The 72,089-nt window shown below is 46.4% G+C and overlaps 2 protein-coding genes across 5 annotated transcripts; both read left to right on the top strand.

The window, feature by feature from the left end:
- Positions 1-20,500: 20,500 nt before the first annotated feature.
- On the top strand, positions 20,501-43,318 carry LOC141173033 (chemerin-like receptor 1). 4 transcript variants are annotated; one of them, XM_073657663.1, is made up of 3 exons: positions 20,501-20,572; positions 40,656-40,755; positions 42,069-43,318. In XM_073657663.1, the coding sequence occupies exon 3, from the start codon at positions 42,120-42,122 to the stop codon at positions 43,161-43,163; it is 1,044 nt and encodes a 347-aa protein (XP_073513764.1). In that variant the 5' UTR covers positions 20,501-20,572; positions 40,656-40,755; positions 42,069-42,119; the 3' UTR covers positions 43,164-43,318. The 4 variants fall into 4 exon arrangements, with proteins under 4 accessions (XP_073513764.1, XP_073513763.1, XP_073513765.1 ...); XM_073657662.1 differs by lacking the exon at positions 20,501-20,572 and adding an exon at positions 23,487-23,578; XM_073657664.1 differs by lacking the exon at positions 20,501-20,572 and adding an exon at positions 23,502-23,574.
- A 6,660-nt stretch (positions 43,319-49,978) lies between these two features.
- LOC141173031 (chemerin-like receptor 1) lies at positions 49,979-52,581 on the top strand. Its single transcript, XM_073657661.1, has 2 exons — positions 49,979-50,171; positions 51,486-52,581. Exon 2 carries the CDS (start codon positions 51,537-51,539, stop codon positions 52,578-52,580), a length of 1,044 nt encoding a protein of 347 aa, XP_073513762.1. The 5' UTR covers positions 49,979-50,171; positions 51,486-51,536; the 3' UTR covers position 52,581.
- Positions 52,582-72,089: the final 19,508 nt, after the last annotated feature.

Below are 72,089 nucleotides of genomic sequence, written 5' to 3'. Positions count from 1 at the left end.
ATCATCATGACTATTCCAGTGATTTACATTCTGGAGCACATGTTAAACAGAATTCGGAGTCAGGTGGTGGCACAAGAGGAGGTGGAGGAAGTAAAGGAGGAGGAGTTGTATGCGGAAGGGCTAACATCTGCAATGTCCAGACGGTCGGCAGCACCAAGGCAGCAGGCATGTGAGGGTGGGGGAGATGGTTTTACCAGGGCGCATGGTAGCAGCCAAACTAGTGAGGAACGTGCAGGAGCCCAGGAAGAAGTGTAGGACGAACTGATGGAAGACTCATCAGATGAGGGAGACCTTGATCACATTTCTGTTGTGCGAGTTTGGTGGGAGAGGACAGAGGAAGGAAGCATGATTGTTACCTCGCCACCAACACAACAGGGACTTGGTACTCCTGGATGCTCAAGACACATGAGTGCCTTCTTGCTGCACTACCTGCAACATGACTCTCGAAATGTGAGAATTAGAAATAATCCTGACTACTGGGTTGCCACACTGTTAGATCCCCGGTACAAAAGTAAATTTGCAGAAATTATTCCTGCCATAGAAAGGGATGCACGCATGCAGGAGTATCAGCAGAGACTGTTGCAGAATCTTACATGTGCTTTTCCACAAAACACCAGTGGTGCACATAGTGAATCTCACAGTTCCAACTTGCCAACTGTGGGACCGTCGAGTGTTAAGCACTCAAACCGTAACCGAAGCACAGTATCCGCTGGTAACATCAATTTTGCTGAATCATTTCACCACTTTTTTAGCCCATCCTTTGCAAGGCCACAGTAGACAAGAAGTCTGACACATAGTCAACGCCTAGAGACGATGGTACAGGAGTATCTCCAAGTAAACATTGAAGCCATGACTGTGTCACTGGACCCTTGCTCTTTTTGGGCTTCCAATCTGGATAAATGGCCGGAGCTCGCCACTTACGCCTTGGAGATCTTGTCATGCCCCGGAGCCAGCATTCTGTCTGAATATGTCTTCAGCGCTGCTGGGGGTGTGCTGACAGATAATGTAGACAGACTCACGTTCATAAAGATGAACAAATCATGGATCCGAAATGACTTTTCTACCCCTGTGTCATCATGGGGAGAGTAAAAGCTTGATGATTGGTTAAAATCACCTCACCAACCGTTTTAAGCTTTCAAATTACTAATCATGTTTATCTGTATTTTGGCTGGAAAATAATTTGGGCTTTGTAGCAGTGTGCAGTACTGAGTCTATTAGGTCATCTATACTAAGCTCCACCAGATTTAAAATTAATAATAATTTTTAGCTGCATCTAGCCCGGAAAATAATTTTGGGGCTCCGAGATGCGCAAGACACATAAGTGCCTTCTTGCTGCACTACCTGCAACATGACCCTCAGATTGTCAGAATTCGAAGTAATCCTGACTACTGGGTTGCCACACTCTTAGATCCCCCACACTCTTCGATCAACCTTTTCATTTTAATAAAGACCAAAAAAATGGTCATTTTTGAAATTATAAGCATTAGCAGGTTATTAGAAACTGAAATCAAACAGTTTTCAACTCAAAACTTTATTGTAGGTGATGTTACATTTGCACATAGGACCCCTTGTTCGAAAGGAGCTTCTGAACTTTCTCTTCCATTGAATTTGTCAGGTTTTGGATGGTTTCTGCTTCAATTGTTTTGCATGAGGACAGAATACCCTCCCAGAGCTGTTGCTTAGATGTAAACTGCCTCCCGCCATCATAGACACTCATTTTGATGATGCTCCAGAGGTTCTGAATGGGGTAGAGGTCAGGGGAGCATGGGGGTCACACCATAAGTTTGTCCCCTTTTATGCCCATATCAGCCAGAGATGCAGAGGTGTTATGTGCAGCATGAGACGGTACATTATCATGCATGAAAATGATGTTGCTGTGGAATACACGGTTCGTCTTCTTGATCACTTCATCCTGATTATCGCACAATGTTGATTGTAGTCATGCCTTGACCTAAACACTCCACAATTTGTTGCTTCTCAGCAGCCGACACATCCTTTTTCTTTCCCATTTTGGCAGAAAATGTAGGCTGCTTAATAAAGTGGGACAGCCTTCCTAAGTAGTCTTGCCTTTCATTGGACACACCTGCCAAACTAATTAGCACAGGTGTCTGCAATTGCTTACAGTGATATAAAGAGCCCTGACACACATCACCATCAATGAGTTTAACTGACAAACAAACAAATTCTTCCCTTATCACTCCTAAACACTTTTTGCATAATAATTTGGAACACAGTGTACATGTGCTTTTCCACAAAACACCTGTGGTTCACGTAGTGAATCTTACAGTTCTAACTTGCCAACCGTGGTCTATATGGAGTTGTTCAATAAAGGGCCCAAAATTAAGATAACACAGACGGGAGAGGTCTCTATGTATAGTAATTCCTAAGTATTTGATACCCTGTGATGGCCAGGAAAAGGGAAAGTTGGACTGGATGGAATCCTGTATGGATTTGGGGAGGGAGACATCGAGGGCCTCAGACTTCGCTGCATTGATTTTAAAATTTGACCATGTAACAAAGTAATCTATTTCAGCCACATCAGTAGGGATGGATATATGTGATTGAGTGATATATACTAGGACATCATCAGCAAATGCAGAGCACTTGTACTCGGTGCCTCCCACCTCAATCTACCTGATATTGGGGTTATGGCGAATTGATGAGAGCAGGTGCTCCGTCACTAGGATGTATAAGAGAGGGGACAGAGGACATCCCTGCCTTGTCCCATTGGTGATTATGAAAGGTGATGAAAATGTTCTGACGCGCCCCCTGGGCCTTGAGACACCCGGAGCCGGACCCTTTTTGGTGGATGCTGGTGGTTGTAGTCTCTGTGGTGGCGACCCGGTTCCGTGGCTCAGGGCGGTCAAACCAGTGGAGGAACTATTTTGTGGTTTTGATGTTTAAATGTCCGACTATGCCACCCGTGGATTGCGGTTAGAGTGAACCACTGCTGCAGGGCAGACCGCTGAGGCTGGTGTTGTGGGTGCAGCAGAGCATAGCATAACTCCCCATGGGAGGAGTATAGCCTCAGGGCAGTGTATGCGGAGGATAGGGGTGATGGTGCAGGGCAGCAGCAGTAATGACACAGAGTCAGTGATGCAGTCCAGGGCCTTTACTCACAGTTCTTATTATCCAGACCACTTCTGCAGGTAAGGCTGCCCACGTCGTACTGTGCTCACCAGGTGAGGGGCTCAGACAACTCCCAGATAACTTTGGAGCGCTTCACAGGACCCCTTTTGTGTGTCCTTTGTCTGGCCTTTCTTACCAACCTTTCTGTCCGGCTGCCTGTGGCCTCCTCTTGGTAAACTTATCACCAGTTTCCCTGACCCTATGTGGTGCCTTCCTAGCGGGTGTAGCGAGGGGCTGCGCCACATAAAATATCACAGCCTCCGGTTTCTAGCTGAGGGTCGTTTCCCGCCTCCACTAGTTTCGGGGACCGGTCTCCCCCTTTGGCCTGACCCCTCCACGCAGGTGGATTCGGGCGTGCGGTGGCGACTCGCCCATCCGCACCCCTGGGATCCCTTCATTCCTCATTCCTGGAGCCTTCTCCGCTCCTCTTCCTTCCTTCTCCCTCTTCCAGGCCTGGGCCTCTGTTACTAGGCCCACCTCTGGAGCAGAGCTCATGCAGAGCCCCTGATCCCTATCACTTCTGCTCAGACTTCTCTGCACTGAACTAAGATGGTGCCCACCTTTTATACTCCCTTCTCAATGCACCCAGGAACTGCTTCCTCCCTGCTCCTGCACTACAGGGTTCCCCTTCCTCAGTGTTCCCTCCCCCCACTCCAGCCAGGGACAGGGACTGTCGTGCCCATCTCAGAGGCATATTGGTCGCCCTGCCCCACGGCAATGTGGTGTAATGCATGCAGGTGTCGGGTCCAGATCCACACTCCATCCTTACCTGAGAGTGAGATATCACACCTCTAGGTGAGGTGCAATACGTCTGTAGCAACCGAGCCCTCAGGGTGCAACAGTTCCATTTATCTTCAACCTAGGTGACGTATTGTGATACAGGGCGGTCATTTTGGCTATAAAAGGGTCCCCTAGAGCCCTACCCCAAGCTTTTTTAGAGAATAATATATGGCGTGCCAGGAGACTCTATGTAATGCTTTCTCAGCATCCAACGAGAGTATCTAATTACAAATTTTTAACTGCATCTATCCCAGGAAATACTTTGTGCCTAGTAGCAGTGTCTGCTAGTCAGCGGATTATCCCAGCTGTTAAGCAAGCTACACCACCTGTAGTTTGGACACTTAATTTTTTCAAAGGAAATGCTTCGGGGCCACCGGATACTCAGTGAAGAGCATCAGGAGGCACCCCAAGGCATAGGGGCTGGGACTGGCGGTAGGACACCTTGCGGTGGACAGCTGAGCTCGATCCTTGTAAATGCTTTTTAACTGCAGCAGCTTTAGTGGACGCTACTGGAGCTGGAATTACGCGGATGCTGGCATGAGACTTGCCCTCCAATAGATCCTTGTAAAAGGATTTAAAGTGTATTCATTTAAATTAGAGAGACAATTTAAATTAAAAAACTTAGAGCTGCCTCCACCACAGGGGGGCTCGCTCGACCCACCAGCGGACAGGCACCAGTATTGGGAGAGGGGGGCTGGCCGTCAGGGTCCACCGCGGCTCTGGCACAAACCCGGCGACACGGAGGTGGCACGGGCAGGAACGAACTGGCCGTGTCGGCTTCTCACTTTTTGGATTTTAGAAGGGCATGACATGACTATATCTGTGTCTCCCCCTCCTTTTACTCCTCCACCTCTTTCTTTTAGCATGACTATATGTACTTGTCACTATTCTATGTGTTAGTTATGTCTTTTGAGCAGTTTGTCAGCTTTTGGACACCTTTGAAGATGTTTTCTATGTTTTTCTATGTGTTTTTGTTTGCCTGCCATTGATTTTAACGGTGTTCGACGATGTTCGACGAACAGCTCGACGAACAGTTCGGCGAACACACGGGTGTTCGACGAACCAAACCGAACTCCAACACTACGGGGGTGGCTCAACACTATCCATGACCAGTGTCAGCCGGTGTCACCACTGCTTCTTCTGCTGTTGTGTGTGTAAGAGAACCCCCTCTTGTGCTTGCAAGTTCATCCCCTATCCATACTGCATGCAATCCTCAGTGTGGGGAGGATGTGATCCCTCCCAAGGTCTGACTGGGTCCCGCCTTCCTCTATGTTTACCCAGTGTGCCGTCAGGGAGATGTACTGCCCCTGGCCACAAGCACTTGTCCACGTATCCGATGTCAGGTGGACTCTCCCAGTAAATGCGTTGTTGAGGGCACGGCAGATGTTTTGGGACACGTGCTTGTGTAGTGCAGGGATGGCACACCGGGCAAAATAGTGTCGGCTGGGGACCGAGTACCGAGGGACGACCACCACCATAAGGTGGCGGAAGGATTCCATCTCCACCAGCCTAAAAGGCAGCATTTCCAATGCAAGCAGTCGTGAAATGTGTGAATTTAGGACTGTGGGAAATTGACTGCGAATTTGCGCTTTCGTTCAAAAGTCGGGGATATGGACAATTGAACGCTGCGGTGGGACGTGGACGTGGACGTTGATATTGTTTCTTGAGAAACTGCCATAACGAGTGAAGACTGAGAGGAGGGAGCTTCTGTGCATGCAGTATGGACAGGGGATTGCCTTGCACAAACAACAGGGGGTTCTCTTACATGCACAACAGTGGAAAAAGCAGTGGTGACACCCGCTGACTCTAGTCGTGGACCCTGGGGTTCGCCCCACAAAGTCGGGTGCTTTGCTGACATGTGCCTGATCATGCTCGTGGTGGTCAGGCTGGTAGTTTTATCACCCTTGCTGAAGCTGGCATGGCAGGTGGTACAAATGGCCTTTTTGGGGTTATCAGCAGAGTCTTTAAAAATCTTCCAGACTCTGGAAGACCTAACGGTTGCACTAGCCACGTCCCTCGTGTTGGTGTTTTGGGAAATGGTTGCCCGCCTTCTGTCTGTGGCCACCATTCTGCTTCCTGCCTGTTGGGTTCTCTGCCTCCCTCCCTATGTGTGCTGCTGGCCTCACTCTGCGTGTCCTCCTGCCACGTTAGGTCAGCTACTAGATCATCCACCTCCTGCTCCTCTTCCACTTCCGCACCACGATCCTCCTCCTCACTTCGTGGCAATTGTGTCTCGTCATCGTCCACCTCTTGTGACAAATTGCCAGCATCGTCTTCCTGTGACAATGGCTGTTCAATTATTTGGGCATCGATACATGGGATCTTCTCTTCCACCACTTCAAGCGGGGCAGGCGAGGGGCACAAATATGGAAATGGACCAGTGAACAGCTATTCAGAGTGTCCAACTGTGGGATCAGTTGCTGTCTGACGACACTCGGCATGGTGGGAGGAAGGAGCATCAGGGTGAGGAGGAGTATGCAGTCTAGACTCACGGCTGTGAAAATTTGACTGTGTGGAAGACAGACGGGAGGTGGTGGTGCCCAGGTAGCTGGAAGAAATATCTGCTATCCAATTAATAACCTGTTCACACTGATCAGTTCACAATACTGGTGTTGTTGTGTGCTTCCCTAGTAATTCAGTCAAGAAGTGGGAGTGAGAAGCTATGGCTGTTGGTTGAGGCACATTTTCACCTTGGCCACGGCCCCGTCCTCTGCACGCACCATCACCAGAACGTCCAGTTCCACGTCCCTTGCCACGCGCCTTGCCCATTGTAAATGAAGTAAAATAGCTTACACTCTCACTATCAATGGAAAAAGGGTAGTAAAAAAGAGACTAGAACCGTGGAAGAAGAAAACCACAGTTCTATTTCTGTGGCCTACACCAGAATCTTTTAAACAGATATATTTGTGTGTGAACAGTGAGTGAGACACTCAAACTGTGTTTTTTATGTAAAAATGGCCAAAAAGGTGGATAATACAGAGATTTTAACAATGGAACTGAAAAACCACAGTTCTAATTTCCTGGCGTATACCAAACTTTTTAAAATAAATATATTTGTGGCTGAACAGTGAGCGAGACACTTAAACTGTTTTTTTTTATGTGAAAAAGGCCAAAAAGTGGATAATACAGAGATTTGAACCGTGGAACTGCAAAACCACAGTTCTAATTTCCTGGCGTACACCAGACTTTTTTAGAAAGATATATTTGTGTCTGATCAGTGAGCAAGACCCTCAAACTGTTTTTTTTTATGTAAAAAAGGCCAAAAAGTGGATAATACAGAGATTTGAACCGTGGAACTGCAAAACCACAGTTCTAATTTCCTGGCGTATACCATACTTTTTTAAACAGATATATTGGTGTCTGAACAGTCACAGACACACTCAATTATTTTTTTTTTGTGGGGGGGGTAAAATACCAAAAGGTTCATAAGACGGGTATTTGTACAGTCTGGCTAAGGAAAAAAAAAAAAAAGACGATTTAGATGAAAAAAAGAGTATTTTTCCTGGCACCTGAGACCTGGAGCTAAGCCTAGCAATTTGAGCAGCACCACACAGGACTGTAATGCAGCGTTTGCTGGTATAACCACTGCGTCTCCTACACAGCCTGCCTACCTTCCTGATATCTGTGATGGATATTAGTCCTGAGAAGGACTGTTTGTTTGATTTGGCAGGCTTTAGAGACCCTACACTACCTATTTAGTACTTTATATCTTTCCCTAACTCAGCAGCACTGACCCTACACTGTCTGATCCCGGGCGACTGTGTCCAAGATGGCAGCACCCGGTTTTAAATACTCGAGGTGACGCTGTGCAGCCAGCCAATCACTGTAATGCCCACAACCAACATGGCTGTTGGCTGTGGAATTACAGTGACTGGCTGGCAATCCCTGCATGTTCATTGGCTCTGTAAAGAGCACCAAACATGCAGGGCGGAGACCCGAGCTCCCTGCCAAGTAACCCGGAAATGCTCGGTGCTCATTGAACATCCCGAGTAGCGAGATTCTCGGGCGAGTACCGAGCAGTGTCGAGCGTGCTCGCTCAACACTACACTGTGTTCCAAATTATTATGCAAATGATGTTTTCTCAGATTTTCCCAAATTACCTATATGAATTGCAGTCATTGTAATTTTCCTGTCAAATAACTATTAGAGTACAATTGAAAGGTTTTTGTACAAACTGCCTATGATAACAGTATATTTTAAAAAAAATAAAAAACTCAAACTGCACTCAAAATGCATGTTCCAAGTTATTATGCACAGCAGAGTTTTCAACCATTTCATTTTAATAAAGAACAAAAAAATGGTCATTTTTGAAATTATAAGCATTAGCAGGTTATTACCAACTGAAATCAAACAGTTTTCAACTCAAAACTTTATTCTAGGTAATGTTACATTTGCACATAGGACCCCTTGTTCGAAAGGAGCTTCTGAACTCTCTCGTCCATTAAATTTGTCAGGTTTTGGATGGTTTCTGCTTCAATTGTTTTGCATGAGGACAGAATACCCTCCCAGAGCTGTTGCTTAGATGTGAACTGCCTCCCGCCATCATAGACACTCCTTTTAATGATGCTCCAGAGGTTCTCAATGGGGTTGAGGTCAGGGGAGCATGGGTGCCACACCATAAGTTTGTCCCCTTTTATGCCAATAGCAGCCAGAGATGCAGATGTGTTATGTGGAGCATGAGACGGGGCATTATCATGCATGAAATGATCTTGATGGTTCAGATGGATGGAGTGGAGGATGGCTGGTTGATGGACACCCCATGCAAACACGGATACGGCGCTAACAAGGAGGAAGTGGAGTAATGTTTTGGGCTGGAATCATGGGGATAGAGATTGTTTGCCCTTTTAGGATCCCTGAAGGGGTAAAGATGAACTCCATAATGTATGTTGAGTTTCTCAAACAGCACTTTCTTCCATGGTTCAAGAAGAAGAACCATGCATTCCGCAGCAAGATCATTTTCATGCATGATAATGTACCGTCTCATGCTGCACTTAACACATCTGCATCTCTGGCTGCTATGGGCATAAAAGGGGACAAACTTATGGTGTGACCCCCATGCTCCCCTGACCTCAACCCCATTGAGAACCTCTGGAGCATCATCAAAAGGAGTGTCTATGATGGCGGGAGGCAGTTCACATCTAAGCAACAGCTCTGGGAGGGTATTCTGTCCTCATTCAAAACAATTGAAGCAGAAACCATCCAAATCCTGACAAATTCAATGGACGAGAGAGTTCAGAAGCTCCTTTCGAACAAGGGGTCCTATGTGCAAATGTAACATCACCTACAATAAAGTTTTGAGTTGAAAACTGTTTGATTTCAGTTTATAATAACCTGCTAATGCTTATAATTTCAAGAATGACAATTTTTTTTATTCTTTATTAAAATAAAAATGTTGAAAACTCTGCTGTGCATAATAATTTGGAACATGCATTTTGAGTGCAGTTTGAGTTTTTAATTTTTTAAAAAATATACTGTTATCATAGGCAGTTTGTACGAAAACCTTTCAATTGTACTGTAATAGTTATTTGACTGGAAAATTACAATGACTGCAATTCATATAGGTAATTTGGGAAAATCTGAGAAAATATTATTTGCATAATAATTTGGAACACAGTGTAATCATGAGGCAACAAAATACATTCCAGGTGCGTGACTTGAAAACCCACGTGATTAATCTAAATTAATGTGACCACTAACAGAGATGATCAGACTGTTTGAAATTCGTATTTGCCGAACTTTCCCTTAAAAATTTGATTTGCGATTAATACATTTGCACAAATCTCAATACTTGAAAACTTGTAATTGCTCATAAACTGTTTGTGGGGGACAGAAAAGAGTGATAGAGAGGACTCCGCTAACTATAAGAGCTTACACTCCAGAGGAGAGAGGGATTTACCCATTATTCTGGAGATGGAAAATGACTCTGCCGTACAAACTGTGCTCCATTGGGAACTGCGGATCTGTGGTGGCCCCGGTGCTGACCACCACTGTACAAGGTTTGATAACGCACTAGATGTCATAGCTGCATGGCATTGAGGGAAGACTGTGTGGAAGTGCAAGATAACTTCTGCACTCTTTACTGCTCTGCATTTTAGCTCCTTACACCGTGTACTAGTCATTCTCAAGTACTGCATCTCAGCTCCCATTTACTTCAATAGGAGCAAAGAAAGAGTTGCAATTCTTGAGAATGACCACTGCATGGCGCAAGAAGCCATGATGTTTCAGCTCCATACACTGTGCACCCCCAATTATTTGATATTCATGATCCCACCTAAGGAAATAGGCCATTAATAGCTAAGCTGTGGTAGCCTCCTCAACATAATTAGGTCAGCTAAGATTGTATTCTTTATTCAACATTAGTGTTGAGCCACCCCCGTAGTGTTCGAGTTCGGTTCGGTTCGTCGAACACCCGTGTGTTCGCCGAACTGTTCGTCGAGCTGTTCGTCGAACACCTTCGAACACCGTTAAAACCAATGGCAGGCAAACAAAAACACATAGAAACACATAGAAAACACCTTCAAAGGTGTCCAAAAGCTGACAAACTGCTCAGAAGACACAACTAACACATGGAAAAGTGACAAGTACATATAGTCATGCGAAAAGAAAAGAGGTGGAGGAGTAAAAGGAGGGGGAGACACAGATATAGGCATGTCATGCCCTTCTAAAATCCAAAAAGTGAGAAGCCGAGACGGCCAGTCCGCTCCTGCCCGTGCCACCTCCGTGTCGCCGGGTTTGTGCCAGAGCCGCGGTGAACCCTGACGGCCAGCCCCCCTCTCCCAATACTGGTGCCTGTCCGCTGGTGGGTCGAGAGAGCCCCCCTGTGGTGGAGGCAGCTCTAAGCTTTTTAATTTAAATTGTCCCTCTAATTTGAATGAATACACTTTAAATCCATTTACAAGGATCTATTGGAGGGCAAGTCTCATGCCAGCAGCCGCGTAATTCCAGCTCCAGTAGCGTCCACTAAAGCTGCTGCAGTTAAAAAGCTTTTATAAGGATCGAGCTCGGCTGTCCACCGCAAGGCATCCTAGTGCCAGTCCCAGCCCCTATGCCTTGGGGTGCCTCCTGATGCTCTTCACTAAGTATCCCGTGGTCCCGAAGCATTTCCTTTGAAAAAATTAAGTGTCCAAACTACAGGTGGTGTAGCTTGCTTAACAGCCGGGATAATCCGCTGACTAGCAGACACTGCTACTAGGCACAAAGTATTTCCTGGGCTAGATGCAGTTAAAAATTTGTAAGTAGATACTCTCGTTGGATGCTGAGAAAGCATTCCATAGAGTCTCCTGGCACGCCATATATGATTCTCTTAAAAAGCTTGGGGTAGGGGTCTAGGGGACCCTTTTATAGCCAAAATCACGGCCCTGTATCACAATACGTCACCTAGGCTGAAGATAAATGGAACTGTAGCACCGAGGGCTCGGTTGCTACAGACGTATTGCACCTCACCCAGAGGTGTGATATCTCACTCTCAGATAAGGATGGAGTGTGGATCAGGACCCGACACCTGCATGCATTACACCACATTGCCGTGGGGCAGGGCGACCAATATGCCCCTGAGATGGGCACAACAGTCCCTGTCCCTGGCTGGAGTGGGGGGAGGGAACACTGAGGAAGGGGAACCCTGCAGTGCAGGAGCAGGGAGGAAGCAGTTCCTGGGTGCATTGAGAAGGGAGTATAAAAGGTGGGCACCATCTTAGTTCAGTGCAGAGAAGTCTGAGCAGAAGTGGCAGGGAGCAGGGGCTCTGCATGAGCTCTGCTCCGGAGGCGGGCCTAGTAACAGAGGCCCAGGCCTGCAAGAGGGAGAAGGAAGGAAGAGGAGCGGAGAAGGCTCCAGGAACGAGGAATGAAGGGATCCCAGGGGTGCGGACGGGCGAGTCGCCACCGCACGCCCGAATCCACCTGCGTGGAGGGGTCAGGCCAAAGGGGGAGACCGGTCCCCGAACTAGTGGAGGCAGGAAACGACCCTCAGCTAGAAACCAGAGGCTCTGACATTTTATGTGGCGCAGCCCCTTGCTCCACCCGCTAGGAAGGCACCACATAGGGTCAGGGAAACTGGCGCCAAGTTTACCAAGAGGAGGCCCGAGGCAGCCGGACAGAAGTGTTGGTAAGAAAGGCCAGACAAAGGACACACAAAGGGGGTCCTGTGAAGCGCTCCAAAGTTATCTGGGAGTTGTCTGAGCCCCTCACCTGGTGAGCACAGTACGACGTGGGCAGCCGTTACCTGCAGACGTGGTCTGGATAATAAGAACTGTGAGTAAAGGCCCTGAACTGCATCACTGACTCCGTGTCGTTACTGCTGCTGCCCTGCACCATCACCCCCATCCTCCGCATACACTGCCCTGAGGCTATACTCCTCCCGTGGGGAGTTATGCTACGCTCTGCTGCACCCACAACACCAGCCTTAGCCTTCTGCCCTGTAGCGGCGGTTCACTCTGACCGCAATCCACGGGTGGCGTAGTCGGACATTTAAACATCAAAACCACATAAATAGTTCCGCCACTGGTTTGACCGCCCTGAGCCACGGAACCGGATCGCCGCCACGAAGACTACAACCACCAGCATCCACCAAAAAGGGTCCGGCTCCGGGTGTCCCAAGGCCCAGGGGGTGCGTCAGAACATTTTCATCACCTTTCACAATCACCAATGGGACAAGGCAGGGATGTCCTCTGTCCCCTCTCTTATACATCCTAGTGACGGAGCACCTGCTCTCATCAATTCGCCATAACCCCAATATTAGGTGGATTGAGGTGGGAGGCACCGAGTACAAGTGCTCTCTATTTGCTGATGATGTCCTAGTATATATCACTCAATCACATATATCCATCCCCGCTGTTATGGCTGAAATAGATCACTTTGTTACATGGTAAAATTTTAAAATCAATGCAGCGAAGTCTGAGGCCCTCGATGTCTCCCTCCCTAAATCCATATAGGATTCCATCCAGTCCAACTTTCCCTTTGCCTGGCCCTCACAGGGTATCAAATACTTAGGAATTCCTATTCATAGAGACCTCTCCCATCTATGTTATCTTAATTTTGGGCCCCTTATTGAACAATTCCATACAGACCACGGTTGGCAAGTTAGAACTGTAAGATTCACTACGTGAACCACTGGTGTTTTGTGGAAAAGCACATGTACACCGCGTTCCAAATTATTATGCAAAAAGTGTTTAGGAGTGATAAGGGAAGAATTTGTTTGTTTGTCAGTTAAACTCATTGATGGTGATGTGTGTCAGGGCTCTTTATATCACTGTAAGCAATTGCAGACACCTGTGCTAATTAGTTTGGCAGGTGTGTCCAATGAAAGGCAAGACTACTTAAGAAGGCTCTCTCACATTATTAAGCAGCCTACATTTTCTGCCAAAATGGGAAAGAAAAAGGATGTGTCGGCTGCTGAGAAGCAACAAATTGTGGAGTGTTTAGGTCAAGGCATGACTACAATCAACATTGTGCGATGATCAGGATGAAGTGTCTTGGCCATCAAGAAGTATGTAGCTGATTCACAGTACACACGTGTGCGTGCTGATAAGGGCAAATTGAGGACTCTTTCCTACAGGCAATTACGTCAGGTTGAAAGAGCAGCGGCAAAAAAGCCTTGTCATAGCAGCAGACAAGTTTTTGAAGCTGCTTGTGCCTCCAACGTCCCCCGAACAACAAGATGCAGGGTCCTTCAGAGGTTTGCAGCTGTGCATACGCCATCCTGTCGACCTCCTCTATCCACTTCACACAAGCAGAAACGGCTCCAGTGGGCCAAACATTACATGAAGACTGATTTCAAAACTGTTTTGTTCACGGATGAGTGCCGTGCAGCGCTCTATGGTCCAGATGAATGGAGTGGAGGATGGCTGGTTGATGGACACCCCACGCAAACACGGCTACAGCGCCAACAGGGAGGAGGTGGAGTAATGTTTTGGGCTGGAATCATGGGGAGAGAGATTGTCGGCCCCTTTAGGATCCCTGAAGGCGCTAAAGATGAACTCCATAATGTATGTGGATTTTCTCAAACAGCACTTCCTGCCATGGTTCAAGAAGAAGAACCGTGTATTTCACAGCAAGATCATTTTTCTGCATGATAATGCACCATCTCATGCTGCACATAAAACATCTGCATCTCTGGCTGATATGGGCATAAAAGGGGACAAACTTATGGTGTGACCCCCATGCTCCCCTGACCTCTACCCCATTCAGAACCTTTGGAGCATCATTAAAAGGAGTGTCTATGATGGCGGGAGGCAGTTCACATCAAAGCAACAGCTCTGGGAGGGTATTCTGTCCTCATGCAAAACAATTGAAGCAGAAACCATCCAAAACCTGACAAATTCAATGGACGAGAGAGTTCAGAAGCTCCTTTCGAACAAGGGGTCCTATGTGAAAATGTAACATCACCTAGAATAAAGTTTTGAGTTGAAAACTGTTTGATTTCAGTTTCTAACAACCTGCTAATGCTTATAATTTCAAAAATGACCATTTTTTTGGTCTTTATTAAAATGAAAAGGTTGATCGAAAAGTTTGGGGGATCTAAGAGTGTGGCAACCCAGTAGTCATGATTACTTCGAATTCTGACAATATGAGGGTCATGCTGCAGGTAGTGCAGCAAGAAGGCACTTATGTGCCTTGCGCATCTCGGAGCCCCAAAATTATTTTCCGGGCTAGATGCAGCTAAAAATTATTTTTAATTTTAAATCTGGTGAAGCTTTAGTATAGATGGCCTAATAGGATCAGTGCTGCACACTGCTACAAAGCCCAAATTATTTTCCAGTCAAGATACAGATAAACATGATTAGTAATTTGAAAGCTTAAAACGGTTGGTAGGGTCATTTTAACCAATCATCAAGCTTTTACTCTGCCCAGGATGACACAGGGGTAGAAAAGTCGTTTCGGATCCATGATTTGTTCATCTTTATGAACGTGAGTCTGTCTACATTATCAGTGGAGAGCCGCGTGCGCTTATCTGTCAGCACACCACCAGCAGCGCTGAACACACGTTCAGACAGAACGCTGGCTGCGGGGCATGACAAGATCTCCAAGGCGTAAGTGGCTAGCTCCGGCCATTTATCCAGATTGGAAGCCCAAAAAGAGCAAGGGTCCAGTGACACAGTCGTGGCTTCAATGTTTACTTGGAGATACTCCTGTACCATCGTCTCTAGGCGTTGACTATGTGTCAGACTTCTTGTCTCCTGTGGCCTTGCAAAGGATGGGCTAAAAAAGTGGTGAAATGATTCCGCAAAATTGATGTTACCAGCAGATACTGTGGTTCTGTTACGGTTTGAGTGCTGAACACTTGACGGTCCCACGGTTGGCAAGTTGGAACTGTGAGATTCACTACGTGCACCACTGGTATTTTGTGGAAAAGCACATGTAAGATTCTGCAACAGTCTCTGCTGATACTCCTGCATGCGTGCATCCCTTTCTATGGCAGGAATAATTTCTGCAAATTTACTTTTGTACCGGGGATCTAACAGTGTGGCAACCCAGTAGTCAGGATTATTTCTAATTCTCACAATTCGAGGGTCATGTTGCAGGTAGTGCAGCAAGAAGGCACTCATGTGTGTTGCGCATCCAGGAGCACCAAGTCCCTGTTGTGTTGGTGGCGAGGTAGCAATCATGCTTCCTTCCTCTGTCCTCTCCCCCCAACCTCGCACAACAGAAATGTGATCAAGGTCTCCCTCATCTGATGAGTCTTCCATCAGTTCGTCCTCCACTTCTTCCTGGGCTCCTGCACCTTCCTCACTAGTTTGGCTGCTACCATGCGCCCTGGTAAAATCATCTCCCCCACCCTCACATGCCTGCCGCCTTGGTGCTGCCGACCGTCTGGACCTTGCAGATGTTAGCCCTTCCGCATACAACTCCTCCTCCTCTACTTCCTCCACCTCCTCTTGTGCCACCAATTGACTCCGAATTCTGTTTAACATGTGCTCCAGCATGTAAGTCACCGGAATAGTCATGCTGATAATGGCATCGTCAGCACTAAACATCTTCGTCGCCATTTCAAAACTGTGCAGAAGGGTGCATAGGTCCCTGATCTGAGACCACTCCTCCAGCGTGATTTGCCCCACCTCTGAATCTCGTTGGCCCAGGCTATACGTCAGAACGTATTGCACCAGGGCTTGTCGGTGCTGCCACAGTCGCTGCAACATGTGCAGAGTTGAATTCCACCGGGTAGGCACATCGCATTTTAGCCGGTGAAGTGGCAGGCCCAACGACTTCTGTAGAGATGTAAGTCGCTGAGCTGCGGGATGCGAACGGCGGAAGTGAGCACACAGCGACCATGCCCTCTGCAGAAGGCCATCTAGTCTGGGATAGTGGGCTAAAAATTGCTGGACAACCAGGTTCAACACGTGAGCCATACAAGGCACGTGTGTGACATTGCCCCGGCGAAGGGCCGCACCCAGGTTTGCAGCATTGTCGCACACGGCCTTCCCTGGTTTCAGGTCCAGTGGAGACAACCATTCATGAAATTGGTTCTCTAGAGCTGACCACAACTCCTCAGCTGTGTGACTCACATTTCCCAGACATTTCAATGTAAAAACCGCCTGATGACGTTGAGCCCTACTGCCAGCATAGTAAGGAGGTGTGCAGGATCCCTTCTGCGCAGTTAGAAAGCTTGTGGCATGACCAGACAGGCTTTGGGTGCAGGTGGAAGACCGAGAGGAGGTTGAGGAGGCAGAAGCAGTGGAGGAAAAATGACATAAAGAGGATTTACGCACAACTCGTGGGGACGGCAAGACTTGGACAGCAGCCCCTTGTCCTGCTGTCACCATAGTTACCCAGTGCCCAGTCAGCGACATGTAACGCCCCTGTCCATGCCTACTCGTCCAAGTGTCTGTGGTGAAATGCACCCTGTCACACACAGAGTTTCTCAAAGAAGCGGTGATGTTGTGTGCGACATGCTGGTGGAGCGCAGGCACACCTTTCTTTGAGAAGTAGTGCCGACTGGGCATCTGGTACTGGGGCACTGCGACGGACATAAGGTCTCGAAAATCCTCTGTGTCCACCAGGCGGAAAGGCAGCATTTCTGTAGCCAAGAGCTTGCAGATGGTGAAATTCAACCTCTTAGCTTTCTCATGGCTAGGAGGAAATGGTCTTTTACTTGTCCACATCTGAGGGACCGAGGGCTGGCTATTGTGCTTAGACGGGGTTGATAAGGGTGTCCCCGGCAAACTGACGGTCTGTGAGGAAGATGCAGGCGGACATGTTAGGTTGCCTTGATCCAAAGGTGGTGCTATCGATGTCGGACAGCGCTCAAGACCAGCTGGTGTTACCACCTCCAAAGAAAATGATGACCTGCCAATCACGCTGGCTGTTGCGGGTAAAGAGGTGGCAGGTCTGCGCCCCAAAACAGGTGTGACTGCTGTCCCCCCAGTCACAGAGGATGAAGAGGCCGCGGATGCACAAGATATGGCAGACGGTGGTTGGCCCGGCCGGCTAGACCGCATTGTAGCACACTGAGCTTCCCACTGCAACTTATGCTTCATGTCCATGTGCCGGTTCATGCATGAAGTACTCAAACTATGTATTTTTTGGCCTCTACTTAGCTTTTGCTGACAATTGTTACAGATAACACGAGTTGGGTCATCTTTATCGATCTGAAAAAATGCCCAGGCTATGCAAGGCTTAGCACCCATGCGACCTGAAGAGCCACCACGACTTGTGGTGAGAGGCAGAGTTGTGTTTGAGGATGCAGTTGTTGACGTGCTTCCAGTACTACGTCTCTGTCCAGGAAGGCGCAACCTGACCTCGTCGTCACTAGCATCTTCCTCCACCTCCTCTGCTGACCTCATCTCTTGGCTGACTGTGGGTTGACAGTAAGTGGGATCTCCGACCTCATCATCATCACCCTGTGCGTTATCACACCCGTCGTCCTCAGAGCCAACCTGTTCCTGCCCTGACAAAAAACTAAAGTTGTCGCTCCAATCAGGTATTTGAGTCTTATCATCGTCTTCCTCATTGTCTCCACCAACAGGAGTTACAGTTTGGGAATGAGGGTCTACATTATGGTCAGAACCTTCTGCGTCTGGTCCTGGATCCGACTCATAAAGATTCTGGGCATCAGTGCAGATCATTTCCTCGTCTGGATTCACAGAAGCGCTGGAGTCGACCTCTGATTCCCAGGCTATAGTATGAGTAAACAGCTCTGCAGACTCAACCATCTGTTCTACCTCATACTCAGACGGGCAGCTGGAGATTTGGGAGCTGTGAGGAAGCAAGTGCGATTTGGGTGACACCTTTGAGGACTGGAGTATTTGTGATGTTGAAGTTGATGTGGAGGAGAGCCCACTTAAAGGAGCACTTGATATCCGTTGAAGCACCTGCTGTTTTTGTGCCTCATCTGGAATTTGTAGCGATTGGCGTGGCCGTAAGAAAGGGATCTTATCACATTGTCCGCTAAAAGAAGTAGACATTTTAGTTTGGCTGGAAGATGGTCTTTCTTCTGCACCTACCCCACGGACACAACCTTTTTTCCCCTTCCCAACATGCCTATTCCCCTTTCCACCAGCAGCAGGCCTTTTTCCACTCATTTTGGTGGTTAACTAATTCACAACTCTGGAGTTGTTTGCACAAAAAAACAATGGATGGTAACCGAGCAGAGCTGAGTGGCCAAACTGTGATATTAGGCCAAAACTATTGGCTGGGTTAGATGCAGAAAAAAATTATTTTTAATTTGCAACCTGATGGAGGTCAGTATAGATGGACTAATAGACCAAGTCCCACACACCGCTAGAAGCCCAAATATTTTTTCAGAGCTAGATGCAGAAAATTTTTTTATTCAATTTGCAACCTGATGGAGGTCAGTATAGATGGACTAATAGACCAAGTCCCACACACTGCTAGAAGCCCAAATATTTTTTCAGAGCTAGATGCAGAAAAAAATTATTTTTAATTTGCAACCTGATGGAGGTCAGTATAGATGGACTAATAGACCAAGTCCCACACACTGCTAGAAGCCCAAATATTTTTTCAGAGCTAGATGCAGAAAAAAATTATTTTTAATTTGCAACCTGATGGAGGTCAGTATAGATGGACTAATAGAACAAGTCCCACACACTGCTAGAAGCCCAAATATTTTTTCAGAGATAAATGAAGAAAAAAATTATTTTTAATTTGCAACCTGATGGAGGTCAGTATAGATGGACTAATAGACCAAGTCCCACACACCGCTAGAAGCCCAAATATTTTTTCAGAGCTAGATGCAGAAAAAAATTATATTCAATTTGCAACCTGCTGGAGGTCAGTATAGAAGGACTAATAGAACAAGTCCCACACACTGCTAGAAGCCCAAATATTTTTTCAGAGCTAAATGAAGAAAAAAAATATTTTTAATTTGCAACCTGATGGAGGTCAGTATAGATGGACTAATAGACCAAGTCCCACACACTGCTAGAAGCCCAAATATTTTTTCAGAGCTAGATGCAGAAAAAAATTATATTCAGTTTGCAACCTGATGGAGTTCAGTATAGATGGACTAATAGAATGATGCTATGCCCAAAAGATTTTACTTCACTAGGTGCAGTAAAAAAATTGGTATTCTATACACAGGTGGTATATCTTGCAACACAGATAGGCTACTCCACTGACTAACACACTCTGCAATAGGCCAAAAAGGATTAGCTTTGCTAGATTCATCCAAATGCTGTGAAAAAAACTTGCACAGCACTGGCACAGACCTGCCTGGCAAAAACTGATAGGAACTGATGTAACCTAGTCCTGAAAAGGACTCCAATTACAATTAGTCTTTACTCCCACAATCTATCTATTTAAGAGCACAGACCTGCCTGATAAAAGTCGTAGGAAATGCTGTAACCTAGTCCTTAAAAGGACTGCAATCACAACTATTCCCTGCTCCCAAGCTATCTGTATATTTGTGCGAAAATTGGCTTGAAATTAACAAGGTATAGCGCACACAGCAACAGCGGTGCCGTCTAACACGCAGCTGCAGCAGTGAGAAAATGGTGGCGACGGGGAAAATGGCTTGGTCTTATAGGGCAAGGACATGTGACATACACTGCCAATCACACATGCCCTTGCTTGTGTGAAAAAAAGCACTTCGCTCCGTGTGTGCGCTGCTGATAGGCTGACAGATTGCACCTCCCCACTGCAAATGCGGGAAAGAGAAAAAAAAATGGAGATCTTCATTGTTCCTGCAGAGATCCATCCCCTGCCCCTCCCCCCGCCCCGCTGTACACTCAAACTGCGTATTAACATTAATTTTCATCATTACTGAGAAAAAATCCAGTTATGATTTTGGTGCACGAACAGTTATCGAACATAACCTCGAACAGCCGAATTTTTCTCAAATTGTTCGTGTTCGCCGACCGGCTCGAACACCGCCCAAAACAGCTCGAATTTGAGATTGGCGAACAGTTCGAGTAGAACAACGCTCATCTCTATTCAACATGCAATTTCACTTACTAAAGAAGACTGGAGATCGCCAGTGGTGTCAGTGTTGAACTAGTTACACATAAATAAAAAATTGGAAGCAGTTACAATACAAGTTTGATAAGGAAGATATGGAGCCGTTATTAGTCATGAGAGCAAAATTTTAAATGAAGGCTGTTCTATGCAAAGATTAAAAAGCTGAATTACAGATATGATATATATGATAGGAGAATGTATCTGGACTTAGAGAGACAGAGAAGGCATCAATACAAACAGAAGCGGGAAATCTATGGTAGGTATATAGACGATTAATGCAATAGTGTAATATAAAGTTGTAATAATTATCTGTTATACATGGCTATAAGAAATGGAGGCTTTATTAGGAACTCAATTGACAAAACAATTTGTGACTGTTAATTTTAGATGCATTATAAAAAAAGGAAAAGTAATTATCTGCTCTATTGGGTCAAAAAAACTCTAACTGGCACATCTCAAAATGGACTAGGCAACAATCAACTGCAGCAATTACATGGCACATGGTCTTTTCAAATGTTACACCACAATTTATGTTTGTGGGACCAGATACTGTTTTAGATTTTTAGTACATGTGGACCATCGTACTGTCACGGGTGTGTCAGAAGTGACAGACAGTCAACCTGCAGTTGGTAGCAGAAGATCTCTACATTTGGCATTACAGACATCTTCTTAGAGGCTGTCTCTAGGACCCACCTTACTCTGGCTAATTAATATCCTGCCTGGGTGTATAAATACCTGCTGTGTTTCAGAGGGAGATGCCGGCGATATTCATTACTACTTGTGAAGGCTTTAGCAAGAGCAGTACTTTGTCCTCTCTTGAGCTTAAGGATGTGTGCGCATTTGTCTGGAGTTGTCTAAAGCTAAGCATTCTCCCCCTGTTTCTCTACCCTTGTTGTCTATAGTGTTTAGTAGAGATCAACTACTGCTCATCTCCTCCCATCCCTAGCCATAGCCATACGCCAGGGAAAGACAGGGCGAGGCACATGTGAGGCGATTGGTGAAGAGCCAATACAGGGATGTTAGGGAAGACAGGATGATGCTAGATCAACCTAGGAGGTCTCCACTTCCCCCTTTTCCCTAGAGTCTGCACTCCCATTTCCTCTTCCCTTTGGGTTGCACTAAGTCTTTCCCACACCTATAAAAACTATACAGAATTTGGAATTGAAGGTATTTGCTAATAATATTTTTATTATAATAACAATAATCTTTTTATTTATATAGCACCAACATATTTTGCAGCACTTTACAATTCAGACAATTTACAGACATAATTGGCACTGTCTCCATTGAGGCTCACAATCTGCATTCCCTATCAGTATGTCTTGGAAGTGTGGGAGGAAACCGGAAAACCAGGAGGAAACCCATGCAAACACGGGTAGAACATACAAGCTCCTTGCAGATGTTGTCAGTGGAGGGATTTGACCCCCAGAACCCAGCGCTGCAAGGCTGCAATGCTAACCACTGAGCCACTATGCTGCCCTATATTACACCTACTAGATATTGGGATAGGATCTTTGAGATGGCAATACGCTTTTAAAGCAGAAGGTAGGACAGGGAAATGGACGGTAATATTAAAAAATTACATAGAAAGTAGTATCTATAGTCTAGAAAATGTAATGCTATGTATAATCACTAGTGATGAGTGAATATATTCGAAATCCAATCTCCAAACTTAAGTTCGACATGAATGTGGCACATATGGACTCGTGATCGGAAAGTGAAGCAACATTTTTTAAATTCGGGAAAATCGGTAACGTTCAGAGAATTTCCGTTGTTGCGTGATTGCGGGGCAACTACAGTGTTTTTTACAGTTTTGCTAGCATAGTGCTTGTGTATGATGAGCGGGGAGACGTGGCAGATGAGTAGGGGGCTGGTGATAGCTCAGAACAAGTCAGATCAGCAGCGCCCTGTTTTCTTTTTTCCTGTAGATAGTACCTTTAAGTCAGGAAAGCGCAGCTAGCCAATCAGAGTGCAGGAGGCATTCACAGTGTCCCAGACACAAGGGCTGCATTTGGCTGCTGAAATCACATGTCCTCTCCATATAAAAAGCGGCCATGTTTTCTCAGCGCCATTTTATGCATGTCACTGCTGGAGACTGATGCTGCTCCTGCACCCAGCTCCCGTGTAATGAGAGATGTTAGCTAGATAGATGGGCGCTTCTGTGGAAGTCAGATAGTGTAGATATGTCGTGTGCTGTGTATCTGTTCAATCGACGTTGCAGCACTTTTTTTGTTTGTGTGCAATTACTGAGATTCTGACAGAAAGAGCAGGGTCTATGGCATAGGACAGTGTTGTGAACCGGTTGTACAATGCTTCATGCAGACCTTAAATTTATTTTTTCACTTGCTAATGTGATGAAGAAAGTAAGCAAGCCCTTGTAGGCTACTTTTTGTTTTTGTGGGGTTGAAATTCAGCTATCTGCAGAGCTTGTCAGTGCAGAGCTTCTGAGTGCAGAGCACGAAAAAACTTACTTTTTCATTTGCTAATGTGATAGTGCAAGCGGTGTTAGCCCAGTTTGTCAATTTTTTTGATGGATGAACTTCAGCTTTATGCACAGTAAAACTGTTTTTTTTCTGTTGCTAGCCACGGTCCACCAAAGATTTTTTTTTGTGTGGCAAAAGTGATAGACTCTGCTAAAAACCACCTACTATCATAGTGGCGGTGAACCTCAGCTGTTTTCAAAGTAAAAAAAAAAAATTTTTTGTCTTGCTAGGCAGAGGCCACAAAAGATTTTTTTGTGTGGCAAACGTCATACACTCTGCTATACGTCAGCTACCACGTTAGTGGCGGTGAACTTCAGCTGTTTTCAGAGTAAAAAAAAGATTTTTCCTGTTGCTAAACACAGTCCACCAAAGACTGTCTTGGCCCCCATCCTGTAATAATATGCCCCATTCTAAACCTCATCCTGTAATAATGTTTTCCATCCTGGCCCTATCCAGTAATTATGGATTTTGCAAGTGTATACTATTCCTTATTGATCATGTAATTTCACTTAATGAAAAAGTCAATCTGTAGATCGCCAGTCGTCATAATTGCACTAGCTACACAAAGATAAAATAATGGAAGCAGTTACAATAAGACTCGGATAACAAAGATATGGAGAGGATGTTAGTCATGTGAAAATATTTCTAAAGATAGAGTGTTCTCAGTAAAGATTAAGAAGCCAAATTACAGATATGATATATATGATAGGAGAATGTATGTGAACTTACAGAGAAAGAGAAGCCATCAATAAAAACAGAAGCAGGAAAGCAACTCGTAGGTATATAGATGATTAATGCAATAGTATAACATAACGTTGTAAAAATTCTCTGTTATACATGGCTATAACAAATGTTAGTATGGCTATAACAAATGTTAGTAGTTTTATAGAAATGTAATTGACTAAGCAATTATAAAGTTATATTGTGGTACCGGGTTAGCCAGAAAAATCGATGTAAATACTTTTATGCCCCAAAATGATAAAAGTATTCTCGGAGTGATACCTCTATTGGCTAATTAGAAAGAAATATATATATGCAAGTTTTCAGAGCACAGAGGCTCCTTCTTCAGGCAAGATTACAAATGAATTGATAAGACGAAAGGCACAACATTTAAGAGATGTTACAGAAAGACATGAGGTGTAAGGAGTGAAGCCTCCTAATGATAAGTCAAAGAGATCAAATTTAGTATTTTTAGTTGCAAATAGCAAGTCTGTGGGAATGTTTAATCATCTGAAGACCGTCTGGTAGAGGTGTGAATTGAATCCATGTAGTGAGTCATAAATCCAGGTGTGAGATTGAGTCCTGTTTGCAAGGAATTGAACATTCTTATCAATTTGAATTCCCAAATTTGTCTCTCTGTGTTGTCCTTGAAATGACCTTTTAGTATTAAAACTTTTTGATCTGTCATACAGTGTACCGGGCCAGAGAAATGTTTTACCACAGGCGTGTCCAGTTCATTCTTAACTGTTTGCTTGTGTGAATTCATTCTCGTTTGCAGTTTTTGCATAGTTTCTCCAATATAAACTCCTTCTGGGCACCTTGTGCATTATATTGTGTACACCACATTGTAGGGGAAAATACATGAACAAACATACACGTTGGAGGTGAAAGTACATGAAATGACATCCATGATTTTGTAGTTCCGATTTGTGTTAGGTATGCAGACTGTATTTGATGGTAATATGTGGGTACAAGTTTTGCATTTTTTCTTTTTACATGGGAATGTGCCCGTCACTGATGGTGATGAGAGGACACTTCTGACAAAGAGGTTCCTTAAGTTAGGGGGCTATTTATATTATAGGAGAGAAGTGGTAGTTAAGGGAATATTTATTTCAGTTTGTGGTCTCTGTGGAATATGGGTTGAAGATCAGCGCCAATTTTCCTTAGGATGTTCATGTGGGGGTTGTATGTGACCACAAGAGGTACCCTGTTGTTGTCCTCCCTCTGTCTATAATTCAAGAGGCTGCTTCTTGGTATCCTTGTAGCTCTGTGGATCTGTTCATCTATTACCAGTGGATGGTATCCTTGTTGTAGGTATGCATTCCTCAGTGATAGCAGCTGCAGTTTTCTGTCCTTACTGTCTGAACAGATTTGAATGCACCTAAGAGCTTGACTGTAGATAATGCATTTTTTTTTCGTCTTGTTCACCAATGTGGTGTACATGATACAATGTACAAGGTGCCTGGAAGTAGTTTATATTGGAGAAACTATGCAAAAAAGGCAAGCGAGAGGGGCACATGGCTAGATTGCCCTCATTAAAATGTTTTCTTCACCATCGGTGGCACAGATCTCCAGGCAGGGAGCTTTCCCTGAGTTCCGTTGCTGACAATACAGAATGGCAGTGCAACCGTTTCTCAGCCGGCGCTGACATGATGACAGCACAATGATGTTATTGTGCCAGCATTTATGCACTGGCCACAACAAGAAATGGAGACAAAAAAATATGTATGAAGAGGTCAGTATTGAAAACTTTTATTTAATAAAAATTACTGAAATAGGAATAGAGGGTGGAGGATGGGAGAGAAGATATTATAATAAATTGATTGTGGGAGGGAAGGAGAGAGGACATTATAATTTAATGAATTGAGGGTGGGTGGGGAAGGAGGGCATATAATTATAATGATATGGGGGGCATATAAATTTAATGTATAGGGAGAGCGGGAGGTGAAGAGTGGTGGGGTGTTGAGGACACAGGAGAGTGACTGACTGTTAATGAATTGGGGCAGAGAAAAGTAGCTAATTATAGCTAACAGGAGGCAAAGTGATAGATTAGCAATTTACATTTGGATGGTGGTGTCACGGGTGTGTCAGATGTGACAGACAGTCGCTCTCCAGGTGCTTGCAGGAGATATCTATCTTTGGCATTACAGACAATTTCTTAGAGGCTGGCTGTCTCTAGGACCCAGCGGCTACCTCCCTCTGGCTAATTAGCTCCCTGACCTGAGTGTATAAATACCTGGTGTGCCTGAGAGGGAGGTTCCGGTGATATTCATTACTACTTGTGAGGCTTTAGCAAGAGCAGTACTTCATCCTCTCTGGAGCTTGAGGCAGTGTACGCATTTGTCTGGAGTCGTCTGGAGTCGTTTAAAGCTAAGCAATCTCCCCCTGTTTGTCTACCCTTGTTGTCTATAGAGTTTAGTGGAGATCGACTAGTGCTCATCTCCTCCCTTCCCTAATTGGTGAAGAGTCAATACAGGGATGGTAGTTGAGGCAGGTTGAAACTAGACCAGACAAGGAGGTCTCCACTCCACCCTTTCCCTAGAGTCTGAGCACCATTTCCCTCTTCCCTCTGTGTTGCACTAAGTCTTTCCCACACCCTGCGTGATATTTTCCCCAGCCGAGAATGTTTTGAAAAGGAAAAAAAAACTGACATTTTGTTTTTTTTTTTCTCTGTGTGTTTTTGGCCGTGGATCTTTTTTTTCCTTTCTCCCTTGGTATTGGTTCAGTTGCAGAGCTCGCAGAGCAGTTCCGCCATCTGTCTCTGGAGGTGAATGACCTCCGCTGTCAGGTTCAGCAGCAGCATTAGCGGTTACATTTCGAAATGTGGGGATCTCTACAGGTAGGCCTGTCCAGACTGAACCCAAGGTTGCCCTCCCTGACAGGTTTTCAGCAGTTGGGGACAAGTTTTTTGTATTTAAGGAGGCATGCAAATTGTATTTCAAACTTCGTTCTTACTCCTCCAGTAATGAGAAGCAATGGGTTGGTATTGTGATCTCTCTATTAGATGGAGATCATCAGTCATGGGCATTTTTGGTACCACAGGACTCGGTTTGTCTTCAGTCTGTGGAGGGTTTTTTCGGGGCTCTGGCCCTCATCTATGATGACCCTAACTGAGTCACCTTGGCTTAGTCTAGGCTACATCACCTTCAGCAGGGGAATCGGTCAGTGGAAACATACAGTTCAGAATTCCATAGATGGGCAACGGATTCCAAATGGAATGACTCAGCCCTTAGAAGTCAATTTTGTGAGGGGGCTTACTGAAAGGTTGAAAGATACCTTGGCAGTATATGAAACCCCTCAGTCCTTGGAGGCTGCCATGTCATTGGCCATACATCTTGATAGACGCCTTTGGAATAGACGGGTGAGACGACCTTCTCTGGGGCCCTCTTGTTGGGTTTGTGTACCTCTGCTGGGGGAGCAGTCTGAGGTTGAACCAGTACTGGGGGGAGGTGGAGGAACCCATGCAGTTAGGGGGTGTCTCTACATCATACATCTCTCCAGAGATTAACAAGAAAATAGGCGTATGTTTTTATGGGGGAAAAAGGAACATTTTTTTGGGACCCGTCCTTCAATTCCTAAACAAAAGGAGACTTGATTAACGCTTGGTAGTCTAGAGTTCGATAAACAAGGGGTGCATTTGTGGCAAACTGCAGTTCCCGCTTTTTCCTGACAGCAGAGGTGGTGCTAGAGAGCAAAACCAAGAAAATTTCTGTGTTTGTTGACAGTGGAGCTGGAGTCAGCATGGTTGATGCTCAGATTGTGAAAACTGTTGGTCTTGCTTGCTGTGCTTCAGCTGAACCTATTTCCATCTTTGCCATTGACTCGGTGCCACTTGCACAGAAAGTATCTACTCAGATTGAAAATAATATAAAACTGAGGTAGGGGTCAGTTCATTGTGAAATAATCCCTTGCTATGTTCTGGACAATCTTCCCACACCAATTGTTTTAGTTATCCCTTGGCTTGATAAACATAATCCATTGGTGAATTGGCAAAGCGGGGAGATTATTGAATGGGGAGATTACTGCCATGGGAACTTTTTAGATATTTCCCTTGCTACTGTCTCTACGGAAATATTACCTGCTTTTCTGTCTGGTTTTGAGGACTTTTTTCTGAAAAGGGGTGTCAAGATTTGCCTCTTCATCGTGCTTATGACTGTCCTGTTAACATGACCCCCAGAGCTAAACTACCCAAGTCCAGTCTGTATAATCTTTCTGGCCCTGAGAGACAAGCCATGAAGGATTTTATTTCGGAAAGTCTGGAGAAGGAACATATCAGATCCTCATGTTGTGGGAGATAAGGTATTCTCCCAGTTGGATTTAAGGGGAGCCTACAACCAGGTTAGAATCATAGAAGGGGACGAATGGAAAATAGCGTTCAATACCCTGGAAGGACATTTCGAAAGTATGGTTATGCCTTTTGGTTTGACCAATGCACCTGCGGTATTCCAGAATTTCATAAATTATGTTTTCTTTCATTTGGTGGGGAAGTTTGTGGTTGTCTATCTGGGTGATATTTTTCTTTACTCACCTGATTTTGAGTCTCATTGGGGCATGTTAAGCAGGTGCTCCAGATATTAAGGGATAACAAACTTTATGCCAAACTAGAAAAAGGTGTTTTCGCAATTCAGGAGGTGCAGTTTTTGGGTTACTTGATGTCATCTTCAGGTTTTCGGATGGATTAGGAGAAGATTCATGCTGTCCTTGACTGGGAATGTCCTGAGAACGTTAAGGCTCTATAATGTTTTCTAGGCTTTACTAATTTTTACCAGAAATTCATCCAAAATTACTCTGTTAGAGTGATAGCCCTTACTGACATAACTAAGAAGAGGTCTGATTTTTCCAAGTGGTCGGATGCTTCCATCCAGGCTTCCTTAAAGAATCATTTTGCACTGCAACTATACTCAGTCAACCCGATGTTTCTCAATTCTTTATTGTGGAGGTTGTTGCATCGGATGTCGGGGTTGGTGCTGTGTTGCCTCAGGGTTTGTCCCCTGGTAAATGGCGTCCTTGCGTCTTCTTTTCTAAAAAAATTGTCTTCGGCTGAAAGAAATTATGACGTGGGTAATAGGCAACTTTTGGCGATCAATTTGGTTCTCAAGTAATGGCGACATTGGTTGGAGGGGGCTGTCCATCCTATTACTGTTTTTACTGACCATAAGAACCTGTCATATCTCCAGTCAGCTAAGCGTCTCAACCCTAGGCAAGCCAGATGGTCCCTGTTTTTTACTAGGTTCAATTTTGTTGTCACATTTTTGTCCAGCGGTCAAAAATGTCAAGGTTGATGCATTGTCCCGGAACTTCCCTGGTGGTGGTAACCATGAGAACCCTGCCCCTATATTACAGAAAAAGGTAGTCATTTCGGCATTTTATCCCGAACTGGAGAGTGAGGTGTTGGAGGCATAGGGGGATGCCCCTGCTTCCAGCCTTTCAGGAAAGTTATTTGTACCATTTAATCTGCACCGCAAAGTAACATCATAACTCTGTGCTTGCTGGGCATCTAGGTGGTAAGGCAGCCGTGGACCTCCTCTCTCGTCGTATTTAGTTGCCGGGGTTGCATTGGGATGTGATCGAACACGTAGCTGTGTGTGTTCTAAGGTTTTGCATACTCATCCGTCTGGTACTCTTCTTCCGCTACCTATCCCTAGTAGGCCATGGACACACTTGTCCAAAGATTTTATTACTGACCTACAGGTTTCTACAGGCAAAACAGTGGTTTCGGTGGTAGTAGATAGGTTCAGTAAAATGGCTCATTTTGTTGCATTGCCTGCACTTTCAAATGCCAAGAAACTTGCTCAGGTGTCCATTAATGAGGTCGTGAAGCTTCACGGGGACCCAGTTTGTTTCCAAGTTCTGGAAGGCATTCTGTTCTCAACTGGGGGTGCAGCTGTCCTTTTTCTCTGCCTTCTATCCTCAGTCCATTGGACAGACCAAGCGTGTCAATCTGAATTTGGAGAAAATCAGGAGGATTGGGCATCCTACTGCTAGCAGCATTTGCCATTAATAATCATCGTCAATAATCCACTGGCAGATCACCGTTCTTCAGTGCATACAATAACCACACGCAGTTTGGTACCTTTAGTGGGGGAGGAGGTTCAGGAGTTCCTGAGGAGGAACGGTTTGCTTCATTGCTCTCCTCAGTATGACAGGGTGTGCTGAGTAAATTAAAGATCATGGGAGACAGGTATAAACGTATGACTCACAGAAAACGCTTGCCAGGTCTGGACTTGAATGTGAATGACTTTGTGTGGTTGTCCACCAGGAATATAAGATTGAAAGGAAATTCTTGAAAGCTGGGACCTAGGTTTATTGGTCCCTATTAGTGTTGAGCAAGCATGCTCAACACTGCTCGGTACTCGCCCGAGCATCACGCTACTCGGGATGTTTGGTGAGCACCGAGCATTTCCGGGTTACTCGGGCGGGAGCTCGGGTCTCTGCCCTGCATGTTTGGCACTCTTTACAGAGCCAATGAACATGCAAGGATTGCCAGCCAGTCACTGTAATGCCGCAGCCATGTTGGTTGTGGGCATTACATTGATTGGCTGGCCGCACAGCGTCACCTCGAGTATTTAATACCAGGCGCCGCCATCTTGGACACAGATGCCCGGGATCAGACAGTGTAGGGAAAGTGCTGCTGATTTAGAGAGAGATATATAGCACAAATTAGTTAGTTTAGGGTCTGTAAAGCCTGCCAAATCAAACAAACAGTCCTTCTCAGGACTAATATCCATGCCAGATATCAGGCTGGCAGGCTGTATAGGAGACACAGTGGTTATACCAGAAAACACTGCATTACAGTCCTGTGTGCTCCTGCTACTCAAATTGCTAGACTTAGCTCGAGGTCTCGGGGGCCAGGAAAAATCCTTTTTTTTTCATCTAAATCATCTTTTTTTTTTTTTTCCTCCTTCAGACTGTACAAATACCCATCTTATTAACCTTTTGGTGTCCCCCCCCCCCAAAAAAAAAAAGAGTGTGACTGTAAATGTTCAGGCAAAAAATATATCTGTTTAAAAGATTCTGGTGTAGACCACATAGCTATAACTGTGGTTTTGCAGTTCCACAGTCAATCTCTGTATTATCCAGCTTTTGGCCTTTTTTTCCATAAAAAAACAGTAATAGTGTCTCCCTGATTGTTCAGACACAAATAAATCTTGTAGCATCGGTGTCTCTGCCTCCTTCCAGGCAGAGACGCCGTCCCTCTCACCTCCTCTCTCCCCGCGCTCCCCGCTCTCCTTCTCAGCCTGCTGTCGGCGCTCGCAGTCCCCCGGGCACTGTGCTTAGAGCGCGTGCGTGCTCCCCCCCTCTTAAAGGGGCTGTGCGCGCTGTCCTAAGGAGTCCCCGGCCAATAGCCGAGGGTCCTCCCATATATAGGGCACCTCCTCCAAAATGGAGGTGCCCGAGCAAAGTTGTTGCACAGTTACTTATCTCTGTTTTAGCCCTCAGGTCCCACTGCTAGCCTGACTCCTCATCCTTCCTGCCAGCCTGTTATCTGCCTGTTACCTGCCGAGCCTGCCAGCTCGCTCACCTGGAGCACTCACCTGTCACCTTCCTGTTACCTGCCTTGTCTGACAACCCGCTCACCTGGGAGCACGCACCTATTACCTGCTGTGTCCGTCAGTCTGCTCACCTGAGAGCGCTCACCTGTTACCTGCCTGGCCTGTCAGCCTGCTCACCCTGGGAGCACCCGCCTGTTACCTGCTGTGTTCATCAGCCCGCTCACCTGGGAGCACCTATCTGTTACCTGCTAGCCTACCTGAAGACTCCACCGTCACTTGCTGTGACCACCTGCCTGGTAAAGCTAGAGACAACTACTTGCCCTGCTGTCGAGTACCGTGACCACCTGTCAGCTAACCAGAGACTTCTGCCTGCTTGCTGTGTCCATCCGTTATACCGGTCAGTCCCAGCCATCTGACCCGTGGGAGCCACCTGCTCTCTTACAAGGTCGTCCCCAGAGTAGCACCTGGTCCCTCTGCCCGGACCCTCCCTGGTCACGGAGTCGTCAGCCGTCGTCCGAACAGGGTCGGGTCGGGTTGATACTTAGTCACGCCCCACCCGGACCCGTACCATATCTGTTTAAAAGATTCTGTTGTAGGCCACATAACTATAACTGTGGTTTTGCAGTTCCACAGTTCAAACCTCTGTATTGTCCACTTTTTGGCATTTTTTACATAAAAAAACAGTTTGAGTGTCTCGCTCACTGTTCAGCCACAAATATATCAATTTAAAAACGTCTGGTATATGTCATTAAATTGTAACTATGGTTTTGCAGTTCCACGGATCAAATCTCAGTATTATCCTGCTTTTGGCCTTTTTTCCGTAAAAAAAACAGTAATAGTGTCTCACTTATTGTTCAGACACAAATATATCTGTCTAAAAGATTCTGGTGTACGCCACATAACTATAACTGTGGTTTTGCAGTTCCACAGATCAAATCTCTGTATTATCCACTCTTGGGCCTTTTTTACATCAAAAAACAGTTTGAGTGTGTGGCTCACTGTTCAGCCACAAATATATCTATTTAAAAAAGTCTGGTGTACGCCAGTAAATTAGAACTGTGGTTTTGCAGTTCCACGGTTTAAATCTCTGTATTATCCAGCTTTTGGCCTTTTTGCCGTAAAAAAAAAACAGTAATAGTGTCTCCCTGACTGTTCAGACACAAATATATCTGTTTAAAAGATTCGGGTGTAGGTCACATAACTATAACTGTGGTTTTGCAGTTCCCCGGTTCAAATCTCTGTATTATCCAGCTTTTGGCCTTTTTTTACAGAAAAAAAACAGTTTGAGTGTCTCGCTCACTGTTCAGACACAAATATATCTATTTAAAAAAGTCTGGTATACGCCAGTAAATTGGAACTGTGGTTTTGCAGTTCCACGGTTCATGTCTATGTATTATCCAGCTTTGGGCCTGTTTTACGTAAAAAAAACAGTAATAGTGTCTCCCTGTCTGTTCAGACACAAATATATCTGTTTAAAAGATTCTGGTGTAGGCCAGAGAAATAGAACTGTGGTTTTCCACTTCTATGGTTCTAATCTCCTTTTTATTACCCTTTTTCCATTTATAATGCGAGTGTAAGCTATTGTACTTCATTTACAGTGAGCAAGGCATGTGGCAAGGGACGTGGAACTGGACGTTCTGGTGATGGTGAGTGCAGAGGACGGGGCCGTGGCAAAGGTGAAAATGTGACACAACCAACAGCCACATCTTCTCGCTCCCACTTCTTGACAGAATTACTAGGGAAACACACTACAACACCAGTATTGCGAAATGATCAGTGTGAACAGGTTATTAATTGGATAGCAGATAATACTTCCAGTTACCTGGGCACCACCACCTCCAGTCTGTCTTTCACAAGGTCAAGTTTTAGTATCCGTGAGTCTCGACCTCATACTCCACCTCACCCTGATGCTCCTTCCTCCCACCATGACGAGTGTCATCAGACAGCAACTGATCCCACAGTTGGACACTCTGAAGTGCTGTTCACTGGTCCATTTCCATATTTGTGCCCCTCGTCTGCTCCGCTTGAAGTGGTGGAAGAGGAGATCCCATGTGTGGATGCCCAAATATTTTAACAGCCACGGCCACAGGAAGGTGACACTGGCAATTTGTCACAAGAGGTGGACGATGACGAGACACAATTGCCAGGAAATGAGGAGGAGGATCATGGTGTGCATATGGAAGAGGAGGAAGTGGTGGATGATCTAGTAACTGACCCAACATGGCAGGAGGACACGCAGAGTGAGGCCAGCAGCACCCAGGGGGAGGGAGGCAGAGTACCCCAACAGGCAGGAAGAAGCAGTGTGGTGGCCACACACAGAAGGCGGGCATCCGATCCCTGTAAGACCAACACGAGGGATGTTGCCAGTTCAACCGGTAGGTCTTCCAGAGTCTGGAATTTTTTTTAAAGACTCTGCTGATAACCCCAAAGAGGCCATTTGTACCACCTGCCATGCCAGCATCAGCATGGGTGACAAAAGTACAAGCCTGACCACCACCAGCATGATCTGGCACATGTCAGCAAAGCACCCAACTTTGTGGGGCGAACCCCAGGGTCTACGACCAGTGTCAGTGGGTGTCATCACTGCTTTTTCCGCTGTTGTCCGTGTAAGAGAACCCCCTGTTGTGCCTGCAAGGCAATCCCCTGTCCATACTGCATGCAAAGATGCCCCCTCCTCTCAGTCTTCACTTGTTATGGCAGTTTCTCAAGAAACAGCATCCACGTCCACTTCCAACAGCAGCGTTAAATTGTCCATATCCCAGACCTTTGAACGAAAGCGCACATTTGCAGCCTTCGTCACACAACCCACAGTCATAAATTCGCACATTTCCCGACTGCTTGCGTTGGAAATGCTGCCTTTTAGACTGGTGGAGACGGTATCCTTCTGCAACCTTATGGCGGTGGCCGTCCCTCGGTACTCGGTCCCCAGCCGACACTATTTTGCCAGGTGTACCATCCCCGCACTACACAAGCACGTTTCCCAAAACAATCTTCCGTGCCCTCATCAACGCAGTTACTGGGAGAGTCCACCTGACAACGGACACGTGGACAATTGCTTGTGTCCAGGGATGGTACATCTCCCTGACGGCACACTGGGTAAACATAGTGGAAGCCGGGACCCAGTCGGACCTTGGGACGGAACACATCCTCCCCACACCAAGGATTGCGGGCCCTATGTCAGTCAGAGTTGCCCCCACAGTGTACAGCTCCTGCGCATCATCCTCTTCATCCTCCTCATGTTCAGCCCCCATCTTAGATATCACCACATCATTTACAAGCTGGAAGCACTGCAGTACTGCCTCCACCAAGCGGCAACAGGCTGTGCTGAAACTCATAAGCTTAGGTGATAAACCTCACACTGCTTGTGAGTTGTGGACAGCTGTGAAAGAGCAGGCAGATCTGTGGCTGAGACCGCTGAACCTACATCCAGGCATGGTCGTGTGTGACAATGGCCGTAACCTAGTGGCGGCTCTGAGGCGAGGTGAGATCACACACGTACCATGCCTGGCTCATGTGCTTAACCTCGTGGTTCAGCGGTTTCTAAAATTGTACCCCGAGTTGCCAGATCTGATCGTCAAAGTACACCGCCTGTCAGCTCATTTTCGCAAGTCGGCTACAGCTTCCGTCACACCGACTGGTGTGTGATGTCCCCACACGTTGGAACTCTACCCTCCACATGTTGCAAAGGATTTGTGAACAGAAGACTGCAGTGTTGGAGTACCAGCTGCAACAAATGCTTTCGATATTCAGGTCAGACTCCACACATAAGACCTCAGGAGTGGACCTGGATGTCTCACATATGTACCATCCTGACAAACTTTGAGGAGTCCACCAAGATGGTTAGTGGCGATGACGCCATCATTAGCGTCAGAATCCAACTTGACTGTCTTTTGCAATGCTCTCTGCAGAGAATTAAAGAGGAGGCATTGCAGCCAGAGTATGATGAGATGGATCAAGAAGCCGTAGCGGGAGATTACACACAGCCCAGCCTCATCTCAACCCAATGTCCATTGGGTAACAATGAGGGAGAGGAGGAGGAGGAAGAACAGGAGCTGGTATCATGCTCTGTAGACGGTAGTACCTGTACAACTGTCATATGGTCGGTTCAGCGTGGGTGGCCTGAGGACAGGGGGGAGGAGGAGGAGGAGGAGAGCATGGTCCGTCGTCATGTTGGTGAGGACACGGAAGTCTTGCCCATTACCAGTCTGGCACACATGGCTGACTTTATGTTACCCTGCCTTAACCGTGACTCTCGTGTTGTCAAAATGTTGAGTGATAGTCATTACTGGTTGGTGACACTTTTAGGCCGCCGATACGAGGAGAACTTTCACTCTCTTATTCTTGAGGTGGAGAGGTCTACAAAAATGGGGCACTACCAGAAGGCCCTTGCTGCAGAACTGTTAAAAAAATTCCCATCTGAACACGCTAGCGGCAGAGGTCACAGTTCTTTGCCCAACCAAGGCGTACAGGTGAGAGAGGCGCAACTCCAATCCAGCAGAGGGAGGGGAACACGGTCAATGTTCTGGGACAGTTTTCTGAATGCCGCCCAGCTTACAGGCCCTGAGGCGCAGGATACTCTCACAAGGAGTGGAAAGTTTCAAAAGATGGTGAGGGAGTACCTTGCCGACCGTACCAGCGTTCTCCGTGATTCCTCTGTGCCTTTTAATTATTGTGTATCCAAGCTGGACACTTGGAGTAAAATCACTCTGTATGCCTTTGAGGTACTGGCCTGCGTTGCCGCTAATGTGTTATTGGAGCGTGTTTTTAGTGCTGCTTGGGGAATTATAACTGATAAGCGCACTCGCCTGTCAACTGACAGTGCTGACAAGCTGACCCTTATCAAAATGAACAAGGGCTGCATTGAGCCAGAATTCTCATCAAAATCAAATGACAGCAGAGTAACATAAAGTCAAATCCACTGTGTTGTTTCGTGAGGTGTATTCCCATGCACCACTTCACACCCACACATGGGTATATGCTTCCTCATTTCGGCTGTATTTTGCTCTACTCCTTATTCTTAGCCTCCACCACCACTATACCACCAGGGTGACCGTGGTCCGTGTTGCCAGCAATGCAAGCTCCTCCATCCTAATTTTTGGCAGCTTTTGCTTGGAAGGCATAGGCAAAGACTATAGGAGACCCACTCCCCAATAATGGGAATAATGTTTTTAATATTCTGTACTGCATGGCTCTTGTTTGCCAGCATTGCAAGTTCCTCGATCTTAATTTTTGGCAGCTTTTGCTTGGAAGGCATAGGCAAAGACTAAGGGAGACCCACTCCCCAATAATTGGAATAATGTTTTTAAGATGCTGTACTGCATGGCTCTTGTTTTCCAGTATTGCAAGTTCCTCCGTCCTAATTTTTGGCAGCTTTTGCTTGGAAGGCATAGGAAAAGACTATGGGAGACCCACTCCCCAATAATGGAAATAATGTTTTTAAGATGCTGTACTGCATGGCTCTTGTAAGGTGCATTGAAAGTGTGGAGAAAGTTACCGGGAGAAATAGGGGCAGCTGGGGACCGTTTATGGACACCCGGCCGCCCCCAGGCGGCTGGGAACCGTGTGTGGGCACTCGGCTGCGGGGCGGCTGGGTACTGAGTATGAATACCAGGCCGCTGACGTTACCATGACATGGTGGCCAGCGTCTGTCTCCACATGCCTAAAAGGCCCAATTTCAAGTGCAAGCAAGCTAGCAGAATGCTATTGCAGCCTGGGGGTGGTTGGGTGGCAGGTTACACACTTACACTTGCATTCCAAGAAAACAAAGCAGATGCTAACTTTTATCATCATCATCATGCTCCTCACCTTGGCACTCTCAACTCCCCTGATGGAGAAGCCAGGGCCCACCGGAGGAGTATGGTTCTCTGGTGGGCTCGTCCAATGCTGCCCTAAAGCAGGACAGGCTAAGAAAATTGTGTGGGAAAGTTACCAGGAGAAATAGGGGCGTCTGGCGACCGTTTATGGACACCCGGCCACCCCCAGTCGGCTGGGGACCGAGCAGGGACACCAGGCCGCTGACGCAGCAATGACATGGTGGCCGGCGTCTGCCTCCACATGCCTAAAAGGCCCAATTTCAAGTGCAAGCAAGCTAGCAGTATGGTATTGCAGTTTTGGGGTGGGTGGGTGTCAGGTTGCACACTTACGCTTAAATTCCAAGAAAACAAAGCAGATGCTAACTTCTACCATCATCATCATGCTCCTCACCTTGGGCATTCTCAACTCCCCTGATGGAGAAGCCAGGGCCCACTGGAGGAGTATGGTTCTCTGTTGGGCTCGTCCCATGCTGCCCTAAAGAAGGCCAGGCTAAGAAAAGTGTGAGGAAAGTTACAAGGAGAAAAAGGGGTGGCTGGGGACCGTTTATAGACACCCAGGCGCCCCCAGGTGGCTGGGGACCGTGTGTGGGCACCCGGCCGCCCCCAGGCGGCTGGAGACCGAGCGTGGACACCCGGCCGCCGGGCGGCTGGAGACTGAGAATGGATACCAGGCCGCCAACGCAGCCAAGACATGGTGGCCAACGTCTGCCTCCACATGCCTAAAAGGCCCAATTTCAAGTGCAAGCAAGCTAGCAGTATGGTATTGCAGCCTGGGGGTGGGTGGGTGGCAGGCTGCATACTTGCGCTTGCATTGCAAGGAATGGGGGAGGTACAATTGAACACTGCCCTGGGACAAGGTCTTGCATGGGGATAGTTACAAGTCTGCATCTTCTGATGTGGCAAGGATCACTTCTGATGGGCACACTTTTAGTCAGCGACCTGGGTATTAGAGATGCTTCCAGGGGTCTTCCCCACTGTAGCGTCAGCGTCCCTGCCTCCTGCTAGGCAGGGACGCTGTTCCCCTCACCTCTCCGCTCCGTGCCCGGTGTCTTCCTCCCGCTCTGCTGGCAGCGCGCGCTCCTCCCCGGTCACTGTGCTTAGGGCGCGCGCGCGCTTCCCCTCTCTTAAAGGGGCCATGCGCGCCGTCCTAAGGAGTCCGCGGCCAATGGCTGGAGGATCTCTCCATATATAAGGCACCTCCTCCAAAATGGAGGTGCCCGAGCAATTTTGTAGCACAGTTCATCACTCTGCTTCAGCCCTCAGGTCCGTTTCCAGTTACCTGCCAGTTACCTGCCAGTTTCCTGCCAGTTTCCTGTCTGATACCTGCCTGACTCTTGTCTACCGGTTGCTATTCCTGCAGTCCGACAGTCTGCCTACCAGCCCTGCCAGTCTGTCTATGGATCCGTCTGCCCGCTCACCTGGGAGCGCACATCTTCTACCTGCCTGCTAGCCTACCTGGAGGCTCCGCCGTCACGTGCTGTGACCACCTGCCTGTCCAGAGACTCTTGCCCGCTAACCTGGGAGCGCTCACCTGCTACCTGTCTGCTAGCCTACCTGGAGGCTCCGCCGTCACGTGCTGTGACCACCTGCCTGTCCAGAGACTCTTGCCCGCTCACCTGGGAGCGCTCACCTGCTACCTGTCTGCTAGCCTACCTGGAGGCTCCGCCGTCACGTGCTGTGACCACCTGCCTGTCCAGAGACTCTTGCCCGCTCACCTGGGAGCACTCACCTGCTACCTGCCTGCTAGCCTACCTGGAGGCTCCGCCGTCACGTGCTGTGATCACCTGCCTGCCCAGAGACTCTTGCTCGCTCACCTGGGAGCGTCCACCTGCTACTAGCCTGCTAGCCTACCTTGAGGCTCTGCCGTCACTTGCCGTGACCACCCGCCTGTCAAGAGACTGTCCCGGTCACTTGCTGTGATCCCCTGCCCGTTTACCCAGAGACTGTCCAGGTCACTTGCCGTGACCTCCTGCCCGCTTACCCAGAGAATGTCCCGGTCACTTGCCGTGACCATCTGCCTGTTTACCCAGAGACTGTCCCTGTCACTTGCTGTGACTACCTGCCCGTCTTCCCTGGGCGCCACCCGCTTCCTTACAAGGACCGCCCCTTGTATAGTTGCTCAGAGGTTCCGCCTCCCAGACCCGTTACACCCATGCTGTTCCCATGTCTTTTCATCACTGTATGCATGTGTCACACTGCGCATGGCCAGATAAGATTGTAAAATGTTAAAATTACATTTCCCCTTGAATGCATTTGTCACGGTTGAAAGCAATACAAAAGTTTAAAAACGCAAAAAAAATGCTACTTGTGAACATAGCCCAAGGTGTGGAGGAGTATTTTTGTTTTTGGTTATTTATTTTACTCTATAAACAAGTCTTTACCCTGGAAAGGATCTTCTTTAACATATTTCACTGGAAAACCGTTTCAATTTAGTTTTTGAACGTTTTATTGTGAGCCCGTAAAAGTGGCTTAATACCTCAAATCACATTGTTGACAGCAGTGACCTGGGGGTCAGAAATGCTTCCTGGGGCAATCCTCATGCTGTCCCCATGTCATTTGAGCACTGTAACTATCTTTTTGGGCACTTTTTAGGCTTTCTACAGACTGCCGGGGGTGCCGCCGCAAAAATGCTCTTGTCTCCCATAGACTAACATTGGGCTCGTTGCTCGGGTCGAGCACCCGAGTATCACGGTGAGCTCAGCCCGAGTTTTGAGCACCAGAGCATTTTAGTGCTCGCTCAACTCTAGTCCCTATAAAATAACCGCCATCATTAACCCAGCAGCTATTTGTCTTGAACTTACTCAGGCCCTTATAGTCCACAACGTGTTCCATAAATCCTTACTTAAAAAAATATGTGGAACCTCTTGAGCCCTCGCCTCTACCAACACCCCTAGTAATGGGTGATGGTAATCTGGAGTTCCATATTTCGAGGATTGTACATTCTTCTCTCCAATGTTGTTCACTACAATACTTGATGCACTGGAAAGGCTATGGTTCAGAGATGAGGACGTGGGTTTCAGCGTCCAAGGTGAACGCTCCCATATTGGTTTACTCATTTCACATCTCTTTTCCTGAGAAACACAGTCTTGAGTGTTCAGAGGCCACTCTTAGAGGGGGGGGACTCTCATGGGTGTGTCAGAGGTGACAGACAGTCGCCCTGCAGTTGATTGCAGGAGACCTCTACGTTTGGCATTACAGACATCTTCTTAGAGGCTGACCATCTCTAGGACCCAGAGGTTACCTCCCTCTGGCTAACTAGCTCCCTTGCCTGAATGTATAAATACCTGGTGTGTCTGAGAGGGAGATTCCGGCAATATTCATTACTACTTGTGAGGCTTTAGCAAGAGCAGTACTTTGTCCTCTATGGAGCTTGAGGCCGTGTGTGTATTTGTCTGGAGTCATCTAAAGCTAAGCAATCCCTCCCAATTGTCTACCCTTGTTGTTTTTATAAAGAGTTTAGTGGAGATTGACTAGTGCTCATCTCCTCCCTTCCCTAGCCTTAGCCAAATGCCAGGGAAAGTCAGGGTGAGGCACTCTTGCAACGATTGGTGAAGAACCAAGATGGGGACAGTAGTTGAGACAGGGTGACACTATACCAGACTAGGAGGTCTCCACTTCCCCCTTTCCCTAGTGCCTGGGCTCCCTTTCCCTCTTCACTCTGTGTTGCACTAAGTCTTTCCCACATCCTGCATGACAGCTGGGTTGCATAATAATGAATTGTATTATTAATGGTGGTTTCGCGTCTGTATTCAGCAGCTAAGTGTGGATGGATTTCTTATTCAAGAAAAAAATGTCTATATAGATATATATTAGACCTTTTATATTTTCAGGGGTGTGGTGATTAGTGACCAATTCCTGGCATTAGGACATCAACATGAGGATTTGACAAGGTGAAGAAGAAAAAGGTTGTAATCAGACAAGAAGTCAACGGTGAGTTATTGGATGTAAATATACAGTAGCGAAAAATGTATTTAGTCAGCCATAAATTGTGCAAGTTCTCCCACTTAAAAAGATGAGAGAGGCCTGTAATTAATAATAACTCCGGCACTCAATAATTTTTGATTTGTAAAGAATTTTTTCAATTTAGAATTTTTTATTATTCATATTAAACGACCCATGAATGCAGATACATAGCATCAACGTTTCGGCCTACAGTGGCCTTTTTCAAGGTATTTGTATATATACAAAAGAGAAAAAAAAAAAAAGCAAAATCAATATACCACAAGAAGACATAATGACCTGCATAAAGACCATTTACAACAAGGAAAAATTATTTTCAGCCATTCATTACATATTTTTTACATATTTCTTACATATAGTATAACATCAGCTTACAATATGTTAATGTAATAAGGAATATACAAGCAATATAATGTTGTACTATTAATTCAGAAATACAATATTGCCTTTAATATTTAATTCATTCATATCATTATGTTATATTACTGGATCATATAGTACCAACAATAGTAAGTATAGTGGTCAAAAACTAGCAATCAAGCTTCCATCAACAAAAAATGTATCCAGAAAAATTCATCAGAAAAATCCGAAATTCATCAATAGCTAATTCTTCCATAAAATATTCTTCTAAAGATCTCTCAGATATCCCTAGGAAAGTTAAAGAATGAAAATTCATAAAGGTATTTCCAATATCTCCACAAAAATGGGGACAACTATATGAATAAAAGACTATCTCCAATATTAGTGTCAAACGTTTTCTGTAAATCTTCACAAGGTTGGCACACACTGTTGCTGCTCTGTTGGCCCATTCCTCCATGCAGATCTCCTCTAAAGCAGTGATGTTTTGGGGTTGTCGCTGGGCAACACGGACTTTCAACTCCCTCCAAAGGTTTTCTATAGGGTTTAGATCTGGAGACTGGCTAGGCCACTTCAGGACCTTGAAATGCTTCTTACGAAGCCACTCCTTCATTACCCTGGCGGTGTGGTTGGGATCATTGCCATGCTGAAAGACCCAGCCACTAGTGATAAGCGAGAATGTTCTGTTAACACATAGATTTACAGCATAGATTTAACATTAGAAATAATTTTACTTTCCATGAATTCATTTTGTTAAACAATTTTGCAAAGTATAATTTTATAACATTTTCATAACATTTTATTTTTCAAAATATCAGTCAACTTTTATCCTGTCATTTTCCAATATCTTATAGGACAAAGAGAGTAGAAATCTTCCGTCGTACGATGACATGTTGATTTGATTTATTTTTTATTTTGTTTTTCAGAACAAAATACACAAAAACATTCCTGTCATCTATGACACAGTTAAAAAAATAATGGAGAATACAACACATTTAATTTCTCTGGAAAATGACACAGATTTGGAATATACAGATTACTATGAGAACTATACCATAAGTGACCATCATAGATCCATATCCTTTGAGAGAATTTCCTTTGTGGTGATCTGCTCAGTGTTTTGTCTGTTGGGAACCATTGGAAATGGTTTTGTCATCTGGTTTGGCTTCTTTAAGATGAAAAAGACTGTCAACGTCGTGTGGTTCCTCTGCTTGGCCATCGCTGATTTCTTCTTTGCCTTATTATATCCCGTGAACATCATTCAACATTTATTAACAAATTGGTCAAATTTTTCGTGTAAGTTAATGCAATTACTTTTGTTCGTTAACACGTCAGTCAGCGTCCTCCAGCTAACGTTCATCAGTGTAGACAGATGCATCTGTGTCAAATTTCCGGTATGGTGTCATAACCACCGGAGACCAAGACTGGCTTTCATTATTGCCCTGATCATTTGGATATTGTCATTTTTTCTGGCTACACCCAGCATAATATCTGCAGAAACGATAAATATTTATGATGGAACACTTTGCATTTTCAACATGGATGATTCTATTTTCATAAAAAAGACAGTTTTGGGCTTTGTTTTCTACTTTATTTTACCTTTTATTATTATTGCCTCTTGTTACACCGTGATTGTCTTGCATATGAGAAGAAAACGCATCTTCACAACTTCCAAGCCTTTGAAAACCATGGCGGTCATCATCATTGCCTTCTTTTTCTGTTGGTTTCCCAGTTACTTGTTTCACTTTTTCATGATATTTAGACCCATTTGGATTAATCTTTATGTCATTTATTACGGAAATTTCATAGGCATTGTCCTAATAATCATGAATTCTTGCATTAACCCCATCCTCTACGTCTTCATTGGTCGAGATTTCAAGGAAAAACTTTGTGGCTCATTCCAGGCCACTTTTGAGAAGGCTTTTATAGAAGATGAGGAGAGTGAAGACTGTGAGAAACAAGAAGGGTGTATAGTTCTTACAAGAGCACATAAGGAGGACAAACAAGAAGTCATACAGTAACATGAGCTACACTTTGACTTTTGATCAAAATGTTTTTCAAAAATGTTCAGGATAATAATTGGGATAATAATACTTTTGGGTGTGTTCTTAATTGTTTTTTAATTAGTCATTTATCAAACATAGAGAAAACTGCATCAGATATATTTAGCAATAATGTTACCTAAGTAATATTTGCAAATATAAAATAAATAACATTAAAATAATGACATTGTTTTAGTACATTTTTTGGTTTTCAAAAAAAATGTTCAAGATAGTAATACTTTTGGGTGTTTTTTTTTACTTAATTACATATATTTTGCGTGATATGTAAAAATTTTATAATCGGGTTTCATGCAATATTTTGTACTTTAGCCTTTTACAGATTCTTTGTTTCCCCACACAATGCTAACTGCAGAAAGGATTACCTGAGAATCTGTGAGTAATCTCATTTTAATCCTTCAGATTCTCAGCCAGAAAAGTTGGCGACTATCAGGAGAGTGTCATGTGTATGTACTTCCATTTCAGTGCTATGCGAGTGTGCATTTCTTCTCTACTATTAACCATATGTCATGTGTTTTTAACATTATCTTTAACATTCTACAGGGTGGGCCATTTAAATGGATTCTCCGAAATAAAATGGGAATGGTTGCTGATATCAACTTCCTATTTGTAGCACATTAGTATATGGGAGTTGGAAAACTTTTTTATGGGTGGTGACCATGGTGGCCATTTTGAAGTCAGGCATTTTGGATCCAACTTTATTTTTTTCAATGGGAAGAGGTTCATGTGGCACATCAAACTTATTGAGAATTTCTTAAGAAAAACAATGGTGTGCTTGGTTTTAACGTAATGTTATTCTTTCATTAGTTATTTACAAGTTTATGACCACTTATAAAATGTGTTCAAAGTGCTGCCCATTATATTAGATTGTCAATGCAACCCTCTTCTCCCACTCTTGACACACTGATAGCAACACCGCAGAAGAAATGCTAGCACAGGCTTCCAGTATCCATTGTTTCAGATGCTGCATATCTCCTATCTTCACAGCATAGACAATTGCCTTCAGATGACCCCAAAGATAAAAGTCTAAGTGGGTCAGATCAGGAGACCTTGGTGGCCATTAGACTGGCCCACAACAACAAATCCACTTTCCAGGAAACTGTTCCTATAGGAATGCTTGGACCTGACACCCATAATGTGGTGGTGCACCATCTTGTTGGAAAAACTCAGGGAACGTGCCATCTTCATTGCATAAAGAGGGCAACACATCATCATGTAGCAATTTCAGATATCCAGTGGCATTGAGGTTTCCATTGAAGAAGAATGGCTCCACTATATTTTTACCCCATATATCACATCATACCATCAATTTCTGTGTTCCAACAGCCTTGTAGGGATCAATCTACTGTGGGTTAGTGTCATATTAATAGCGGTGGATTTGTTTGTTTACTTCACCATTCAAAAAAAAGTTTGCCTCATTACTGAACATAATGTTCTGTGTAAACTGAGGGTCCTGTTCCCATATTTGTTTTGCCCATTCTGCAAATTCAGTGCACCGATCTGGGTCATCCTTGCTGAGATGCTGCAGCTGCGGGATTTTGTAAGGGTGCCATTTGTGAGTAGTTAATATCAGCCAAAGGGATGTTGGACTGATTCCACTCTCCAGTGACATGCGGCGAGTGCTACGCTGTGGGCTCTTGCTGAATGAAGGTAGGACAGCCACTAATGTTTCTTCATTAGTGAGAGTTTTCTTGCATCCACATTTTAGCAAATCGAACACTGAACCTGTTTCATGAAATTTGGCAAGCAGTTTGCTAACTGTAGCATGGAAGATGGGTGGTCTCAGAGGGTGTCTTGCATTGAAATCTGCTGCAATGACCCGGAAACTGTGTTCACCTGACATCAACACAATTTCTATCCTCTCCTCACGTGTTAACCTCTGTAACATGTCAATGGCTGTAAACAAAGAGAAACTTGTAAATAACTCATGAAAGAAATAAGTTACGTTAAAACCAAGCACGCCATTGTTTTTCTTATGAAATTCTCAATAAGTTTGATGTGTCACATAACCCTCTTCCCAATGAAAAAAATAAAGTTGGATCCAAAATGGCCAACTTCAAAATGGCCGCCATGGTCACCACCCATCTGGAAAAGTTTTTCCCCTCCCATATACTAATATGCCACAAACAGGAAGTTAATATCACCAACCATTCCCATTTTATTTATGTGTATCCATATAAATTGCCTACCCTGTATAATAATACTGTATGTAAATTAAATCTAGTCATAAATAATAAAGCCCTTTTAATATTTTATAAACATATATATAAATAGTAATACATAATAGATAGATAGATAGATGGTAGAAAGAAATTAGATACATATTCGATATATAATAAATATACTGTATATTATATTGATATATAGAAAGATAGATATAGAGATAGATTGATACATAGAAAAGTAGAATAGATAGATAGATAGATAGATAGATAGATAAAATAGAAAGGTATTCTTCTGATTTATAATTTCACAACCCCCTATATATAATAAATTTGCTCCCTTTGTTGCCTTTCATGTGGCACTAAAGGGTGGTTACCTTGATTTAACATAAATAATTAAATTAATGAAAAAATATATATTGATAACCAGCAAAGGTAAAGCAGACAGCTGTGGACTGATATTATCAGACTGTAAAGTTCAATGGTTATTGTGCCTTTTCCAGTGTAAAAAATACCAGCCTGACAGAATTGACGCATAAATTAGATGCGTCAATTCTCCTTGACTCTTTCCATTTCCCCAATAATGGAAATAATGTTTTTAAGATGCTGTACTGCATGGCTCTTGTAAGGTGCATTGAAAGTGTGGAGAAAGTTACCGGGAGAAATAGGGGCAGCTGGGGACCGTTTATGGACACCCGGCCGCCCCCAGGAGGCTGGGAACCGTGTGTGGGCACTCGGCTGCGGGGCGGCTGGGTACTGAGTATGAATACCAGGCCGCTGACGTTACCATGACATGGTGGCCAGCGTCTGTCTCCACATGCCTAAAAGGCCCAATTTCAAGTGCAAGCAAGCTAGCAGAATGCTATTGCAGCCTGGGGGTGGTTGGGTGGCAGGTTACACACTTACACTTGCATTCCAAGAAAACAAAGCAGATGCTAACTTTTATCATCATCATCATGCTCCTCACCTTGGCACTCTCAACTCCCCTGATGGAGAAGCCAGGGCCCACCGGAGGAGTATGGTTCTCTGGTGGGCTCGTCCAATGCTGCCCTAAAGCAGGACAGGCTAAGAAAATTGTGTGGGAAAGTTACCAGGAGAAATAGGGGCGTCTGGCGACCGTTTATGGACACCCGGCCACTCCCAGTCGGCTGGGGACCGAGCAGGGACACCAGGCCGCTGACGCAGCAATGACATGGTGGCCGGCGTCTGCCTCCACATGCCTAAAAGGCCCAATTTCAAGTGCAAGCAAGCTAGCAGTATGGTATTGCAGTTTTGGGGTGGGTGGGTGTCAGGTTGCACACTTACGCTTAAATTCCAAGAAAACAAAGCAGATGCTAACTTCTACCATCATCATCATGCTCCTCACCTTGGGCACTCTCAACTCCCCTGATGGAGAAGCCAGGGCCCACTGGAGGAGTATGGTTCTCTGTTGGGCTCGTCCCATGCTGCCCTAAAGAAGGCCAGGCTAAGAAAAGTGTGAGGAAAGTTACAAGGAGAAAAAGGGGTGGCTGGGGACCGTTTATAGACACCCAGGCGCCCCCAGGTGGCTGGGGACCGTGTGTGGGCACCCGGCCGCCCCCAGGCGGCTGGAGACCGAGCGTGGACACCCGGCCGCCGGGCGGCTGGAGACTGAGAATGGATACCAGGCCGCCGACGCAGCCAAGACATGGTGGCCAACGTCTGCCTCCACATGCCTAAAAGGCCCAATTTCAAGTGCAAGCAAGCTAGCAGAATGGTATTGCAGCCTGGGGGTGGGTGGGTGGCAGGCTGCATACTTGCGCTTGCATTGCAAGGAATGGGGGAGGTACAATTGAACACTGCCCTGGGACAAGGTCTTGCATGGGGATAGTTACAAGTCAGCATCTTCTGATGTGGCAAGGATCACTTCTGATGGGCACACTTTTAGTCAGCGACCTGGGTATTAGAGATGCTTCCAGGGGTCTTCCCCACTGTAGCGTCAGCGTCCCTGCCTCCTGCTAGGCAGGGACGCTGTTCCCCTCACCTCTCCGCTCCGTGCCCGGCGTCTTCCTCCCGCTCTGCTGGCAGCGCGCGCTCCTCCCCGGTCACTGTGCTTAGGGTGCGCGCGCGCTTCCCCTCTCTTAAAGGGGCCGTGCGCGCCGTCCTAAGGAGTCCACGGCCAATGGCTGGAGGATCTCTCCATATATAAGGCACCTCCTCCAAAATGGAGGTGCCCGAGCAATTTTGTAGCACAGTTCATCACTCTGCTTCAGCCCTCAGGTCCGTTTCCAGTTACCTGCCAGTTACCTGCCAGTTTCCTGCCAGTTTCCTGTCTGATACCTGCCTGACTCTTGTCTACCGGCTGCTATTCCTGCGGTCCGACAGTCTGCCTACCAGCCCTGCCAGTCTGTCTATGGATCCGTCTGCCCGCTCACCTGGGAGCGCACATCTTCTACCTGCCTGCTAGCCTACCTGGAGGCTCCGCCGTCACGTGCTGTGACCACCTGCCTGTCCAGAGACTCTTGCCCGCTCACCTGGGAGCGCTCACCTGCTACCTGTCTGCTAGCCTACCTGGAGGCTCCGCCGTCACGTGCTGTGACCACCTGCCTGTCCAGAGACTCTTGCCCGCTCACCTGGGAGCGCTCACCTGCTACCTGTCTGCTAGCCTACCTGGAGGCTCCGCCATCACGTGCTGTGATCACCTGCCTGCCCAGAGACTCTTGCTCGCTCACCTGGGAGCGTCCACCTGCTACCAGCCTGCTAGCCTACCTGGAGGCTCTGCCGTCACTTGCCGTGACCACCCGCATGTCAAGAGACTGTCCCGGTCACTTGCTGTGATCCCCTGCCCGTTTACCCAGAGACTGTCCCGGTCACTTGCCGTGACCTCCTGCCCGCTTACCCAGAGACTGTCCCGGTCACTTGCCGTGACCATCTGCCCGTTTACCCAGAGGCTGTCCCTGTCACTTGCTGTGACTACCTGCCCGTCTTCCCTGGGCGCCATCCGCTTCCTTACAAGGACCGCCCCCTTGTATAGTAGCTCAGAGGTTCCGCCTCCCAGACCCGTTACACCCATGCTGTTCCCATGTCTTTTCATCACTGTATGCATGTGTCACACTGCGCATGGCCAGATAAGATTGTAAAATGTTAAAATTACATTTCCCCTTGAATGCATTTGTCACGGTTGAAAGCAATACAAAAGTTTAAAAATGCATAAAAAATGCTACTTGTGAACATAGCCCAAGGTGTGGAGGAGTATTTTTGTTTTTGGTTATTTATTTTACTCTATAAACAAGTCTTTACCCTGGAAAGGAACTTCTTTAACATATTTCACTGGAAAACCGTTTCAGTTTAGTTTTTGAACGTTTTATTGTGAGCCCGTAAAAGTGGCTTAATACCTCAAATCACATTGTTGACAGCAGTGACCTGGGGGTCAGAAATGCTTCCTGGGGCAATCCTCATGCTGTCCCCATGTCATTTGAGCACTGTAACTATCTTTTTGGGCACTTTTTAGGCTTTCTACAGACTGCCGGGGGTGCCGCCGCAAAAATGCTCTTGTCTCCCATAGACTAACATTGGGCTTGTTGCTTGGGTTGAGCACCCGAGTATCACGGTGAGCTCAGCCCGAGCTTTGAGCACCCGAGCATTTTAGTGCTCGCTCAACTCTAGTCCCTATAAAATAACCGCCATCATTAACCCAGCAGCTATTTGTCTTGAACTTACTCAGGCCCTTATAGTCCACAACGTGTTCCATAAATCCTTACTTAAAAAAATATGTGGAACCTCTTGAGCCCTCGCCTCTACCAACACCCCTAGTAATGGGTGATGGTAATCTGGAGTTCCATATTTCGAGGATTGTACATTCTTCTCTCCAATGTTGTTCACTACAATACTTGATGCACTGGAAAGGCTATGGTTCAGAGATGAGGACGTGGGTTTCAGCGTCCAAGGTGAACGCTCCCATATTGGTTTACTCATTTCACACCTCTTTTCCTGAGAAACACAGTCTTGAGTGTTCAGAGGCAACTCTTAGAGGGGGGGGACTCTCATGGGTGTGTCAGAGGTGACAGACAGTCGCCCTGCAGTTGATTGCAGGAGACCTCTAAGTTTGGCATTACAGACATCTTCTTAGAGGCTGACCATCTCTAGGACCCAGAGGTTACCTCCCTCTGGCTAACTAGCTCCCTTGCCTGAATGTATAAATACCTGGTGTGTCTGAGAGGGAGATTCCGGCAATATTCATTACTACTTGTGAGGCTTTAGCAAGAGCAGTACTTTGTCCTCTATGGAGCTTGAGGCCGTGTGTGTATTTGTCTGGAGTCATCTAAAGCTAAGCAATCCCTCCCAATTGTCTACCCTTGTTGTTTTTATAAAGAGTTTAGTGGAGATTGACTAGTGCTCATCTCCTCCCTTCCCTAGCCTTAGCCAAATGCCAGGGAAAGTCAGGGTGAGGCACGCTTGCAACGATTGGTGAAGAACCAAGATGGGGACAGTAGTTGAGACAGGGTGACACTATAACAGACTAGGAGGTCTCCACTTCCCCCTTTCCCTAGTGCCTGGGCTCCCTTTCCCTCTTCACTCTGTGTTGCACTAAGTCTTTCCCACATCCTGCATGACAGCTGGGTTGCATAATAGTGAATTGTATTATTAATGGTGGTTTCGCGTCTGTATTCAGCAGCTAAGTGTGGATGGATTTCTTATTCAAGAAAAAAATGTCTATATAGATATATATTAGACCTTTTATATTTTCAGGGGTGTGGTGATTAGTGACCAATTCCTGGCATTAGGACATCAACATGAGGAGTTGACAAGGTGAAGAAGAAAAAGGTTGTAATCAGACAAGAAGTCAACGGTGAGTTATTGGATGTAAATATACAGTAGCGAAAAATGTATTTAGTCAGCCATAAATTGTGCAAGTTCTCCCACTTAAAAAGATGAGAGAGGCCTGTAATTAATAATAACTCCGGCACTCAATAATTTTTGATTTGTAAAGAATTTTTTCAATTTAGAATTTTTTATTATTCATATTAAACGACCCATGAATGCAGATACATAGCATCAACGTTTCGGCCTACAGTGGCCTTTTTCAAGGTATCTGTATATATACAAAAGAGAAAAAAAAAAAGAAGCAAAATCAATATACCACAAGAAGACATAATGACCTGCATAAAGACCATTTACAACAAGGAAAAATTATTTTCAGCCATTCATTACATATTTTTTACATATTTCTTACATATAGTATAACATCAGCTTACAATATGTTAATGTAATAAGGAATATACAAGCAATATAATGTTGTACTATTAATTCAGAAATACAATATTGCCTTTAATATTTAATTCATTCATATCATTATGTTATAATACTGGATCATATAGTACCAACAATAGTAAGGATAGTGGTCAAAAACTAGCAATCAAGCTTCCATCAACAAAAAATGTATCCAGAAAAATTCATCAGAAAAATCCGAAATTCATCAATAGCTAATTCTTCCATTAAATATTCTTCTAAAGATCTCTCAGATATCCCTAGGAAAGTTAAAGAATGAAAATTCATAAAGGTATTTCCAATATCTCCACAAAAAGGAGGACAACTATATGAATAAAAGACTATCTCCAATATTAGTGTCAAACGTTTTCTGTAAATCTTCACAAGGTTGGCACACACTGTTGCTGCTCTGTTGGCCCATTCCTCCATGCAGATCTCCTCTAAAGCAGTGATGTTTTGGGGTTGTCGCTGGGCAACACGGACTTTCAACTCCCTCCAAAGGTTTTCTATAGGGTTTAGATCTGGAGACTGGCTAGGCCACTTCAGGACCTTGAAATGCTTCTTACGAAGCCACTCCTTCATTACCCTGGCGGTGTGGTTGGGATCATTGCCATGCTGAAAGACCCAGCCACTAGTGATAAGCGAGAATGTTCTGTTAACACATAGATTTACAGCATAGATTTAACATTAGAAATAATTTTACTTTCCATGAATTCATTTTGTTAAACAATTTTGCAAAGTATAATTTTATAACATTTTCATAACATTTTATTTTTCAAAATATCAGTCAACTTTTATCCTGTCATTTTCCAATATCTTATAGGACAAAGAGAGTAGAAATCTTCCGTTGTACGATGACATGTTGATTTGATTTATTTTTTATTTTGTTTTTCAGAACAAAATACACAAAAACATTCCTGTCATCTATGACACAGTTAAAAAAATAATGGAGAATACAACACATTTAATTTCTCTGGAAAATGACACAGATTTGGAATATACAGATTACTATGAGAACTATACCATAAGTGACAATCATAGATCCATATCCTTTGAGAGAATTTCCTTTGTGGTGATCTGCTCAGTGTTTTGTCTGTTGGGAACCATTGGAAATGGTTTTGTCATCTGGTTTGGCTTCTTTAAGATGAAAAAGACTGTCAACATCGTGTGGTTCCTCTGCTTGGCCATCGCTGATTTCTTCTTTGCCTTATTATATCCCGTGAACATCATTCAACATTTATTAACAAATTGGTCAAATTTTTCGTGTAAGTTAATGCAATTACTTTTGTTCGTTAACACGTCAGTCAGCGTCCTCCAGCTAACGTTCATCAGTGTAGACAGATGCATCTGTGTCAAATTTCCGGTATGGTGTCATAACCACCGGAGACCAAGACTGGCTTTCATTATTGCCCTGATCATTTGGATATTGTCATTTTTTCTGGCTACACCCAGCATAATATCTGCAGAAACGATAAATATTTATGATGGAACACTTTGCATTTTCAACATGGATGATTCTATTTTCATAAAAAAGACAGTTTTGGGCTTTGTTTTCTACTTTATTTTACCTTTTATTATTATTGCCTCTTGTTACACCGTGATTGTCTTGCATATGAGAAGAAAACGCATCTTCACAACTTCCAAGCCTTTGAAAACCATGGCGGTCATCATCATTGCCTTCTTTTTCTGTTGGTTTCCCAGTTACTTGTTTCACTTTTTCATGATATTTAGACCCATTTGGATTAATCTTTATGTCATTTATTACGGAAATTTCATAGGCATTGTCCTAATAATCATGAATTCTTGCATTAACCCCATCCTCTACGTCTTCATTGGTCGAGATTTCAAGGAAAAACTTTGTGGCTCATTCCAGGCCACTTTTGAGAAGGCTTTTATAGAAGATGAGGAGAGTGAAGACTGTGAGAAACAAGAAGGGTGTATAGTTCTTACAAGAGCACATAAGGAGGACAAACAAGAAGTCATACAGTAACATGAGCTACACTTTGACTTTTGATTAGTGTTGAGCCACCCCCGTAGTGTTCGAGTTCGGTTCGGTTCGTCGAACACCCGTGTGTTCGCCGAACTGTTCGTCGAACTGTTCGTCGAACACCTTCGAACACCGTTAAAACCAATGGCAGGCAAACAAAAACACATAGAAACACATAGAAAACACCTTCAAAGGTGTCCAAAAGCTGACAAACTGCTCAGAAGACATAACTAACACATGGAAAATGACATGTACATATAGTCATGCGAAAATAAAAGAGGTGGAGGAGTAAAAGGAGGGGGAGACAGATATAGGCATGTCATGCCCTTCTAAAATCCAAAAAGTGAGAAGCCGACACGGCCAGTCCGCTCCTGCCCGTGCCACCTCCGTGTTGCCGGGTTTGTGCCAGAGCCGCGGTGAACCCTGACGGCCAGCCCCCCTCTCCCAATACTGGTGCCTGTCCGCTGGTGGGTCGAGCGAGCCCCCCTGTGGTGGAGGCAGCTCTAAGCTTTTTAATTTAAATTGTCTCTCTAATTTGAATGAATACACTTTAAATCCATTTACAAGGATCTATTGGAGGGCAAGTCTCATGCCAGCAGCCGCGGTAATTCCAGCTCCAGTAGCGTCCACTAAAGCTGCTGCAGTTAAAAAGCTTTTATAAGGATCGAGCTCGGCTGTCCACCGCAAGGCATCCTACTGCCAGTCCCAGCCCCTATGCCTTGGGGTGCCTCCTGATGCTCTTCACTAAGTATCCCATGGTCCCGAAGCATTTCCTTTGAAAAAATTAAGTGTCTAAACTACAGGTGGTGCAGCTTGCTTAACAGCCGGGATAATCCGCTGACTAGCAGACACTGCTACTAGGCACAAAGTATTTCCTGGGCTAGATGCAGTTAAAAATTTGTAATTAGATACTCTCGTTGGATGCTGAGAAAGCATTCCATAGAGTCTCCTGGCACGCCATATATGATTCTCTTAAAAAGCTTGGGGTAGGGGTCTAGGGGACCCTTTTATAGCCAAAATCATGGCCCTGTATCGCAATACGTCACCTAGGCTGAAGATAAATGGAACTGTAGCACCCTGAGGGCTCGGTTGCTACAGACGTATTGCACCTCACCCAGAGGTGTGATATCTCACTCTCAGGTAAGGATGGAGTGTGGTTCAGGACCCGACACCTGCATGCATTACACCACATTGCCGTGGGGCAGGGCGACCAATATGCCCCTGAGATGGGCACGACAGTCGCTGTCCCTGGCTGGAGTGGGGGGAGGGAACACTGAGGAAGGGGAACCCTGTAGTGCAGGAGCAGGGAGGAAGCAGTTCCTGGGTGCATTGAGAAGGGAGTATAAAAGGTGGGCACCATCTTAGTTCAGTGCAGAGAAGTCTGAGCAGAAATGGCAGGGAGCAGGGGCTCTGCATGAGCTCTGCTCCGGAGGCGGGCCTAGTAACAGAGGCCCAGGCCTGGAAGAGGGAGAAGGAAGGAAGAGGAGCGGAGAAGGCTCCAGGAACGAGGAATGAAGGGATCCCAGGGGTGCGGACGGGCGAGTCGCCACCGCACGCCCGAATCCACCTGCGTGGAGGGGTCAGGCCAAAGGGGGAGACCGGTCCCCGAACTAGTGGAGGCAGGAAACGACCCTCAGCTAGAAACCAGAGGCTCTGACATTTTATGTGGCGCAGCCGCTCGCTACACCCGCTAGGAAGGCACCACATAGGGTCAGGGAAACTGGCGCCAAGTTTAACAAGAGGAGGCCCGAGGCAGCCGGACAGAAGTGTTGGTAAGAAAGGCCAGACAAAGGACACACAAAGGGGGTCCTGTGAAGTGCTCCAAAGTTATCTGGGAGTTGTCTGAGCCCCTCACCTGGTGAGCACAGTACGACGTGGGCAGCCGTTACCTGCAGACGTGGTCTGGATAATAAGAACTGTGAGTAAAGGCCCTGAACTGCATCACTGACTCCGTGTCATTACTGCTGCTGCCCTGCACCATCACCCCCATCCTCCGCATACACTGCCCTGAGGCTATACTCCTCCCGTGGGGAGTTATGCTACTCTCTGCTGCACCCACAACACCAGCCTCAGCGGTCTGCCCTGTAGCGGCGGTTCACTCTGACCGCAATCCACGGGTGGCGTAGTCGGACATTTAAACATCAAAACCACATAAATAGTTCCGCCACTGGTTTGACCACCCTGAGCCACGGAACCGGGTCGCCGCCACGAAGACTACAACCACCAGCATCCACCAAAAAGGGTCCGGCTCTGGGTGTCCCAAGGCCCTGGGGGTGCGTCAGAACATTTTCATCACCTTTCACAATCACCAATGGGACAAGGCAGTGATGTCCTCTGTCCCCTCTCTTATACATCCTAGTGACGGAGCACCTGCTCTCATCAATTCGCCATAACCCCAATATTAGGTGGATTGAGGTGGGAGGCACCGAGTACAAGTGCTCTCTATTTGCTGATGATGTCCTAGTATATATCACTCAATCACATATATCCATCCATGCTGTTATGGCTGAAATAGATCACTTTGTTACATGGTAAAATTTTAAAATCAATGCAGCGAAGTCTGAGGCCCTCGATGTCTCCCTCCCCAAATCCATATAGGTTTCCATCCAGTCCAACTTTCCCTTTGCCTGGCCCTCACAGGGTATCAAATACTTAGGAATTCCTATTCACAGAGACCTCTCCCATCTATGTTATCTTAATTTTGGGCCCTTTATTGAACAACTCCATACAGACCACGGTTGGCAAGTTAGAACTGTAAGATTCACTACGTGAACCACTGGTGTTTTGTGGAAAAGCACATGTACACTGCGTTCCAAATTATTATGCAAAAAGTGTTTAGGAGTGATAAGGGAATAATTTGTTTGTTTGTCAGTTAAACTCATTGATGGTGATGTGTGTCAGGGCTCTTTATATCACTGTAAGCAATTGCAGACACCTGTGCTAATTAGTTTGTCAGGTGTGTCCAATGAAAGGCAAGACTACTTAAGAAGGCTCTCTCACATTACTAAGCAGCCTACATTTTCTGCCAAAATGGGAAAGAAAAAGGATGTGTCGGCTGCTGAGAAGCAACAAATTGTGGAGTGTTTAGGTCAAGGCATGACTACAATCAACATTGTGCGATGATCAGGATGAAGTGTCTTGGCAATCAAGAAGTATGCAGCTGATTCACAGTACACACGTGTGCGTGCTGATAAGGGCAAATTGAGGACTCTTTCCTACAGGCAATTACGTCAGGTTGAAAGAGCAGCGGCAAAAAAGCGTTGTCATAGCAGCAGACAAGTTTTTGAAGCTGCTTGTGCCTCCAACGTCCCCCGAACAACAAGATGCAGGGTCCTTCAGAGGTTTGCAGCTGTGCATGCGCCATCCTGTCGACCTCCTCTATCCACTTCACACAAGCAGAAACGGCTCCAGTGGGCCAAACATTACATGAAGACTGATTTCAAAACTGTTTTGTTCACGGATGAGTGCCGTGCAGCGCTCGATGGTCCAGATGGATGGAGTGGAGGATGGCTGGTTGATGGACACCCCACGCAAACACGGCTACAGCGCCAACAAGGAGGAGGTGGAGTAATGTTTTGGGCTGGAATCATGGGGAGAGAGATTGTCGGCCCCTTTAGGATCCCTGAAGGCGCTAAAGATGAACTCCATAATGTATGTGGATTTTCTCAAACAGCACTTCCTGCCATGGTTCAAGAAGAAGAACCGTGTATTTCACAGCATGATCATTTTTCTGCATGATAATGCACCATCTCATGCTGCACATAAAACATCTGCATCTCTGGCTGATATGGGCATAAAAGGGGACAAACTTATGGTGTGACCCCCATGCTCCCCTGACCTCTACCCCATTCAGAACCTTTGGAGCATCATTAAAAGGAGTGTCTATGATGGCGGGAGGCAGTTCACATCTAAGCAACAGCTCTGGGAGGTTATTCTGTCCTCATGCAAAACAATTGAAGCAGAAACCATCCAAAACCTGACAAATTCAATGGACGAGAGAGTTCAGAAGCTCCTTTCGAACAAGGGGTCCTATGTGAAAATGTAACATCACCTAGAATAAAGTTTTGAGTTGAAAACTGTTTGATTTCAGTTTCTAACAACCTGCTAATGCTTATAATTTCAAAAATGACCATTTTTTTGGTCTTTATTAAAATGAAAAGGTTGATCGAAAAGTTTGGGGGATCTAAGAGTGTGGCAACCCAGTAGTCATGATTACTTCGAATTCTGACAATATGAGGGTCATGCTGCAGGTAGTGCAGCAAGAAGGCACTTATGTGCCTTGCGCATCTCGGAGCCCCAAAATTATTTTCCGGGCTAGATGCAGCTAAAAATTATTTTTAATTTTAAATCTGGTGAAGCTTTAGTTTAGATGGCCTAATAGGATCAGTGCTGCACACTGCTACAAAGCCCAAATTATTTTCCAGTCAAGATACAGATAAACATGATTAGTAATTTGAAAGCTTAAAACGGTTGGTAGGGTGATTTTAACCAATCATCAAGCTTTTACTCTCCCCAGGATGACACAGGGGTAGAAAAGTCGTTTCGGATCCATGATTTGTTCATCTTTATGAACGTGAGTCTGTCTACATTATCAGTGGAGAGCCGCGTGCGCTTATCTGTCAGCACACCACCAGCAGCGCTGAACACACGTTCAGACAGAACGCTGGCTGCGGGGCATGACAAGATCTCCAAGGCGTAAGTGGCTAGCTCCGGCCATTTATCCAGATTGGAAGCCCAAAAAGAGCAAGGGTCCAGTGACACAGTCGTGGCTTCAATGTTTACTTGGAGATACTCCTGTACCATCGTCTCTAGGCGTTGACTATGTGTCAGACTTCTTGTCTCCTGTGGCCTTGCAAAGGATGGGCTAAAAAAGTGGTGAAATGATTCCGCAAAATTGATGTTACCAGCAGATACTGTGGTTCTGTTACGGTTTGAGTGCTGAACACTTGATGGTACCACGGTTGGCAAGTTGGAACTGTGAGATTCACTACGTGCACCACTGGTATTTTGTGGAAAAGCACATGTAAGATTCTGCAACAGTCTCTGCTGATACTCCTGCATGCGTGCATCCCTTTCTATGGCAGGAATAATTTCTGCAAATTTACTTTTGTACCGGGGATCTAACAGTGTGGCAACCCAGTAGTCAGGATTATTTCTAATTCTCACAATTCGAGGGTCATGTTGCAGGTAGTGCAGCAAGAAGGCACTCATGTGTGTTGCGCATCCAGGAGCACCAAGTCCCTGTTGTGTTGGTGGCGAGGTAACAATCATGCTTCCTTCCTCTGTCCTCTCCCCCCAACCTCGCACAACAGAAATGTGATCAAGGTCTCCCTCATCTGATGAGTCTTCCATCAGTTCGTCCTCCACTTCTTCCTGGGCTCCTGCACCTTCCTCACTAGTTTGGCTGCTACCATGCGCCCTGGTAAAACCATCTCCCCCACCCTCACATGCCTGCCGCCTTGGTGCTGCCGACCGTCTGGACCTTGCAGATGTTAGCCCTTCCGCATACAACTCCTCCTCCTCTACTTCCTCCACCTCCTCTTGTGCCACCACCTGACTAGGAATTCTGTTTAACATGTGCTCCAGCATGTAAATCACCGGAATAGTCATGCTGATAATGGCATCGTCAGCACTAAACATCTTCGTCGCCATTTCAAAACTGTGCAGAAGGGTGCATAGGTCCCTGATCTGAGAACACTCCTCCAGCGTGATTTGCCCCACCTCTGAATCTCGTTGGCCCAGGCTATACGTCAGAACGTATTGCACCAGGGCTTGTCGGTGCTGCCACAGTCGCTGCAACATGTGCAGAGTTGAATTCCACCGGGTAGGCACATCGCATTTTAGCCGGTGAAGTGGCAGGCCCAACGACTTCTGTAGAGATGTAAGTCGCTGAGCTGCGGGATGCGAACGGTGGAAGTGAGCACACAGCGCCCGTGCCCTCTGCAGAAGGCCATCTAGTCTGGGATAGTGGGCTAAAAATTGCTGGACAACCAGGTTCAACACGTGAGCCATACAAGGCACGTGTGTGACATTGCCCCGGCGAAGGGCCGCACCCAGGTTTGCAGCATTGTCGCACACGGCCTTCCCTGGTTTCAGGTCCAGTGGAGACAACCATTCATGAAATTGGTTCTCCAGAGCTGACCACAACTCCTCAGCTGTGTGACTCACATTTCCCAGACATTTCAATGTAAAAACCGCCTGATGACGTTGAGCCCTACTGCCAGCATAGTAAGGAGGTGTGCAGGATCCCTTCTGCGCAGTTAGAAAGCTTGTGGCATGACCAGACAGGCTTTGGGTGCAGGTGGAAGACCGAGAGGAGGTTGAGGAGGCAGAAGCAGTGGAGGAACTTTGACATAAAGAGGATTGACGCACAACTCGTGGGGACGGCAAGACTTGGACATCAGCCCCTTGTCCTGCTGTCACCATAGTTACCCAGTGCCCAGTCAGCGACATGTAACGCCCCTGTCCATGCCTACTCGTCCAAGTGTCTGTGGTGAAATGCACCCTGTCACACACAGAGTTTCTCAAAGAAGCGGTGATGTTATGTGCGACATGCTGGTGGAGCGCAGGCACACCTTTCTTTGAGAAGTAGTGCCGACTGGGCATCTGGTACTGGGGCACTGCGACGGACATAAGGTCTCGAAAATCCTCTGTGTCCACCAGGCGGAAAGGCAGCATTTCTGTAGCCAAGAGCTTGCAGATGGTGAAATTCAACCTCTTAGCTTTCTCATGGCTAGGAGGAAATGGTCTTTTACTTGTCCACATCTGAGGGACCGAGGGCTGGCTATTGTGCTTAGACGGGGTTGATAAGGGTGTCCCCGGCAAACTGCCGGTCTGTGAGGAAGATGCAGGCGGACATGTTAGGTTGCCTTGATCCAAAGGTGGTGCTATCGATGTCGGACAGCGCTCAACACCAGCTGGTGTTACCACCTCCAAAGAAAATGATGACTGCTGTCCCCCCAGTCACAGAGGATGAAGAGGCCGCGGATGCACAAGATATGGCAGACGGTGGTTGGCCCGGCCGGCTAGGCCGCATTGTAGCACACTGAGCTTCCCACTGCAACTTATGCTTCATGTCCATGTGCCGGTTCATGCATGAAGTACTCAAACTATGTATTTTTTGCCTCTACTTAGCTTTTGCTGACAAATGTTACAGATAACACGAGTTGGGTCATCTTTATCGATCTGAAAAAATGCCCAGGCTATGCAAGGTTTAGCACCCATGCGACCTGAAGAGCCACCACGACTTGTGGTGAGAGGCAGAGTTGTGTTTGAGGATGCAGGTGTTGACGTGCTTCCAGTACTACGTCTCTGTCCAGGAAGGCGCAACCTGACCTCGTCGTCACTAGCATCTTCCTCCACCTCCTCTGCTGACCTCATCTCTTGGCTGACTGTGGGTTGACAGTAAGTGGGATCTCCGACCTCATCATCATCACCCTGTGCGTTATCACACCCTTCGTCCTCAGAGCCAACCTCAGAGCCAACCTGTTCCTGCCCTGACAAAAAACTAAAGTTGTCGCTCCAATCAGGTATTTGAGTCTTATCATCGTCTTCCTCATTGTCTCCACCAACAGGAGTTACAGTTTGGGAATGAGGGTCTACATTATGGTCAGAACCTTCTGCGTCTGGTCCTGGATCCGACTCATAAAGATTCTGGGCATCAGTGCAGATCATTTCCTCGTCTGGATTCACAGAAGCGCTGGAGTCGACCTCTGATTCCCAGGCTATAGTATGAGTAAACAGCTCTGCAGACTCAACCATCTGTTCTACCTCATACTCAGACGGGCAACTGGAGATTTGGGAGCTGTGAGGAAGCAAGTGCGATTTGGGTGACACCTTTGAGGACTGGAGTATTTGTGATGTTGAAGTTGATGTGGAGGAGAGCCCACTTAAAGGAGCACTTGATATCCGTTGAAGCACCTGCTGTTTTTGTGCCTCATCTGGAATTTGTGGCCGTAAGAAAAGGGATCTTATCACATTGTCCGCTAAAAGAAGTAGACATTTTAGTTTGGCTGGAAGATGGTCTTTCTTCTGCAGATGTTACTGTTGCTTTAACACCTACCCCACGGACACAACCTTTTTTCCCCTTCCCAACACGCCTATTCCCCTTTCCACCAGCAGCAGGCCTTTTTCCACTCATTTTGGTGGTTAACTAATTCACAACTCTGGAGTTGTTTGCACAAAAAAACAATGGATGGTAACCGAGCAGAGCTGAGTGGCCAAACTGTGGTATTAGGCCAAAACTATTGGCTGGGTTAGATGCAGAAAAAAAATATTTTGAATTTGCAACCTGATGGAGGTCAGTATAGATGGATTAATAGAACAAGACCCACACACAGCTAGAAGCCCAATATTTTTTCAGAGGTAGATGCAGGAAAAAAATATATTCAGTTTGCAACCTGATGGAGGTCAGTATAGATGGACTAATACAACAAGTCCCACACACAGCTAGAAGCCCAAATATTTTTTCAGAGGTACTGTAGATGCAGATAAAAATTAGTTTTAATTTGCAACCTGATGGAGGTCAGTATAGATGGACTAATAGAGAAAGTCCGACACACTACTAGAAGGCCAAATATTTTTTCAGAGCTAGATGCAGAAAAAAATTATATTCAGTTTGCAACCTGATGGAGGTCAGTATAGATGGATTAATAGAACAAGACCCACACACAGCTAGAAGCCCAATATTTTTTCAGAGGTAGATGCAGAAAAAAATATATTCAGTTTGCAACCTGATGGAGGTCAGTATAGATGGACTAATACAACAAGTCCCACACACAGCTAGAAGCCCAATATTTTTTCAGAGGTAGATGCAGAAAAAAATATATTCAGTTTGCAACCTGATGGAGGTCAGCATAGATGGACTAATACAACAAGTCCCACACACAGCTAGAAGCCCAAATATTTTTTCAGAGGTACTGTAGATGCAGATAAAAAATAGTTTTAATTTGCAACCTGATGGAGGTCAGTATAGATGGACTAATAGAGAAAGTCCGACACACTACTAGAAGGCCAAATATTTTTTCAGAGCTAGATGCAGAAAAAAATTATATTCAGTTTGCAACCTGATGGAGGACAGTATAGATGGACTAATAGAGAAAGTCCGACACACTACTAGAAGGCCAAATATTTTTTCAGAGCTAGATGCAGAAAAAAATTATATTCAGTTTGCAACCTGATGGAGGTCAGTATAGATGGATTAATAGAACAAGACCCACACACAGCTAGAAGCCCAATATTTTTTCAGAGGTAGATGCAGAAAAAAATATATTCAGTTTGCAACCTGGTGGAGGTCAGTATAGATGGACTAATACAACAAGTCCCACACACAGCTAGAAGCCCAATATTTTTTCAGAGGTAGATGCAGAAAAAAATATATTCAGTTTGCAACCTGATGGAGGTCAGTATAGATGGACTAATACAACAAGTCCCACACACAGCTAGAAGCCCAAATATTTTTTCAGAGGTACTGTAGATGCAGATAAAAATTAGTTTTAATTTGCAACCTGATGGAGGTCAGTATAGATGGACTAATAGAGAAAGTCCGACACACTACTAGAAGGCCAAATATTTTTTCAGAGCTAGATGCAGAAAAAAATTATATTCAGTTAGCAACCTGATGGAGGTCAGTATAGATGGATTAATAGAACAAGACCCACACACAGCTAGAAGCCCAATATTTTTCCAGAGGTAGATGCAGAAAAAAATATATTCAGTTTGCAACCTGATGGAGGTCAGTATAGATCGACTAATACAACAAGTCCCACACACAGCTAGAAGCCCAATATTTTTTCAGAGGTAGATGCAGAAAAAAATATATTCAGTTTGCAACCTGATGGAGGTCAGTATAGATGGACTAATACAACAAGTCCCACACACAGCTAGAAGCCCAAATATTTTTTCAGAGGTACTGTAGATGCAGATAAAAATTAGTTTTAATTTGCAACCTGATGGACGTCAGTATAGATGGACTAATAGAGAAAGTCCGACACACTACTAGAAGGCCAAATATTTTTTCAGAGCTAGATGCAGAAAAAAATTATATTCAGTTTCCAACCTGATGGAGGTCAGTATAGATGGATTAATAGAACAAGTCCCACACACAGCTAGAAGCCCAATATTTTTTCAGAGGTAGATGCAGAAAAAAATATATTCAGTTTGCAACCTGATGGTGGTCAGTATAGATGGACTAATACAACAAGTCCCACACACAGCTAGAAGCCCAATATTTTTTCAGAGGTAGATGCAGAAAAAAATATATTCAGTTTGCAACCTGATGGAGGTCAGTATAGATGGACTAATACAACAAGTCCCACACACAGCTAGAAGCCCAAATATTTTTTCAGAGGTACTGTAGATGCAGATAAAAATTAGTTTTAATTTGCAACCTGATGGAGGTCAGTATAGATGGACTAATAGAGAAAGTCCGACACACTACTAGAAGGCCAAATATTTTTTCAGAGCTAGATGCAGAAAAAAATTATATTCAGTTTGCAACCTGATGGAGGTCAGTATAGATGGACTAATAGAGAAAGTCCGACACACTACTAGAAGGCCAAATATTTTTTCAGAGCTAGATGCAGAAAAAAATTCTATTCAGTTTGCAACCTGATGGAGGTCAGTATAGATGGATTAATAGAACAAGACCCACACACAGCTAGAAGCTGTTATGCACACGCCCGGACTGACTGGCGTGTGCGGGTGTTGTGGTTCCACTGGACCATGGACCGGAGAGTGCCTGGAGGGGCGTGACTAAGTATCTGGCCGATCCGACCAAGGTGGCACGACGGCATACGACACCAGTGCACCAGGGAGAAACCGGGCAGAGGGACCAGGTGCTACTCCAGGTCAAACTCCGGACACGGGGGTTGACCCACACTGGGATTACTGGAATAGGCAGGTTAGGCTGGCACAGACTGGTGGATGTAAGCAAACACGGCAGGTATGCAGATGGGTGGATACAGGCGAGTATGCAGGCAGGGAGGTACTGGCCGAAAGGACGGGCTGGAGCACAGAAAGGTTAAGACCCAGTACAGACTGGGTCACAGAACCGCAGATGCGGTAGACAACCACAGCAGGGAGGGAACACCCGAAGTGGTGGGCAAGAACAGAGCAGGACGGGGCTGCAGGAGCAGCGAGCACAAGCAGGGCAGGACAGGACTGCCGGAGCAGCGAGCACAAGCAGGGCAGGACAGGACTGCCGGAGCAGCGGGCAGAAGCAGGGCAGGACAGGACGGCCGGAGCAGCGGGCAGAAGCAGGGCAGGACAGGACAGGACGGCCGGAGCAGCGGGCAGAAGCAGGGCAGGACAGGACAGGACTGCCGGAGCAGCGGGCAGAAGCAGGGCAGGACAGGACTGCCGGAGCAGCGGGCAGAAGCAGGGCAGGACAGGACTGCCGGAGCAGCGGGCAGAAGCAGGGCAGGACAGGACTGCCGGAGCAGTGAGCAAAAGGGTCAGAGCGGAGCAAGGCTGCCGGAGCAGTGAGCAAAAGGGTCAGAGCGGAGCAAGGCTGCCGGAGCAGTGAGCAAGGAGTCAGAGCAGGCTAGAACCGCCGGAGCGGTAAGCAAAGGATTCAGAGCAGACTAGAACCGCCGGAGCGGTGAGCAAAGGAGTCAGAGCAGACTAGAACCGCCGGAGCGGTGAGCAAAGGAGTCAGAGCAGGCTAGAACCGCCGGAGCGGTAAGCAAAGGAGTCAGAGCAGGCTAGAACCGCCGGAGCGGTGAGCAAAGGAGTCAGAGCAGGCTAGAACCGCCGGAGCGGTGAGCAAAGGAGTCAGAGCAGGCTAGAACCGCCGGAGCGGTGAGCAAAGGAGTCAGAGCAGGCTAGAACCGCCGGAGCGGTGAGCAAAGGAGTCAGAGCAGGCAAGGCTGAGTAGGGGGGACAGGGCTCTGTTCACACGGAACAGACAGGAAGGGAAAGGCAGAGCCAGATTCCCACAGGGTACTTGCAGTGAAGTAGCGAGTGGACCACAAACTCACAAACGGGAGTACAGAGACAACAAGCAGGAGTTAGGTACGAGTTCAGACTCTGCAGAAAAAGGAAGGGAACGGACATAGAGGCAAAACAGGTAAAGGATAGGAGAGAGTTCAGACTGGAACTGAGTGTACGGAGGAGACCGACACTGCAGCGGAATACAGGAGCGGGTCTGGGAATACGGCCCCCAGAGAGGCAGGACGAACAGGCAAGGAGCGTGTTCAGACAGGACAGACAAGATACAGGAGAGGGTCTATGTAATCGGCCCCTAGAAGGCGGGAGGAACAGGCTAGGAGCGAGTTCAGACAGGTCAGACAAGATACAGGAGCGGGTCTAGGTAATCGGCCCCTAGAAGGCAGGAGGAACAGGCTAGGAGCGTGTTCAGACAGGCCTGGAAATACAGCCTCCAGGATAGGCAGACAAGAGAACACAGAACGGGACCTGGCACCTTCAGAGTGCAAGCACACACTGAATGAAACACTATGCTCAGGCAGGAATAGATGGGAGCAGCTGAGCTATATACCAGGTGACAGACAGCAATAGGCTGAGGACGCACAAGGGGTGTGACCCACAGCAGGTACAAAAAGCAGGAAGTGATCGGGCGCCGCCCTTAAGCAGCAGAAACAGACACAAACAGACAGCATGGAGGGAAGCCAGAGAGACATTCTGGACTGGAGATCAAGTGCGCGCTCTTGCACAGTGGGAGATGGACCACCATGCAAGGACACCGCCAGGTATGTTACAGTACCCCCCCCCTTACGCCCCCTCTTCTTCAGGCCTGCCAGAATCTTCCGCAGGGAATTCGAGGACCAGTCGTTCACTTCAAGGAGATCACTTCCACTGTCCACAGGAAAAACTGATCTCATCTGGTTAGCTAGGATGCTACCTCCTATCCAGCCATCCTCAGCAACAGACAAAACGGGTGGAGTACCAGGAACAGCACACAAGGAAGTCTCTCTCCACATATTTTCAGGTGGCACCCCAGAGGGTACAGGAGACAACTGGAAGTCCTTCACCGGGTTGGAGGGGGACAGAGACTTGGGGGTAATCTCTGCTTCGAGGTACATCTTGTTAAGCTCAAAGAAAAAAATAGACGGGTTATCAGGTACATAATGAGGAAAAGTCACTGTCTCTTTGTTATCTGGTGGTACCCCGGAGGATTCAGGAAACAACTGGAGGTCCTCCGCCGGGTCAGAAGAGTGCAGAGGCTCAGAGAAAACATCTGCTTCAGAGTACACTAGGTCGGACTCACTGGACGAAGCAGGCGAGGTATCGGGTACCGAGTATAGGAAAGTCTCTGTCCATTCACCACCAGGTGGCACCCCGAAGGGTTCTGGAGACAACTGGCGGTCCTCCGCCAGGTCAGAAGGGTGTAGAGACTCACGGGTAACCTCTGCTTCAGAGTACACTAGGTTGGACTCACTGGACGAAGCGAGCGAGGTATCAGGTACAGAGTAAAGGAGAGTCTCTGTCCATTCGCTACCAGGTAGCACCCCGAAGGGTTCTGGAGACAACTGGAGGTCCTCCGCCTGGTCGGAGGGGTGTAGAGACTCGGGAGTAACCTCTGCTTCGGAGTACACTAGGTTGGACTCACTGGACGAAGCGAGCGAGGTATCAGGTACAGAGTATAGGAGAGTCTCTGTCCTTTCGCTACCAGGTAGCACCCCGAAGGGTTCTGGAGACAACTGGAGGTCCTCCGCCTGGTCGGAGGGGTGTAGAGACTCGGGGGTAACTACCACTTTGGGGTACCGATTGTCAGGCTCACAGGACGAAGCGGACAAAGTATCGAGTACCGAGTGTAGAGAAGTCTCTCTCCATTTGTCATCGAGTGGTATCCCGGAGGATTCAGGAGGCATCAGGAGGTCCTCCGCCAGGTAGTAGAGGTGCACAGACTCAGAGGTAACCACAGCTTTGGAGCATCCTTGGACATGCACACCGGTTAAAGTGGGTAAAGCATCTGATTCCGGGTGCAGGAAGTTCTCCTGTGTGGCGTCTTGATGGGCAGAAGTCTCTTCGGGCAGGAGAACCGGAGCACTACCCACGCACATTACCCGTTGGGGCTTCTCCGGGATACAGGGAGAGGAAGCTTCAGTAGGGACTTCAAGGTTGGGGTCAGGAGGTCTCAGGGAGGACAGACCCTGGCGTGACGGCTTGCCTCTACGTCTAGCACGTCTGGACTGCCTCTTGAGGTTGGGAGATGTATTCCGGAAAGCGTAGTCACCCTGTGAAGATTCTGGGTGGACAGTAGTCTCATTGGGCTGGAGGACTATTGCGCTACCCACACACATTACCCATCGGGGCTGCTCCGGGATATTGGGAGGTGAAGCTTCAGCAGGAGCCTCCGGGTTAAGATCATCGAAGACCATTAGAAAGGCCACCAGGAAGGCCATTAGGTCCAGGAGGATCGGATCCTGTGTTTCATATAGGGGGTTGATCCATTCCAAGGCATCACCCGCCAGGTAAGACATAATGAATGCCACCTTAACCCGATCGGTGGGAAAACATAGAGGGTAGAACTTGAAGTGTAGCATGCATTGCTCCACAAATGCACGACTTTGTCTTGGATCCCCATAGTAACGTGGCGGATCCGCAGGAACGAGAGCAGATAGATCCATCTGGACGGGTGCGTAATTCGCCTGGAACTCAGCTGAGAAAAAAAATAAATTTTATTTATTTATTTTTAATGCATGTATTCGCTGGAAAACTTCTCAGAGAGCGAAGGCCGTGGGGCTCAACGGGAACCATGGCCTGAGCATGCTGTTATGCACACGCCCGGACTGACTGGCGTGTGCGGGTGTTGTGGTTCCACTGGACCATGGACCGGAGAGTGCCTGGAGGGGCGTGACTAAGTATCTGGTCGATCCGAACAAGGTGGCACGACGGCATACGACGCCAGTGCACCAGGGAGAAACCGGGCAGAGGGACCAGGTGCTACTCCAGGTCAAACTCCGGACACGGGGGTTGACCCACACTGGGATTACTGGAATAGGCAGGTTAGGCTGGCACAGACTGGTGGATGTAAGCAAACACGGCAGGTATGCAGATGGGTGGATACAGGCGAGTATGCAGGCAGGGAGGTACTGGCCGAAAGGACGGGCTGGAGCACAGAAAGGTTAAGACTAGTGTTGAGCCACCCCCGTAGTGTTCGAGTTCGGTTCGGTTCGTTGAACACCCGTGTGTTCGCCGAACTGTTCGTCGAACTGTTCGTCGAACACCTTCGAACACCGTTAAAACCAATGGCAGGCAAACAAAAACACATAGAAACACACAGAAAACACCTTCAAAGGTGTCCAAAAGCTGACAAACTGCTCAGAAGACACAACTAACACATGGAAAAGTGACAAGTACATATAGTCATGCGAAAAGAAAAGAGGTGGAGGAGTAAAAGGAGGGGGAGACACAGATATAGGCATGTCATGCCCTTCTAAAATCCAAAAAGTGAGAAGCCGAGACGGCCAGTCCGCTCCTGCCCGTGCCACCTCCGTGTCGCCGGGTTTGTGCCAGAGCCGCGGTGAACCCTGACGGCCAGCCCCCCTCTCCCAATACTGGTGCCTGTCCGCTGGTGGGTCGAGAGAGCCCCCCTGTGGTGGAGGCAGCTCTAAGCTTTTTAATTTAAATTGTCCCTCTAATTTGAATGAATACACTTTAAATCCATTTACAAGGATCTATTGGAGGGCAAGTCTCATGCCAGCAGCCGCGTAATTCCAGCTCCAGTAGCATCCACTAAAGCTGCTGCAGTTAAAAAGCTTTTATAAGGATCGAGCTCGGCTGTCCACCGCAAGGCATCGTAGTGCCAGTCCCAGCCCCTATGCCTTGGGGTGCCTCCTGATGCTCTTCACTAAGTTTCCCGTGGTCCCGAATCATTTCCTTTGAAAAAATTAAGTGTCCAAACTACAGGTGGTGTAGCTTGCTTAACAGCCGGGATAATCCGCTGACTAGCAGACACTGCTACTAGGCACAAAGTATTTCCTGGGCTAGATGCAGTTAAAAATTTGTAAGTAGATACTCTCGTTGGATGCTGAGAAAGCATTCCATAGAGTCTCCTGGCACGCCATATATGATTCTCTTAAAAAGCTTGGGGTAGGGGTCTAGGGGACCCTTTTATAGCCAAAATCACGGCCCTGTATCACAATACGTCACCTAGGCTGAAGATAAATGGAACTGTAGCACCGAGGGCTCGGTTGCTACAGACGTATTGCACCTCACCCAGAGGTGTGATATCTCACTCTCAGATAAGGATGGAGTGTGGATCAGGACCCGACACCTGCATGCATTACACCACATTGCCGTGGGGCAGGGCGACCAATATGCCCCTGAGATGGGCACGACAGTCCCTGTCCCTGGCTGGAGTGGGGGGAGGGAACACTGAGGAAGGGGAACCCTGCAGTGCAGGAGCAGGGAGGAAGCAGTTCCTGGGTGCATTGAGAAGGGAGTATAAAAGGTGGGCACCATCTTAGTTCAGTGCAGAGAAGTCTGAGCAGAAGTGGCAGGGAGCAGGGGCTCTGCATGAGCTCTGCTCCGGAGGCGGGCCTAGTAACAGAGGCCCAGGCCTGCAAGAGGGAGAAGGAAGGAAGAGGAGCGGAGAAGGCTCCAGGAACGAGGAATGAAGGGATCCCAGGGGTGCGGACGGGCGAGTCGCCACCGCACGCCCGAATCCACCTGCGTGGAGGGGTCAGGCCAAAGGGGGAGACCGGTCCCCGAACTAGTGGAGGCAGGAAACGACCCTCAGCTAGAAACCGGAGGCTCTGACATTTTATGTGGCGCAGCCCCTTGCTCCACCCGCTAGGAAGGCACCACATAGGGTCAGGGAAAGTGGCGCCAAGTTTACCAAGAGGAGGCCTGAGGCAGCCGGACAGAAGTGTTGGTAAGAAAGGCCAGACAAAGGACACACAAAGGGGGTCCTGTGAAGCGCTCCAAAGTTATCTGGGAGTTGTCTGAGCCCCTCACCTGGTGAGCACAGTACGACGTGGGCAGCCGTTACCTGCAGACGTGGTCTGGATAATAAGAACTGTGAGTAAAGGCCCTGAACTGCATCACTGACTCCGTGTCGTTACTGCTGCTGCCCTGCACCATCACCCCCATCCTCCGCATACACTGCCCTGAGGCTATACTCCTCCCGTGGGGAGTTATGCTACGCTCTGCTGCACCCACAACACCAGCCTTAGCGGTCTGCCCTGTAGCGGCGGTTCACTCTGACCGCAATCCACGGGTGGCGTAGTCGGACATTTAAACATCAAAACCACATAAATAGTTCCGCCGCTGGTTTGACCGCCCTGAGCCACGGAACCGGATCGCCGCCACGAAGACTACAACCACCAGCATCCACCAAAAAGGGTCCGGCTCCGGGTGTCCCAAGGCCCAGGGGGCGCGTCAGAACATTTTCATCACCTTTCACAATCACCAATGGGACAAGGCAGGGATGTTCTCTGTCCCCTCTCTTATACATCCTAGTGACGGAGCACCTGCTCTCATCAATTCGCCATAACCCCAATATTAGGTGGATTGAGGTGGGAGGCACCGAGTACAAGTGCTCTCTATTTGCTGATGATGTCCTAGTATATATCACTCAATCACATATATCCATCCATGCTGTTATGGCTGAAATAGATCACTTTATTACATGGTCAAATTTTAAAATCAATGCAGCGAAGTCTGAGGCCCTCGATGTCTCCCTCCCCAAATCCATATAGGATTCCATCCAGTCCAACTTTCCCTTTGCCTGGCCCTCACAGGGTATCAAATACTTAGGAATTCCTATTCATAGAGACCTCTCCCATCTATGTTATCTTAATTTTGGGCCCTTTATTGAACAACTCCATACAGACCACGGTTGGCAAGTTAGAACTGTAAGATTCACTACGTGAACCACTGGTGTTTTGTGGAAAAGCACATGTACACTGTGTTCCAAATTATTATGCAAAAAGTGTTTAGGAGTGATAAGGGAAGAATTTGTTTGTTTGTCAGTTAAACTCATTGATGGTGATGTGTGTCAGGGCTCTTTATATCACTGTAAGCAATTGCAGACACCAGTGCTAATTAGTTTGGCAGGTGTGTCCAATGAAAGGCAAGACTACTTAAGAAGGCTGTCTCACATTATTCAGCAGCCTACATTTTCTGCCAAAATGGGAAAGAAAAAGGATGTGTCGGCTGCTGAGAAGCAACAAATTGTGGAGTGTTTAGGTCAAGGCATGACTACAATCAACATTGTGCGATGATCAGGATGAAGTGTCTTGGCAATCAAGAAGTATGTAGCTGATTCACAGTACACACGTGTGCGTGCTGATAAGGGCAAATTGAGGACTCTTTCCTACAGGCAATTACGTCAGGTTGAAAGAGCAGCGGCAAAAAAGCCTTGTCATAGCAGCAGACAAGTTTTTGAAGCTGCTTGTGCCTCCAACGTCCCCCGAACAACAAGATGCAGGGTCCTTCAGAGGTTTGCAGCTGTGCATACGCCATCCTGTCGACCTCCTCTATCCACTTCACACAAGCAGAAACGGCTCCAGTGGGCCAAACATTACATGAAGACTGATTTCAAAACTGTTTTGTTCACGGATGAGTGCCGTGCAGCGCTCGATGGTCCAGATGGATGGAGTGGAGGATGGCTGGTTGATGGACACCCCACGCAAACACGGCTACAGCGCCAACAAGGAGGAGGTGGAGTAATGTTTTGGGCTGGAATCATGGGGAGAGAGATTGTCGGCCCCTTTAGGATCCCTGAAGGCGCTAAAGATGAACTCCATAATGTATGTGGATTTTCTCAAACAGCACTTCCTGCCATGGTTCAAGAAGAAGAACCGTGTATTTCACAGCAAGATCATTTTTCTGCATGATAATGTACCATCTCATGCTGCACATAAAACATCTGCATCTCTGGCTGATATGGGCATAAAAGGGGACAAACTTATGGTGTGACCCCCATGCTCCCCTGACCTCTACCCCATTCAGAACCTTTGGAGCATCATTAAAAGGAGTGTCTATGATGGCGGGAGGCAGTTCACATCTAAGCAACAGCTCTGGGAGGGTATTCTGTCCTCATGCAAAACAATTGAAGCAGAAACCATCCAAAACCTGACAAATTCAATGGACGAGAGAGTTCAGAAGCTCCTTTCGAACAAGGGGTCCTATGTGAAAATGTAACATCACCTAGAATAAAGTTTTGAGTTGAAAACTGTTTGATTTCAGTTTCTAACAACCTGCTAATGCTTATAATTTCAAAAATGACCATTTTTTTGGTCTTTATTAAAATGAAAAGGTTGATCGAAAAGTTTGGGGGATCTAAGAGTGTGGCAACCCAGTAGTCATGATTACTTCGAATTCTGACAATATGAGGGTCATGCTGCAGGTAGTGCAGCAAGAAGGCACTTATGTGTCTTGCGCATCTCGGAGCCCCAAAATTATTTTCCGTGCTAGATGCAGCTAAAAATTATTTTTAATTTTAAATCTGGTGGAGGTTATTATAGATGGCCTAATAGGATCAGTGCTGCACACTGCTACAAAGCCCAAATTATTTTCCAGTCAAGATACAGATAAACATGATTA

Source organism: Phyllobates terribilis, unplaced genomic scaffold (genome assembly GCF_046119375.1).
Source record: "Phyllobates terribilis strain yellow unplaced genomic scaffold, ASM4611937v1 Scaffold_12__6_contigs__length_324123572, whole genome shotgun sequence".
NCBI lineage: Eukaryota > Metazoa > Chordata > Amphibia > Anura > Dendrobatidae > Phyllobates > Phyllobates terribilis.
This window is presented reverse-complemented; position numbering and strand designations above follow the sequence as displayed.

Bases quoted from the DNA above. Each gene is read 5' to 3' on its own strand.
- LOC141173031 (XM_073657661.1), top strand. From the start codon at position 51,537: ATGGAGAATACAACACATTTAATTTCTCTGGAAAATGACACAGATTTG.
- LOC141173033 (XM_073657663.1), top strand. From the start codon at position 42,120: ATGGAGAATACAACACATTTAATTTCTCTGGAAAATGACACAGATTTG.